The sequence below is a fragment of the Sapajus apella genome, unplaced genomic scaffold (assembly GCF_009761245.1).
Source record: "Sapajus apella isolate SASKATOON/1434 unplaced genomic scaffold, GSC_monkey_1.0 scaffold14, whole genome shotgun sequence".
NCBI classification, from domain to species: Eukaryota; Metazoa; Chordata; class Mammalia; order Primates; family Cebidae; genus Sapajus; species Sapajus apella.
In genome coordinates this window covers 10,928,224-11,000,312 of record NW_022436954.1, presented here as the reverse complement: position 1 = coordinate 11,000,312, position 72,089 = coordinate 10,928,224, and the positions used below count along the sequence as shown (strand labels likewise).

Sequence of the window (72,089 nt, the reverse complement as noted above, 5' to 3'; positions counted from 1 at the left end):
CTGTCAAAAGAGGGAAAGAAGGTGGTCATTTAATGAGCAATTAAGCATACAGTGTAGGTAACAGTAGGCATTAATGACAAACTACCAAAATTTTTTGAGACAGGGTCTTACTATGTCACCCAAGCTGGAGTGCAGTGGCGTTAAGACTCACTGCGACCTCAGCCCCTGCCTCCAAAGTAGCTGGGATCACAGGTGCACACCAGCACACCCAACTAATTTTTGTATTTTTTGTAGAGACGGAGTTTTGCCATATTGCCAAGTCTATTCTCAAATTCATAGGGTCGATCAATCTTCCCACCTCAGTCTCCCATAGTGCTTGGATTATAGGCATGAGCCACAGTGACCGATCTTAAACTTCCAGATTTTTAACCAGACAAAGTAGTTAATTGTTGGGCCTTCAATTGGGAAAAGACACTTGCAGTCTCATAGCCCTCTTAGGGTCCCTGTTCCCTTTAGCTCTTGACACTCTTGATTAGAGACTACTTGTAGGGCTCTGAAATAATCTTCACATACTGTACCTTGCACCGCCTTACTTTTTTGAAATAGAAATTTTGAGGAAAACTAGGTATCTTCTAATTAGATCTTCAAATATTTGAAATAAAAATTACCTCTTCTCCCTTCTGGGACAAGTTGGTAAATGATCAAATTATGGGTTTTATAATAATGACTTTAAGCCCAGAGGAAGACAATTCTTCCAAATTTAACAAAATTTGAGGGTATAAATTATATTTAAGACCAAAAAAAAGACCCGCTATTTTATTGTATCTCTTTGCTCCATATCTAAATACTTTGTTCTGCTCACAGGGTGCTAAAGTCTACATACAGGTCTCAAAATACCTACTAAATAGCATGTAAACATCTCCCACCTCACAAACTCCATTATTAGAACGGAGACTAAAAGAGACAGAGGAGGGCCTCTTGGCCTGCCTCTACAATGTCTTGTATCTAACTTAGTCCATGAGGGCACAAAGGAGCACAAGCCTGACTCTTCTGACCAATCTTTGACAAACTGCAAAAGAGAGAAAGAGCCAACCTCTGACAATATGATACCATAAATAACATGCTCTCACTAATGATACAGACCCCTCTCCTCTTCTATTCCACTTCCCCCAAGACAGGAGCAGGCTGGAGCAGGGGCATGCCAGGAATAAAATCCCTCACTAGCATGTCCTTGAGTAGCAGGCAGTGTTAGAGGAAGTTCATGTTTTATACTTCCAGCCAGAAGTGGCATGAATTGAAAATTGATAAGTAATAGTAGGGAGATCAATGAAAATAGTTAACATGTCTTACTTTTTATTATGTTACATGCACTGTTTTAAATGTTCTACATATGTTATTTCATCATTAAAATTCCCCTAATATTTGTGCTTCATTATTCACAGGACAGTTACAGAAACACAAAATTAAGTAACTTTAGTAAACAGTGGCAGAGCCAAAATTTAAATCCTGGAGATGTAATTCCAGAACTCCTTTGCTTAAGAGGATCCACTGCATTAGTCTGGTGAATAGAAAATCTCTGTTTGCATATTTATTCATTCCTCAGCTGATGGACATTTGAGTTGTTTCCACCTTTTGGCTATTACAGGTAACGCTGCTAAGAAAATCCATTGTACAAGTTTTTGTGTAGACATATGTTTTTATTTTTATTTTTATGTACCTGGGTATGGAAGGGCTAGATCATAAGGCAGGTTCATCCTTGACATTTTGCAATGCTGCAAAATCATTTCAAAGGTGTATGTAACAGTTTAGAATTTGAGTAATGATATTTGAGCGTTCCAGTCTCTCCACATGCTCACCACCACTTGTTATTGTCTTTTTCGTTTTTCTCCATCCTACTGTGTGCGAATTGATACCTCTTTGTAGCTTTGATTTACAATTTTTAAAATTGTACTTTAGGTTTTGGGGTACATGTGCAGATCAGGCAGGATTATTGCATAGGTACACATATGGCAATGTGGTTTGCTGCCTCCATACCCCCATCACCTACATCTGGCATTTCTCCCCATGTTATCCCTCCCTGACCTCCCCTCTCCCACTGCTGTCCTTCCCTTGGCCCTCCCCAACAGACCCCAGTGTGTGATGCTCCCTTCCCTGTGTCCACGTGTTCTCATTGTTCAACAACCACCTATGAGTGAGAACATGCGCTATTTGATTTTCTGTTCTTGTGTCAGTTTGCTGAGAATGATAGTTTCCAGTTTCATTCATGTCCCTACAAAAGACATGAACACATCATTTTTTATGGCTGCGTAGTATTCCATGGTGTATATGTGCCACATTTTCCTTGTCCAGTGTATCGTTGATGGGCATTTGGGTTAGTTCCAGGTCTTTGCTATTGTAAACAGTGCTGCAATGAACACATGTGTGCATGTGTCTTTATAATAGAATGATTTATAATCCTTTGGGTATCTACCCAGTAGTGGGATTGCTGGGTCAAATGGAATTTCTGTTTCTAGGTCCTGAGGAAGTGTCACACTGTCTTCCACAATGGTTGAACTAGTTTACACTCCCACCAACAGTGTAAAAGTGTTTGTATTTCTCCACATCCTCTCCAGCATCTGTGGTCTCCAGATTTAATGATCACCATTCTAACTGGTGTGAAGTGGTATCTCAATGTGGTTTTGATTTGCATTTCTTTAATAATCAGTGATGATGAGCAGTTTTTCATATGTTTGTTGGCCTCATATATGTCTTGTTTTGAAAAATGTCTGTTCATATCCTTCTCCCACTTTTGGATGGGTTTGTTTGTTTTTTTCTTGTAAATATGTTTTAGTTCTTTGTAGATATTGGATATTAGCCCTTTGTCAGATGGGTAGATTGCAACAATTTTTTCCCATTCTGTTGGTTGCCAGTTCACTCTAATGATTGTTTCTTTTGCTGTACAGAAGCTCTGAAGTTTAATTAGGTCCCATTTGTCTATTTTGACTTTTGTTGGCAATGCTTTTGGTGTTTAGTCATGAAGTCCTTCCTTATGCCTATATCCTGAATGGTTTTGCCTAGGTTTTCTTCTAGGGTTCTTATGGTGTTAGGTCTTATGTTTAAGTTTTCCAGTTCCTGAATATGAGTTTTTAAAATTTATTTAAATTTTCTTTAATTTCTTTTAACATTATGTAGTATTCAGTGTACAAGTCTTCTGCTTATTTTGATGAATTTATTCCAAAGAATTTTGTTCTATTTGACACTACTGTAAATGACATTGTTGTCTTAATTTTATTTTTAAATTATTCAGTGCTAGCATATAAAACTCCAGTTTATTTTTGTATATGTATATTTTTAATTTAACTTTTAATTTCAGAGGTACATGTGCAGGTTTGTTATACATGTATTGTGTCATAAGGTTTGTTTTACAGATTATTTTATCACCCAGTCTTTTTTGTTGTTTATTTTTGTTTTTGAAACCGAGTCTTGCTGTGTCACCCAGGCTGGAGTGCAGTAGTGTGATCTCAACTCACTGAAACCTCTGCCTTCAGGGTTCAAGCAATTCTCCTGCCTCAGCCTCCTGAGTACCTGGGACTACAAGTGCTTACCACCAAGCCCGGCTAATTTTTGTATTTTTAGTACAGATGGGGTTTCACCATGTTGCCCAGGCTGGTCCTGAACTAATTTCAGGTGATCCACCTCCCTTGGTCTTCCAAAGTGCTTGGATTACAGGAGTGAGCCACCACGCCTGACCATATCACCCATGTTTTAAGCCTAGTACCTATTATTTATTTTTTCTACTTCTCTCCCTTTTCCCAACCTCCTCCCTCTAATAAGCCCCAGTGTGCGTGGTTCCACTTTATGTGTCCATGTAGTCTCATCATCTAGCTCCCACTTATAAGTGAGAACATGCAGTATTTGGTTTTCTGTTCCTGTGTTAGTTTACTAAGGATAATGGTCTCCAGCTTCATCTATGTTCCTATAGCAGACATGATCTTCCTTTTTTTGTAGCTGCATAGCATTTTATGGTGTATATGTACCACATTTTCTTTATCCAGCCTCCTATCGATGGGCATTTAAGTTGATTCCATGTCTTTGCTATTGTGAATAGTGCTGCAATGAATATATGTGTGCATTTATCTTTAAAATAGAATGATTTTTTATTCCTTTGGGTATATACCCAGTAATGGGATTATTGACGTGAATGGTATTTCTGTTTTTAGGTTCAACCACAGTGGTTGAACTAATTTACACTCACACCAACAGTGTATTAATGTTCCTTTTTCTCCACAACTTTGCTAGCATCTGTTATTTTTTTACTTTTTGATAATAACCATTCTGATTGGTGTAAGATGGGATCTCATTGTGGTTTTCACTTGGATTTTTCTAATGATCAGTGATGTTGAGCTTTTTTTCATATGATTGTTGGCTGCATGCATGTCTTCTTTTGAAGTATCTGTTTATGTGCATATATTATTTGTATCCTTCAAGCTTGTTTAACTCATTTATTAATTCTAATAGCTTTTTATTTGGTAGAAGAGTGACTCCCTTCTATTTCTCATTGGATGAGTATTTTTATCATAAAAAGTATTGGATTTTTAAAATTCTTTTTAATCTATTGAGGCATTCATGTGACTTTTTGTGGGTTTTGTCTTTTATTCTATTAATGCATTATTTGATTTTTTTTGAATGCTAAATTTTAGGTTCTTGAGATTAATCTGACTTTGTCCTCATATATAATCTTTTTTATATGTTGCTGAATTCTACTCACTAATATTTTGTTGAGTATTTGTGTCTTTATTCATAGGAGATATTCATATGTAGTTTTGTTTGCTTATGTTGTCTTTTCCTGATTTTTTATCAAAATGACACTAGCCTTATGTGATAAGTTTGGAATTGTTCACTTCTCTTCTAGTCTTTGAAAGAAGGGTATTCATTCTTTTTAAAATGTTTAGTAAAATTCACCAGTAGAAATCACAGGAGCCTGGGCTTTTCTTTATAAAATTATTTTACATTCCTAATTTATCTGCTATTATAGATCTATTCAGATTTTGTATTTCTGTTTATTTCTTTGTATTTCTTTTTCGGTCAGTTTTAGTAGTATATTTATAAAAATTTGACCATCTTATATGTTATCTAATTTATTAGGATACAATTTTATAGTGTTCCTTATAATTTCTTTAATTCTGTACATTTGGTAATTATGTTGTCTCTTTCATTCCAGATTTTAGTTATTTCTTCTTGTATTTGCATTATTCAGTACAGCTAAAGGGTTTTCAAATTTGTTGATCTTTGCAAGAATACACTTTGGGTTTTGTTGATTTACTGTAATGTGTTTCTACTCTTTATTATTGTCACTCCAGTCTTCATTATTTCCTTTCTACAATTTGTTTCCATTTAGTTTGCTCTTCTTTTTCCAGTTAATTAAGGTGGAATATTAGGTTATTGAGCCTTACAGATTCACAGCCAAATTCTAACAGATGTACAAAGAAGTGTTTATACCACAGAAGAGCCAATAAATACCAAAGAGCTAATCCTACTGAAATTCCAAAAAACAAAGAGGAGTATTCCTCCCTCACTGATTCTTTACAAAATGTCAATCATCAACTGCATTATGACATATCCCTTTCATTCCCAGATACATACAAAGAGAAGTAAAAACATATGTTCACACAAAAATTTGTAAAATGAATTTTCCTAGCTTTATTACATATAATAGGCAAAAGGTGTGAACAACTCAAATGTCCAACAATTGAGAAATGAATAAATGTGCAAACAAATGAGTTCTTCTGTTCACCAGACTAGTGTAGTGAATCCCCTTAAGCAAAAACGTTCTGGAATTAAATTATCTGGATTGAAATTTTAGTTCTGCCACTCTTTACTTGAGTTTCTTAATCTTGTGTTTCTGTAGCTCTGTCCTGTTAATAATAGAGCATATCTCTTGGAGAAATTTAATGATGAAATAGCACATGTAAACATTTAAACCAGCTCATGTCACTTAATAAATACTAAGTACATATTGACTATTATTATTGGTCTTCCTACTATCACTTACTCATTTTTGGCTTGAAGTATAAAACATAAACTTCCTCTAACACTTCCTGCCACTCAAGGGCATGCTAAAGAGGGACTTTATTCCTGACATGCCCCTGCTCCAACCTGCTCCTGTCTTGAGGGAAGTGGAAAAGCAGACGAGAGGGGTCTATATAATTGATGAGAGCATGTTATTCATGATACCATGTTGTCAGAGGTTAACTCTTCCTTTCTTTTGCAGTTTGTCTCAAAGGTTGGTCAGAAGAGTCAGGGTTGTGCTCATTTTTGCCCTCATGGAATAAGTTAGATACAAGACTATGTACAGCTGGGCCAAAAGGCCCTCCTCTTCCTCTTGTAATCTCTGTTCTAATGATAATGGAATTTGTGAGGTGGGTTATATTTACATTTTACTGAGTAGGTATAATTGAACCTATATGTAGACTTTAGCATTCCCTGAACAGAATACAAAATTTAGATTTGAAGCAAAAGAGTAAAATAAAATAGCAGGCCTTATTTTTGGTCTTAAACTGAATCCATACCCTCATATTTTGTTAAACCTGAGAGAATTGTCTCCCTCTGAGCTTCATTTAAAGTCATTTTAATAAAGTCCATAATTTGATCATTTAGCAAATTGTCCCAGCAAAAAGAAGAGGTAATTTTTATTTCAAACATTAGAAGACCATAGCAGAAGATATTCAGTCTTCCTCAAAATTTATCTTTCAAATAAAGGAATGTGGCACAAGGAATACTATGTGGAGATTATTTTAGAACCCTATAAGCAGTCCTTAATCAACAGAGGCAAGAGCTAAAGGTAACAGAAACCCTAAGAGGGCTATGGGACTGCATGTGTCCTTTCTTGATAGAAGGCCTAACAATTAACTCAATTGTCTGTGTTAACTGTCTGGTAGTTTGTCATCGATGCCTTCCGTTACATACCCTCTATGCTCCATCAATCATATTCTAATCCTACACAACCATTTTTTAACTCTGCATTTCTCCTACCTCCTCAAGCCAAGCTGTCATCCTATTTTTATCACGACTATTGCTTACACCCTCTGAATGTTCCCCAGTGTCCATTTGTGGCCTTAGATGTTCAACCCACCCCTAACTTTGTAGAAAAAATTATCAAATGCCAATCTCCTTTAGAGCCCTTTCTTTGTATTTCACCACCTTTAGTAGAAAGATAAAAATTAAATGTTGTTGATAACAGAAACTCTGCTACTTCTGCTACTTCAGCCCATATCTATTATCCTAGCCTTACCTTGAATCTCTCCTTTTTATTTTTTTAAAGCCCCAAGTATATTGATTTATTTAAGTTGTTTCAAAGAAGAAATTTCATTCCTATATTGAGACATTTGCATATGTTGAGCCCATTTGCAGGAACGTTCCACTATCCCCACCATGACGACCTTACAAGCATGACAACAAACCCACCACAGCATCTGATCTTCTCACACACTAACAGTTTTCCATAGTTCCTGTCTTCTCCAAGACACTGTTGCCCAACAACCCCCAATTTCCACGTGTGGATTACTCAACCTCTGGTGGTAACTAAAGGTTTAAGAAATCTGTGTTATTTTTCCTTTTACACCACAGAAATCAAAGTTATTTTGAAAGAAACTGAAGATAATTCTTCTTAGTCCACCTAAATGTGCACCAAATTCTTTATCGTAAGAGAAACTCTGCCTCTATCCTTCAGACACATCTTCAGAGTGAGAATTTAGGAAATGTTGGATTTGTCTTATCAAACACACTGATGGTTCTTCCTCCATGTTTAGTGTCTCTCTGGTAAGACCGTAAGCCTCCTGAGGGCAGAGCCATTATGTCAATTTAAGGCTTATAACTACCTCTTATGCTTTTCCATAATTTTTTAGTAACATGGGTCAGGTTCCGGCCATTCAAGGCTGGTGCTTTGCCTTTATAAGACATTCTGGACATAAATTTATATAACTGTCTCCTATCTTTACACCACGGAAATCCATGTGATAATTATCTAGGGCAGGTAAAGTCCCCAAGGAAAGAAACATGTGCTTACTATACAATACTCCACTTCTCTACAATCAAAAAAAATTTTTTTAACTGCAGAGAATACTGGATACAATGAGGGACATTTCTTTCAGGTTGGAGAAGAATCTAAACCTTGGTTTTGTCACATCATTTATATGCATCAGGCTCTTGACAACGACAATGCTTTTTCCCCCCATGATAAAGAGGTGGGGGAACCAAGACCACCGTTCCCTCTTCTCTTGGCCCCAATCTCCTTGTGGATCAGCAGCACCACCAGTCTCTTGTTTTCTTATTTTTATGTCACCATCCCCCTCATGGGTCACAATCACTAGGAGAGAGCATGAGGAGAGTGGTAAAAACGACCATCATCTTTTTCTGGCATAGTTATGAAATAGACTAGAAACCTAAAATGAGGCCTGAAACTGGATGGTTTTTTGGAGGATGATGGGGACGCAGAAATGGTGGTGTGGGAAGGGAAAAGGCCTGGACTAAGAAACAAGAATGCTTGGTTTTTTGCTCCCAGCCCTTTTATTAACTTGTGTGATTCTGGGTCCATTAGTTCCTCTTTCTGGGTTTCATTTACTTCATCTGGGGAAAGAGTACAATGGCTATGACTATATACAAGCTTATTTCTTATCCCACGAATGCTAAAAGTCTACAAGGTGTTTTTCATTAGTAGATTGCCTGGGTGCCCCATGAATAGTGCCAAAGACTGCTGGAGAACTAGGTCAGGTCACAGCCCATCTAAATGTACAAGGCTGGGGACCCTGCCTGTGCCCTACTCCATGTACACCAAATTCTGCATGTGGTAGATCATTTCTTAAATTCTTGGATTATAAAAGTAACCAATCAGACACAGAGAATAAAGATCATGAAAGAAGGACATTAACAGTAGATGTGGTAATTAGTCAAAAGTTTAAAAATATTCGTTTCAGTGTTTCAGTATCCTGAGAACTTAGGGGACAAAAGTAACTAAAACAACCTCATCCAATGTCAGCCTTTAGAAGGCTTTTCTAACTCCCATTGACTGTAGCCAAGATTGTTCCTCAATCAACGTCCCCCTCCCTGCAACCAAATGCACATTTAAAGGTGCACTCAACCCACCCCAACCATGACTCCCAGTTTGTGTCATGGGAAGTGGCCTCATTTTTTTCTCACTCCACTTCCAGAAATCGTAAATCCAGGAAATGAAACAAACTATTAGCCCAAAAGTCTAGGAATGCAAATCCCTGGACCTACCTTTCTTCAGGCCTGCATTGTCCACCGTAGGTCTGATGTGTGCAGTGCTCTGGGCAAGTTCCTAAAATTTCTTTGGTTCAAACACAGTGAACTTCCCCCACTCCACACCTCACTCAGTTTAAATCTGCATTCCTCTTTTAGCAGATGTTTGGTAACTTAAAGGCTGTGTTGAGAATTTCTGAGAAGCACAACTAGTTCTTCTTTTATAAGGCAAGCATTAACTGATTTAGTGTTTTCCATATGGGTGTGGATGTCTATTTTGAAATTTGCTGAAAAAGCAGTGACTGCCTGATACAGTCTTTCCTATGAAAATAATAGTGCTAATTACTGTGGATATCAGTGGTGGAGGACTTACTGTATGCCAGTCTCTGCTCAAAGATTGTCCTATAAACAAACTAAGTAAATTGTAATTTGTAAATGTCCCCTTTCACAATTTCACACATTTCCATAGTACTCTTTTCTTCCCGGAGAACTACTATTGCTATTTTATTAGGCTGGTGAAGAAGTAATTGCACCTTAATATAATGCAACATAAATATCTTATTTACACGATATCCCACCTTTGGAGGTTCAACATGAATAGCCATAAAATGGTTGTACAGCAATAATTAATACAACACCTTTCTAAGTCAAAGAAGCAGCTGGTATCATAGAACCAGTTGGTCTTTGATTAAGACAGACTCAACGGCAATCATTTATTGCATGACCTTGTTAATCCCCTGAACCCAAGATTCATTTGTAAAATAAAATAATGCTGACTTTACATGGAGGAGAAAAGCAAAGTGGCATTTAGTTTTCATTCATTCAGCATTTTCTTAGCGATCCAAGCAGTGTGCCATGTGCTTCAGATAAAATGATGAAAAATGATTTTCACTCAAGGAGTTTGTAGACTACTTGGCAATAGAGAAAAGTGAATAAATCACCCATTATAATCAGTTACCTGCAAGGTAAAGTGGCAATACAGATGAGTAAATAAATCATTACAACCCATTAAAATCAGTGATCTGCAAGGTAAAATAAGGTATCCTAAGAGAGCTCATAGGGCAATCAATGAACTCAATATTAGGTAGGCAGGGGAGACTTCCTAGATAAAAGGACATCTAATTGGGGACCTGATGAACGAACAAAAGACACACAAATAGAAGGAGATGGAGGTAGGTGACATTATTATTCCCCTTTTCCAGAAGATGGAACTGAAACTCAGCGATATTTCTACAGCTGGTATAGATGAGATTGAAATCCAGTTTTGCCTAATTCCAAAAACTTTTTGGTCCATAATCTGAAATTATTTTCATTCTCAGAATTAAAATGGATTATATTTGAGAAATATTGTCCTAGTTTTCATGTAAAGAAACAATAGGAATAAATAACACTGTAATCAGGGAGTTAGGCTCAAGAAAGAGGCAGTTCTCTAGGGAAGGTATGATGGTTACCTGAACTACCTGTGATGCTAGTGAAGTTGGCGAGAATGAATGGATTTGAAAGATGTTTAGGAATGAGAAATTATAGTTCTTCTTTATATAATGGCTGCATAAATTGGGATAAAAAACAGGAAAGGATGATGCTCATTTTGGGTTAGGAAACTGAGTGATAGAGCCATTCTCTAAAGCAATAGACATGGACAGGGACAGAACTGCAGGAACAAAGAGTAAGATTTTGAGCATACTTAATTTGAATTGTGTGGGGGCCTTCAAATAAGGTTGACAAAAGTTGGATAACTGGTGGGAGCTAGGGAATGAGACCATGGCTGTAGAGGTAAACCCAATCGCTCTTCACCCAGAAGGATGAGGACATGCAGGCTCCCAGGTAGAGGCAGAAAAGATTAAACCCTTTTTGCTAGAGGATAGAACCAGTATTATCAGAAATAGGAGTCCCCAGATGATGACAAAAAAGAGATTAAAGAAGATAACAGGCAAACTAGGAAAATGTGGCATTACAGAAGACAAGGGTACAGAGTTCCATGACTTCGCAAGAGTGGTTGAAATTCTAGACTGAGAACAGACGTCAGTCTTTCCTCCCCTTCCATATGGTGTGAAATGAGACATGATTAGTTATTATTAGCAGACAAGTGATTTTGAGAACTTATGGTGACAGAAAGAACAATAAAAATGAAATTTGACAGAGAAACAAATAGAATCACCCTACCTCTAAGTAAGCATAGAACAAAACTCACTACTATACAAATAAGAGCAAATCAGAAAGAGCTCAAGTTCAGTGTTAAAACTGTAAGCAGCAGAGAAGTAGGTCGGAGCCCAGAGCAGGTGTTAATTAATTTTTTAAATTATATTGGAAAAGCTGGGTCAGTTGTTCCTCTTTCCCTCACACAGGCATCACATAACAAGGTAGTTTATTCCCAAACCAAAATATGCAAACTGTTTTATGATCAAAAAACCAAACCAAAAACTGATTTATAGTTCTGCTCTAGACAAGTATATAGAATGTGAGTGCCAGCGCTGAGTAAAAACAGGAAAGAGACAAGAATTAATGTCTCAGCTTCCATTCACTGGGTATAAAGAAAAAGAAAATGTTCTCACTCATAGGAGGGTGTTGAACAATGAGAACACATGGACACAGGGAGGGGAGCACTATACACTGGGGTCTGTTGGGGGGAAATAGGGGAGGGACAGTGGGGGGTGGGGAGTTGGGGAGAGATAGCAAGGGGAGAGATGCCAGATGTAGGTGAGGGGAGGAAGGCAGCAAATCACACTGCCACGTGTGTACCTATGCAACAATCTTGCATGTTCTTCACATGTACCCCCAAACCTAAAATGCAATAAAATAAAATTTTAAAAAAAGTTTACTCATGTAACACCCAGGGCCAATACCAGTGACTAGAGCCCAGAATCTCTTAAGTGCTAACCTCTAAGGCTTAATAAAGCTGCTTTAAAAATTTAAAAAAAAAAAAGGAAAAAAAAAAAAAAAAAAAAAAAAAAGCAGAGAACATTAAGGAATTGATCCCCAAATGAAAGTCCTGAGTTCACTCTCTAGAGCTGGGATTCTGATGATGAAGACACAGAGGTCACCTTAGTCTGGAGAAGCAGGGGGCTTTCTACAACCTACATCACAACCAATCTGTACGTATAACCTGGCCTACTCTTCTCTCATAGCCACCAGATGTAGGCTGTGGTAAGCAGGACCTACATTCCCTGACATGATAAGAAAAATGGACACTGAACATTTAAGAAAACCAATATTGTAAAACAGAGAAACCAAATACAACAAACAAATGAACAATCATGTTTTCTATTTTCTTGATTGACTGTTCTGTATGCACTTTATTGGATTATTTCTCCCTCCAATTAATTTTAGTAGTTATAAAGTTTTTACTATTATCTTGTAATCCTAAAAATCAAAGCATGTGCATTTGATTTATCAAATTCCAATAACATTTAGAACATTTATTTCCTCCAGGAAAGTCAATAGTGTGATGGTAGATTTAATCCAAAATATGTAAATAAATATGTCATATGTAATAAAATACAAATATTTCAGACAAAATTTTCATTGGTCAAAACCGAAATAATTACTATTTAAAAGAAGTAAATTTTAATACATACAAAAAGTGTAATGTACAAGGATGAGAAATGATATATTGAGCAAACCCTACCCCAAAAAAACTTACAAGACAAAATTAACCTTAAAGAAAAATGTTACTGATAAGCAACAGGATTAACTCTTAATTATAAAAATAGTCCAATCTTCAGAAAGATATAATCATTTTAACTGTGTATATTTTTAATAACAGAACTTCTAAATATAGAAGCAAAAATGGACAACCTGCAGATTATTAGATATTTTAATATATATAATTAACAAAGGATATATATCCAGAAAATATAAAGAACCATTGTATGCATTAATTAAAAGAGACAACTCAGTAGAAAATTGTTCAGGAGACTTCTCTAAACATGTCACAAAAAAAATATCCAAATGCCCAAAAGATATTTGAAAACATGTTTGATCTTCATGATAATCAAGAAAAGAAAATTAAAACCACAATTAGATACCACAGTACATCCACCAGAATCAGAAGTGATATTAATAAAAGCATAACAAATTCTGGACTCACTTCTCTGAGTGAAACTTATTGTTTAATTTTTCTTTCCAATTTTTATGTTAGGTTCAGGAAGTACATGTAAACATGTTCAGGTTTGTTATATGAGTAAAATTCATGTTGCGAGGATTTGGTGTCCACATTATTTTGTCACCCAGGTAATAAGCATGATACACAATAGATAACTTTTTCTATCCTCACACTCCTTCCACCCACTACCTTCAAGTAAGCCCCAGTGTCTATTGTTTTGTTCTTTGTGTCTATGTGTGCCCATTTTATAGCTCACACTTATCAGTGACAACATGTGGTATATTGTTTTCTGTTCCTGTGTTAGTTCACTCAGGATAATGGTATCCAGCATCATCCATGTTGTTGCAAAAGACATGATCTTATTTTTCTATGGTTGTGTGGCATTCCATGGTGCATATGCACCACATTTTCTTTATCCAGCCCACTGTTGATGGTAATTTAGATTGATTCCATGTATTTGTTATTGTGAATAGTTCTGTGATGAACATATGCATGCATACATCATTATAGTAGAACAATTTATATTTTTAGAGGGTTTACACCCAGTAATGGGATTGCTGGGTGGAATGGTAATTCTGTTTCAAGTGCTTTCAGAAATTTCCAAACTGCTTTCCACAGTGGCTGAACTAATATACATTCCTATTAGCAGTGTATAAGTGGTCTCTTTTCTCTGCAACATGGCCAGCATGTTATTTTTTGACTTTTTAATAAGAGTCATTCTGACTGGATGAGATGATATCTTATTGTAGATCTGTATTTTTCTTTTCTTTTGGTGAGGGAGGGGACAGAGTCTCACTCTGCAGCCAAGGCTGGAGTGCAGTGGTGTGATCTCTGCTCACTGCACCTCCACCTCCTGGGATCTCATGGACCTTTAAGTTTAGGAGACATTAGAAACTCATCAGTCTTCTGGTAGGCCACCATGCAAATTAACATATTAAAACAAGTCCCAACAAAATATTATTGCTTGAAAGTGAGGAAAAAATAAGGATTTTCTAAGAAATTGCAGGGCACAGAAGAGTAGCTGGGATTACAGGGGCCTACCACCATGCCTGGCTAATTTTTGTATTTTTAGTAGAGACAGGGTTTCACCATGTTGGCCAGACTGGTCTCGAACTCCTGACCTCAGGTGATCCATAGGCTTTGGCTTCCCAAATTGCTGGGACTGCAGGCATGAGCCACTGCCCGGCTGGATCTGTATTTTTCTAATGAATTATCAGATCAGAAATTTAAAATAACTATGATTAATAATATTCTAAAGGATAGCAATTTCAAAGATTGAAGGAACATCAGCAAACAGATGACAGAGAGCTTTGGAAGAACTGGCAACTCAAAAACCCAGAGTCTCTTCTTATCTCCAAATGACTGCACTAGTTCTCCAGCAATGGTTTTTAACTAGGCTGAAATGTCAGATGTAGAATTTAGAAAATGAATAGGAACAAAGATCACTGACAGGAGAAAGTCTACACCTAATCCAGTGAATCTAAGGAATACAATAAAATGATACAAGAGAAAAAACATGAAATGGTTCTTTTAAGAAAGAACCAAACTGAACTGATGGAGGCAAAAAAACTCATTTCGTTAATTTCATAATTCAATTACATGTATTAACAGCAGAATTGAACAAGCTGAGGAAAGAATCTCAGGACTCAAAGACTGGTTCTTTAAAATAACTCAGTCAGACAAAAATAAAGAAAAAACCAATAAAGAAGAAAGAACAAAGCCTCTGATAAATAAAGGATAAGGTAAAAAGATCAAATCTACTACTTGTTGGTTTTTTAAAGAGAAGGGTAGAAAGCAAGCATCTTGAGAAACATACTTAAAGTTATCATCTACAAAAATTTCCCCAACATTGCTAGAGAGGCCAACCTTCAAATCCAGAAAATGCAGAGAACCCCTGTGAGATACGATATTAGAAAACCATCCCCAAGATACATATTCATCAGATTGTCCAAGGCCAAAATGAAAGAAAAAATACTAAAGGAGGCTAGTAAGGAGGAGCAGGTAACCATCAGGTTAACAGCAGATGTTTCAGCAGAAACGTTACAAGAAAGAAGAGATTGGGGGTTTATATTCTTAAAGAAAAGACATTCCAGCCAAGAACTTCTTAACCAGCCAAAGTAAGCTTCATTGGTGAAGAAGAAATAAGATCCTTTTTAGACAAGCAAATATTGAGGAAATATATTACCACCAGATCTTTCTTAAAAGAGGTCCTTGATGGAGTGTTAAATCTGAGAAGAAAATAACATTATTGGCCACCACAAAAACATACTTAAGTATGAAGACCATTGACACTGAAGCAACCACACAATCAAGGCTGCATAATTACCAGCTGACACATGACGGCAAGATCAAACCTGCAAATATCAATATTAACTTTAAATGTGAATGGGATAAATGCCCTTATTAAAAGGGAAAGTGGCAAATAGGATAAAAAGACATGACCCAACTATATGCTGCCCACAAGAGATCCATCTCACATGAAATGACACCCAGTGACTCAAAATAAAGGGATGGAGAAAAATCTACCAAGGAAAAGAAAACAGAAAAATAAAGCAGTTGCTATTCTAATTTCAGACAAAACAGACTTTAACAATGATTTGAAAAGACAAAGAAGGGCATTATATAATGGTAAAGGGTGCAGTTTAACAAGAAGATGCAATTATCCTGAATACATGTGCACCAAACTCCAGAGCACCAGCTTCATAAATGAAGCTCTTAGAGACATATGAAGAGACTTAGATAACCACACAATAACATCCAAAGACTTTGACACACCACTCACAGGTTAAACAGATCACAGAGACAGAAAACTAACAATGATGTTCAGGAGCCTTTTCATAAAGACCTGGAGGTGGCTGAACTGTCTGGCCAAGAAACATGTTACTATTTTCACAGAGTACCCTACGTAGACAGAGCTCCCTTAATTTTCCAATGCAGTGTTTAGTGCATTTGGCTTTTGCCTTGACATCCACTAGGAAAAAGCTAAATGCACATCAATTAGCTATGATTATTGTTGGAAGCATGGATCAGAAGAAAGTGTCCTTGTGCACAGGGAAGACTAAGGAGTGACCTGTAGCTTGCACTTGTTGCCTGTCCAGAGTCAATCTTTGACTTTCCTCTTCCCAATAATCTGTGACTTCTGACTGGGTATACATGTAATTCAAGGACCAACTCCACCCCTGCCTCCAATGTGCTCTGGCTCTAGGTTAAGTCAATCAGTGCTTTTTACCCTCACTCCCTACCACAATAATTGAATCATTGTGGACATGTAACCCTACATGGTCTCATCAGAATGATTCTCAATAGTCTTGTTTTGAAACCTCAGACAAAAACATTATTCTTTGAAGCTACAGGGTGATATATGGATGTATGGCCCAGACTTGATATTGACAATTTTGCTGAGAGGTGGGAAATTGACCTAAGCATGAAGCCAACACACAAAGGAGGGTAGACTAATACACTGCACAAGGGAACACAAGAGTTGGGGCTGGAGCCTCCATGGCATCTAAACATCTAAACCAGTAGTTCCAGCCTTGTGTGAAGCTCACCTCAACTCTGTAGTCTTCAGATGCATTAGCCTACATGTTTTGTTTTCACTTTCCCTGTGTGACAAATAATGTACGCCTCCCTCCTCCCCTCCTCTACATTTAGAAACAGACAAAAAATGATTTGTTTAATGCCACAAAGACCACTGTTTCTCCAATTCAGATTGTAATTTAGACAAGTAAATGATCAAAATCCTTTACTCTGAGCCCTGGAAATGAAAGATGAAAAATGAGGAGAGAAAAACAAACCAGGCCATTCATGGGGAAAGGGATGGAAAAATGAGCTGGAGAGAGGCAATAAAAACCTTTCTTGTCTTGACTAATACATGAAAAACACTGGCACAACCAAGTAAAAAAGATAAGATCCTCTCTCACCAGGAATTTTTGGTCCTCCTTATGGTACTTAGGCAAATAGTTTTTCTAGGCTGTAAGAAACTGATACTGAGTTGACGAATCTTGATGAATATCTCATAGGCTGTGGCATTCAGTGCTACTATTTTGGCCCTTATTGTGCAAAAGAAATATGTTAATACTCTGTCTAACATTGTTAATACTCTGTCTAAATACGTTAATACTCTAACGAAGCCACTGTCAACTATTGCTTTTGCTACAAATTCACATAATTTTCTCTGTAACTATTACTCTCTTTTCATGCATGAAGATGTTTTTGAAAACAGATTTGCTACAGCAACAATTCTCTGCTTTACGCAGGAGGGACTCCTGAGTGCCAGCCTCTCTATATGTGAACAGGGCTGTCATTTTTGTCTTACCTGTCTAGAGTGATCCTAGGTTCCTATTCCAAATGAGCTACCATTCACAATTATTTTATTCAGCCAATTATTTATTAAGTATCTGGCCTACACAGCACTATGCAAGAGATCAGCAACACCTGCGGAAGGTGTCCCTGCCCTTGAACACAGCACATAGGGACCATCATGAGAGCACAAAGGCAAGATACATTGGTTAAACTTTCCATTGGGAAGAGGAGGCTTCACTGAAAATTAACATTCAAATCGTGCTTTCAAAGAAGAGCAGGTGCTTGTCACCATGTGCGTTCTAGGTAGGGGGATCAGTGTGCACAGAGGCCAGAGCCCTGAAATAGTTTGGCTTCCTGGGGAACCTGGAAAGATTTTGTTATGATTCTATCCCAGTGGGGGAAGTGACAGCTTCATTTGGAGAGAGAGAAGATCCTGGATGTGCAAAATGTGGAATTCATAGGGCTTCCAATGCTTCTTGGAGACACTGGGCTTTGTCATGGAGGCAATGTGCAACCACAGGGTTCAAGCAGCACAGTGACGCAGTACCATTTCTATTCCAAAGGTTCCTATTATAGAACTGAATGTAAGGTTAAGGAAAGGCAAATAAAGGTCAGAAAATGCAAAATAATAAGACAAGGGATTGAATATTAACATTAGGCAACACAAGATCTAAGGAAAATTCTCAAATATGACAAAGGCGCTCATTTATAATGATGCATTGTTTAGAATCTTATGATCAAATAACATAATATTCTACTAATAAAAAAAATTTTCCTAGAGTATAAGAAACTAACAAAAACACAGTAGTCATAAAAATTTTTAACAAATATGTTTTGAGGGATATAAGCCAAAAAAGATGATTAGAATTATAAAATACTTGAATGAATCAACATTAACAAAAGCATGCTTTTTAAGAATCCTGATACATTGACAACAATTGACCATATATTAATCCCAAATAAAACTTTACTAAATTAAAACAAAAAATCCAGGCCATGTTAACTATTCAATAAAACAAAAAATTTGTATTACTTACAATAGAAATATTTTTACAATATAAAAATGTTTTATAATACAAAAGTATTTGTATTGTAAATGATACAAATATTTGTTACCAAAACAAGATTAATGTTCAAGCCTAATGAACATTTATAGGTTTTTAATTGTTAATAACCAGATTAAAAGCCTAAAGTAAATATATCTTGTTCATATTAAGACAACAATATAAAGTATTCAGTAATTCACTTAAGTGGAAACATGAAGAATTTTATGAGAAAATATACACATTTTTTATTTAGAAACATAGAGACAACTTTATAGCTGACATATTTCTGGTTGTCAGCTATTCCAAATTTTTTTCAGATGTAATATAATATACTTTCAAATAAATTTCTTGTGGAAATTGACTTAATGTTTTTATGTTCATATGGACTGAGTATGACTAGCCAAAAGTATTTTAATAAAGACTAATGTTGAAGTAAAGACAGTACCATCAGAAATAAAAATGGAAGGTACAACAACTAATACAACTGATGTGTTACTTGTGTTGAAATAGATTGAATGGCAAGAAAATGAGAATAGAAAGCCCAGACAGTAATCATAGAAAAAGTAAAAATGGATAAAGTGCATGACCAGACATTTTAACTAAAAAAAATAGACACGGCCACGCATTTATGCATGAAAAAATGGACTTGAAAGCAAATAATTTGTATAATGAAATAAACAAAACATGATGTGTCTTGAAATGCAAAAAAAAAAAAAAAGTGGTTAGTGGAGAAAAGCTCTGAGATTACTGCTAGAGAAACAACTAAGATATGAAAGTCCCTGGGAAAGAGGAAGCTGGGACAGGACACACACTGCCGTTTTCATAGGATCAGCATGAAGAGTATTAGAGTTCAAGTTCCCAGGGACATGAGTTCAGTAAGGCTCTGTGATAGCTGTTATGTGGTCTTTTAGGGGCTGGCGGTGAAATGCAGGCCCTGCTGTCTTCTGATTGCGTCCAGTCAGAGTGCACAACAATTATGGTGGTGGTGTGGCATTGGTATATTTCCTTCAAGGCTGGAGAGACAGCCAAGTGAGGAAGACTGAAGTAGAAAGCTGAACATCGAAGTTGTATCTCTTGACATCCTTTGTCTTTACTGATGTGTTAAAAACCCAGGCCCAGATAACTCCAACACAAAGTTTCTCCTGTACCTGGCATTTGGAATCTTGTATTATTGGTTCAAAGGAAGTACTGAGGAGGCCTAAGTGCACAGGCCTGGGACTGATCCTGTAACAAAGGTGATCAGATGACACTCAGGCCCAACTGGTCTCAGTCAGTGACTCAGGGTTGAAACTAAATATAGAAAACCAGAGAATCAGGACTATAGCTGCCTACCATGCCCTGAATAACTCAGTTATATGGATTGTATCTGGTAGAAATCCTATGCAGTGAGTGTTAATGTCATCCTATGTGGAGGCTCTCGATTGGATCTTTAATCACTTACTCTTTTCATCAAGAACTTAGTTGCTGATTCTATTTGCAAATGATCTAAAACCAAGATGCATAATTTATAAAATGAGAGTGTCAAGATGGAAAGTACAACCCAAAAGTCTGGAACGTGAGCATTGAAATACAGATCAAATTTAATCGGATAAAAGTAAAATCCAAAACTTACATTTAAAAATAAAATCACCTGCACAAACCTGAGATGGGACTAGAACTTGTTTAACAGAAGTTCATCTGAGAAAGGCCTGGGCCTTTTAACTTAGCTGAAAGGATGGAGACAGAAGCAAAAGCCTCATCCAGAAGTCTGCCTTTGCTTCTAGAGCAATGGATCTCAATCTTGTCTGAGCATTGGGATAACTTAGGAAACTATAACACATACTAACACATAAGTCCCATTACCAGGTATTCTGATTTAATTAATATGGACTATGGCTGGAGAGACAAAATTTTTTGTAGCTCTTCAGCCGATTCTACCATATAATATAGTCAATATTGCCAATTACTGCTGTAAGTCTGTAGATGTCAAACTTGAGTGTGTATCAAAATAATCTGGAGGGCTTGTTAAAACACATTGCACACCCAAAGTGCCTGATTCAGTAGGTGTGGGGTTAGGGTATTTGCATCTCAATCACAGTGTCGAGTGATACTGATGCTACTAGTCTGGGAACCACAGTTGAAGAACTACTGCTCCAGAGCTCCAGACAAACCAAGAGTTCTCCAGATGCAACTAAAGTCTCTTTAATTCTACTGGAAGGAAGCATAGAACCTGGCTCTGTGCCTATCTTCTCTTCTGAGTAGTAATTATTCCATAAGCTCTGGCCTTCTCTTTACATCTTCACATTTGTGTCTGGTGGGCAGGGCCAAGTTGGACTTGGGGATACTAAACTGATACCTTTTATTGTAAGGACAGAGAGCAGAATGTGATGTCATGATGCTGCTTCAGGTTACTAGAGGAGACAATGACCTCAGTTCAGAACCAGCTTAAAGTTATAAATCTCTCAGGAATTAATTGTCCCCAGAATGCAAGCTAGAATTTACTTTGCAATCTTTCCCCAGTTTCTTCCCCAAAAGTAACGTATCTTCGGGAATCAATTAGGATAAATGAGCAATGGAAACCTCAAATTTTGGCATCAGAAACATTCTCCTAGCACTCGTGGCATGGCCTGTTCACCATTGACCACAAAGACGTGTAGAAGGTGGTGCACAGTTTCGAGGAGTCCAGAAATCCAAAGAATTTCTCTTAATAATTGCTCTGTAGTCCCGATTGTTGTCATCTCCTTCCCTCTTTCCATTATCCTCCCTACCCAAATGTTTTCTCACAAAACTCCTAGCCCTGGATAAGCTTTTTCCTATACCTTCAGAACCATCACCCCAAGTTCTCTCATCTTCAATATGCTTGTGAATTCTGTTATTTTTGTTACTGTTATTTTATTTCTTATACATGGCATTTTCCAGTCAGTTTCTTTTGGGTTTCCTTTCTGTACACTTAGAAATAATCATCATCTTTACATTACTAAGAACTTTCTTAGGACACACATTAATCCTTACCATTCTGCAATTTAATTATTGTTAAGTCAATTGCATACGACACAGAACAATTTACCTGATTCACATCCATGAAGTGCTTTAACATATGAAACAAAGGGGGGGGTCAAATAAATGCCAGTGTTTTAAGTTATTATTGATATGTGTCTGTGCTACTGGTAAGATGCTATCTGTGGCACATTTCACTAGACCATCACAGCTCCTTTTGTGCTCTCTTCCTTCCTTTGGTATCTTCATTTCTAAGTTTATTTAATCTGCCATAGATAAGTGTGAAAGGAATATGCTTTATCTTGAAGCCAGGGAACTTAGGCTCCAATCCTGCATCCTGCACATCCTGGCCCTTTGACCAAGTGGCCTGAGGTTGAGCAATGTGCTGAATGGCCCTGGGTTACCTTCCTGTGAATGTGTGACTCATGGGATGAACTCAGACCTGAAAACGCCACTTCCTTTTTTGTACTAGAGCAGTGTTAAAGTCAATGAGACACTCACTGAAAAGTTTCTTAAATAAAACACACACACATGTGCAAGTGCACACACACACACACACACACACACACTTAGTTCTTACAATATAGAGACGCTGTGCTTAGGGCTGTATCTAAGAGACTTGATTTACATCTTATAAAGATAGACATCAGAGTTAGAAGAGACATGGAAATCTTCCTACACTGAAATATTAGAAGATTGTGGCCCAGGGAAAGACAGTGATTCACATGAGTCATGAAGGTAATGAATGTATAACCCAGTTTTTCTTACTACCCTCTTTGACATTGAAGTGTCATATTTAATTGAACCACAAGAGAGAGGCAGTAGACAAGAGAAATGTGCTCTGAATTTCTACTTATCTGGTGTCTTCTGTGAGGACTTTATGAAAAGCCAGCCCCCAGCTCTGGTCTTGTGTACTAGCTCTGGGTTTGGTCCCTTTTCTATTTCATATTCTCTGGGAATCTAGGGATACAGTAAGTCATCCTTCTGACTCAGCTTTTTCATCTGCTAAATGTAGATATTATTTAGATCTTATCCTTATATTGAAAGGTGTTTGTAAGGATAGTTGAGAATGAATATTCAAAACATCACAAGTTGATTTTCAAGATAATGTTAAAGTGCTTTAATTTCAAATGGTGCTTTTTTGTGCCATCCTAACTTTATACCACTTTTGTATCCACCCCCATTCTCTGCACTCTGAGTGAACTGAAGATATAGTTTAGATTTTGTCTAATTGTTACTTACTGTAGTTCTACTCCCTTCTTCTGTCTTTCCCTACATTCTGGAAAATGAGAGCACATGCAGGATGGAGGAGAGTGTGGACAGAGCTGCAGGGAGAGGCTGAGACTACACATCTCATCTGGTCTCATATTCTGAAAGATCTAGGTTATGAACAGGACAATCAGAGACATTGCCATGTCCTCCTCTCTGTTTTTTGGAACATGGCTCTTATTGCAGAAGATGAGAGTTTGGGAAGGCTTCAGGTGGCACCATCTGTGCCTGGCTTCTTCCCATCTTGGTGGAGCAGCCACTAGCCTCTCATACAGGAAATAGGACCCTGTGGGCCTCCTGTATGGTGATGGATGTATAGATCACAAATTAAGAAAATATGTCAATGAGAGATTTTAGAATGACACTTATGGTTTCATGGATCTGGAATTGACTTTGAAGGTGAATGAAAATGAGCCAGCTTAGTCATTTCTAGTGAAGCTGACTGATGGGAATGAACTAAGCATTTATTTTCCAATGCCATAGAGTAGGTCAGTGAAAGCTGGGTGGAGAGAGAATTTAAAAAAAAAAAAAAGTGGAGACCAAGCATGGTGGCTCATGCCTATAATCCCAGCACTTTGGAAGGCTGAGGTGGGAGGATCACCTGATGTCAGGAGTTTGAGACCAGCCTAACTAACATGGAGAAACCTTGTCTCTACTAAAGATACAAAAATTAGTCAGACATGGTGGTGTATGCCTGTAATCCCAGCTACTTGGGAGGCTGAGGCAGGAGAATTGCTTGAACCCGGGAAGCAGAGGTTGCGGTGAGCCAAGATCACTCCATTGCATTCCAGCCTGGGCAACAAGAGTGAAACTCTGTCTCAAAAAAAAAAAAAAAAGTGGAATAAAGGTAAGACTTCTGAACATTTCTCTAATACTCATTCTCATCATGGCTGGGCCATTACCATTTTTGGAGTGTTTGTTTTGTTTCTCTTTCCCTTTATTTTACACAGTATAGAACTTCACTGACTACTCCTTAGATTTTTCCTGTCCTGCCTCCCAGTGGAACTTTACTCACAGTCCTTTTCATGCCAGTAACTCCCTGGTGTTGCTTGAGCACCTTCTAGGGTTCTCACTCTTTACTCAAAATGGGTAATAGAGAAATTTCCTCAAAAGAAATTTAGGTGAAAAAATTTAACAATATGGGTGAATTATTATTCTGACCTCATAATGCTGAGATAGCGAGTGGAACCTGCGGGGGTTCAGCCAGGTTGGTGAGAGAAATGGTAAAGTTATAGGAAATAGTCACAAACCTTCTTGGAAGGCTGGGGTTGGGGGTTGTATAGTTTCAGTAAAAGGTCTGGCTGAAGGCAGCCTAAACCTCTTTACCTTAATTATGTTTAGATAATTGTTTAGATCCTGTCTAAACAATTAGTTAATAGCAGAAAAGAAAATAATAAGGGAATGTAGAAGAGTTTATCTAAATAGCTTGTTTACTCATGTGGTCATAAAAGTAACCTTTAATCATTCACAGGCAGGATGGCTGTCTTGGTAGGGGGGTCAGCAATGTTAATTACCTTTGTCATTTAATCTGTACTAAATAAATATGAACTTCACTGGCTGACAGAGGCAATGCTGCAGACTGAGGTAGCAGAGCCCCTTATTCATCTGTCATGCAAGCCAGGGTCTACGGGATGGACTGTGGCAGGAACCAAGTATTTATTTTCTTGAACCTGAAAATACACATCCCTGGCAGTTATCTGGACCAACAACTGGTAAAGCAGAGCTCTTGAGGTGAGCATGTTCCTGTGATTCTGAGGAAGCTGTGTGTCTGGAGACACATTGAGACTGGGATAGGGAGAGGAGAAGGCAATGTTGTCTGAAGTTTGTGGGGGGCGGAATTATAAAAGGAGTTGAGGCTTATTAAGGACATAAGGTTTATTCTGAGTGAGATAGGAGGCATTGGAAGATTTTAGCAGAAGGAAGACAGGATATAACTTGCATCTTAACAGGATCATTCTGGCTGCCTGTCACGGTAAGAAGAGACTGAACGGAGGTGAGAAAAGATGTGGGGAGAATAGTGAGGAGACTCTGGCAGTTGTCCAATAAAGAGGATGGTGGGTTGGGTTGTTGGGACACAGCATTGCTGCTCATTCAAATCCTGAGAGGTGGATGCCTACAATTCTCTTTCTTTTACTCCCAATAGTCAGTCATTTTGAAGGCTCACGTATCAGTAAAGGTCTCCCCAAGAAACATAATTTGTCCTATGTGACCTATTTAAGGGATTTTTATGAAGACCTCACAGAATTTGGGCACAGTTAAGGAACAAAGAAGAAAAAGCAGGAAGGGTTTGAAAGAGCTCATAGTATTATGGGAGACCAATAAAGAGCAGAAGTCTTGAAAGAAGAGTTGCTTTGTGGTATAATTGTGGAAGAAGTAGCTACTTTCAGAGGCCGTGTCAATGCAGAGAGAATAGGAGAAGCAATGCTTTGTCCTTTCTCTCCTTAGAGCCTGTAATTCCCCAAACGAGCCTGAATGGTTTGCTTTATTATCACAAATTTATAGTGGATTTGAGATTTTCTGAGAGTCACACAATTGGCAAATGGCTGAATTGTCTTGAGGTCAGACCTGCTGATTCTTAGCTCTGTGGTCTTTCCATTACACTACATGGTGTCCCTCTGGAGATAAACAATTACATGAGACTTGGCTTTGACACACAAAGATAACAAATAGGGAAAGTTGGAAGTATAACTGGGTGAGAAGATATATTGTCTGCTCATTCCCGTTTTTCCCCTCCAAAGAGAAATAAGAGCTGGCAATAGATATAAACCATGGATTAAAATGTTTTCTTTTGCTGATAGTGTTCCATTGCTCTTCCTGATGTTTTATGCAGTCTTTAAAAAAACTTTTATATTACATCAAGGGTACAAGTATAGTTTTAAAATAATCTGTACATCAAACCTCTGTGAGATGCAATTTGAAAGACAAGTGTAGGCACCAACCTCCCAGGATTTCAGTGAGCAGCGATGCTGCATCTCAACAACCCAACCCACCATCCTCTCTTGGACTACTGTCAGAGCCTCCTCACTATTCTCCCCTTGCCTTCCCTCATCTCCCTTCAGTCTGTTCTTATCACAGTAGGCAGCCAGAGTGACCCTGTTAAGACACAAGTCAGATCCTGTGTTCCTTTTGCTAAAAATCTTCCAGTGCCTCCTATTTCACTTAGCATAAACCTCAAGTCCTTAATAAGACCTCAAGTTCCTTTACAATTCAGCTCCCAGGCACCTCAGATAACATTGCCTTCTCCTTTCCATATCCCGGTCTCAATGTGTCTCCAGACTCACAGTCTTCTCAGAAGCACACAAAATGCTCATCTCAAGAGATTTGCACTTGCCACCTCTTTGGTCCAAACAACTGCCAGTGACCTCTAAGGATTTGTATTATGAGGTTCAAGAAGATAAATGCTTACATATCACATAGTTTGGTGTACAAATTATTTTATTTCCCAGGTAATAAACATACTACTCAATAGGTAGTTTTTTAATCCTTAGCCTCTTCTCACCCTCTACCCTCCAGTAGGAACCCAGGTTTGTTTTTCCTTCTTTGTGACCATGTGTACTCAATGTTTAGCTGTCACTCATAAGTGAGAACATGCGATAGTTTTCTGTTTCTGCATGAGCGTGCTTAGGATAAAGGAATCCAGCTACATCCATGTTGCTACAAAGAACATGATCTCATTCTTTTTCATAGCTGTGTAGTTTTCCATGGTGTGTATGTATCAATTTTTTTCCAGTCTACCATTGATGGGCATTCAGTTTGATTTTATGTCTCTGCTATGAACATATGTGGACATGTGTCTTTATGATAGAATAATTTATATTCCTTTGGGTATTTACCTAATAATGGAATAGCTGGGTTGAATGGAACTTCTGTTTTAAGTTCTTTGAGAAATTGCCACACTACTTTCCATAAGGCTGAACTAACTTGCATTCTCACAATCAGTGTTTGTGTTCTTTTTTCTCCACAACCTTAGCAGCATCTGTTATTTTTTGACATCTTAACAATAGCCACTCTGAGTGACATGAGATGGTATCTCATTACAGTTCTGATTTACAATTCTCTAATGATTAGTGATGTTGGTTTTTTAAAAAATATACTTGTTGGCTGCGTGCATGTCTCCTTTTAAAAAGTGTTCATTGCAGCACTGTTTATAGTAGCAAAGACTTGGAATGAACCCAAATGCCCATCGATGATAGACTGGACAGGGAAAATGTGGCACATATACACCATAGAATACTATGCAGCCATAAAAAACAATGAGTTCATGTCCTTTGTAGGGACATGGATGAACCTGGAAACCATCATTCTCAGCAAACTAACACAAGAACAGAAAATCAAACACCACATGTTCTCACTCATAGGCAGGTGTTGAACAATGAGAACACATGGACACAGGGAGGGGAGCATCACATACTGGGGTCTGTGGGGGGGAACTAGGGGAGGGACAGTGTGGGGTGGGGAGTTGAGGAGGGATAACATGGGGAGAAATGCCAGATATAGGTGATGAGGAGGAAGGCAGCAAACCACATTGCCATTTCTGTACCTATGCAGCAATCTTGCATGTTCTTCACATGTACCCCAAAACTTAAAATGCAATAAAATATATATTTAAAAAATAAATTAAAAAGTGTCTGTTGATGCCCTTTGCCCATTTTTTAGTGGGGTTGCTTTTCACTTGTTAATTTAATTTCCTTATAGATTCTCAATATTAGACCTTTGTCAGATGCATAATTTGCAAATACTTTCTCCCGTTCTGTAGATTGTCTGTTCACTCTGTTGATAGTTTCTTTTGCTGCGCAGAACCTCTTTAATTAGGTCCTACTTGTCAATTTCTTTTTATTTTGATTTTTTGTGATTGCTTTTGACGTCTCTGACATGAAATCTTTGACATTTTTTGTGATTGCTTCTGCCATCTTTGACATGAAATCTTTTCCAGGGCCTATGTCCAGAATGGTATTTCCTAGGTTATCTTTCAGGGTTTTTGTATGTTTAGGTTTTACATTTAAGTCTTTAATCCATGGTTAGTTGATTTTTGTATATGGTGTAAGATAGGGATCCAGCTTCAATCTTCCTTATGTGGCTAGCCAGTTATCCTATTACCATTTATTAAATAAGGTTCCTTTCCACAATGCTTGTTTTTGCTGACTTTGGCAATTATCAGATGATAGTAGGCATATCACTTTCTTTCTGGGCTCTCTATTCTTTTCCATTGGTCAATGTGTCTGTTGGTGTACCCTTACCATGCTGTTTTGGTTTCAGTAGCTTTGTAGTACAGTTTGAAGTCAGGTACCATGATGCCTCCAGCTTTGTTCTTTTTGCTTAGGATTTTTATGGCCATTCAGGCTCTTTTTTGGTTCCACATGAATTATAAAATAGTTTTTTTTCTAATTCTGTGAAGCATGTCATTGGTAGTTTGATAGGAATAGCATTAAATCTGTAGATCGCTTTCAGCCATATGGCCGTTTTAATAGTATTGATTCTTCCTATCCATGAGCATGGAATTTTTTTATTTGTCTATGTCATCTGTACTTTGAGCACTGTTTTCTAATCCTTGTTGTACAGATCTTTTACCTTTCTGGTTAACTGTATTCCTAGATATTTTATTTATTTATTTATTTAGCCTATTGTGAATGATTTGGCTCTCAGCTTGGATGTTGTTGGTGTATAGAAATGCTACTGATTTGCAGACATTAATTTTGTATCCTGAAACTTTGCTGAAGTGGTCTATCAGATGTAGGAGGTTTTGAGCAAAGACTATGGGGTTTTCTAGGTTTAGAATCATATTGTTCGCAATCAGAAATAGTTTGACTTCTTCTTTTCCTATTTGGATTCATTTTATTTCTTTCTCTTGCCTGATTATTTTGTTTATAACTTCCAGTACTATGAAAAGGAGTGGTAAGAGTGGGTATCCTTCTCTTGTTTCAGTCCTCCAGGAGAACATTTCCAGTTTTTGCCCATTCAATATGGTATTGGCTGTTGGTTTGTTATAGATGGCTCTTATTATTTTATTATTTTGAGGTATATTTCTTCAAAGGATAGTTTGTTGAGGGCTTTAACATGAAGACATGTATAAATTTATCAAAATCCCTTTCTGCATCTATTGAGATAATCATTGTTTTAATTCTGTTTAAATGGTGAATTACATGTATTGATTCACCTTATGTTAAACCAACCTTGCATCCAAGAGATAAAGCCTACTTGATCATGGTGGATTAGATTTTTGATATGCTGCTGGATTTGGTTTGCTAGTATTTTTTTGAAGGTTTTTGAATCTCTGTTCATCAAGGCCTGAAGTTTTCTTTTGTATGTATGTATCTCTGCCAGGCTTTGGTATCAGAATGATGCTGGCCTCATAGAATGAGTTAGGAAGGATTCCTTCCTCCTCAGTTTTTTGGATTAGTTTTAGCAGGATGCTATCAACTCTTCTTTATACATCTGGTAGAATTGAGCCATGAAACCATCTGGTCCAGAGCTTTTTTTGCTTGGTAGGCTTTTTGTTATAACTGAATTTCAGAACTTGTTATTGGTTTCAGTTTCTTCCTGGTTCACTCTTGGGAGGTTGTACGTGTCCAGGAATTTATCTATTACTTCTAGGTTTTCTAGTTTGTGTTCATAGAGGTGTTCATAGTTGTCTCTGAACATTTTTTGCATTTCTGTGCGATTAGTGATAATGTTGCCTTTTTGTTTCTGATTGTGATTTGGATCTTCTCTCTTTTTTTCTTTGTTAGTCTAGATACTGGTCTATCAATCTTATTTATTCTTTCAAGGAATCTCCTCCTAGATTTTTTGATGTTTTTATGGTTTTTCACATTTCAATTTTGTTTACTTTAGCTCTGATACTGGTTATTTCTTGTCTCTGCTAGCTTTGGGCTTTGTTAGCTCTTGTTTCTCTAGTTTTTCTGTGTGTAGTGTTAAGCTATTAATTTGAGATCTTTCTAACTTTTTGATATGGGTATTTAGCACTGTACATTTTCTTCTTAATACTGCTCTAGCTAAGTCCCAGAGATTCTTGTATGTTATATCTTTGTTATCATTAATTTCAAAGAATTTCTTGATTTCTGACTGAATTTCATTGTTTACCCAAAAGTCATTCAGGAACAGATTGTTTAATTTCCATTTAACTGTATAGTTTTGAAAGATCTTCTTGGTATTTATTTCAATTTTTATTGCACTGTGGTCTGATAGTATGTTTGGTATGATTTTTTTAACTGCTGAGAATTATTTTATGCCTGGTTGTGTGGTTGATTTTAGAGTACGTACCATGTGCACATGAGAAGAATGTATATTCTGCTGTTTGGGGGTGGAGAGTTCTGTAGTAGTCTGTTAAACCCGTATGGTAAAATATTGAGTTCAGATCCTGAACATCTATTCATTTTCTGCCTCCATGATCTGTCTAATACTGCCAGTGGGGTGTCAAAGTCTCCTGCTATTACTGTACGGTTACCTAAATCTCTTCATATGTATCTAAGAATTTCCTTTATGAATCTGGGTGCTCTGGGTTTTGATGCATATATATTTAGGGAAGTTAGGTCTTCTTGTTGAATTGAACCTTTACCAATATATAATGCCCATCTCTGTCTTTTACAATCATTGTTAATGTCCGTTTTGTTTGAAATTAGAATAGCAACCGCTTCATTTTTCTGTTTTCTTTTCCTTGGTAGATTTTTCTCCATCCCTTTACTTTGAGGTTTCATTTCATGTGAAATGGATCTCTTGTGGACAGTGTACAGTTGGGTCCTGCTTCTTTATCCAATTTGCCACTCTGTGCCTTTTAATTGGTGCATTTATCCCATCCAATTCAAATTCAAAGTTAATATTGATATGTGCAGGTTTGATCTTGCCATCATGTTGTCAGCTGGTTATTATGTAGACTTGATTTTTTGTCCCAAAATTTGGACATGCAGGCCTAAACAGAGCTTCCCAGCTTATCAGGAGCAGAAGCACAATAGGAACACATCAATTATAACTGACCAACTGCTGGATGCTCAATGTGGACTAACTTGGGATTTGAAAACTCCATGAGGCCCAGTCTCGGGGAAGAACTCAAACACTTGCATGGCTTTTACCTCAAAGTGTCCTACCAGGTACTTAGTGTAAAGAACAGAGTAAAATCGTCTTGTGTTTCTGGTTGTGGAAGGTAATACAACCATTTTTGAAATACTCCAGGGCATTCTGTTGTCTTTAACCAAAAAGTCTGCCCTCAAGGGAAACTATTTTTTTTTCAGATTCTGATTGATTTGGGTAATATCAAAATATAACTAGTCTTGGAAAAGGTAAATACACAACTCCACCTTCTTCTAGCCTTCTGTGTGGGGTAATTGAATATTCAGCAACATCTCTCTCTAGTATCCTGCCTGACCTAAGTTCAAGTGGGGGATAAGGAGCACTTATAAAGCTGATAGCTGAGGAGCACAAGTTGCTAAAGGGCTGAGACCTAATTGTGGTACTAGAGAATGTTTCTCCTCGCTCCACTCTACCATCAGATCAATCGGAATCCTATATGATAACAGGAGATTACAGTGAATGAACTGTAAACCTCAGATGCTATTTAAGAAGTGATGCCTAGGGAAGCCCAACAATAACAGGAGAGACCAAAAAAAGGACACTAGAGGAAATGTCAGCCTTTGACACAAATAGCTACAGCAAACAGTAAATACAGCCTAATCTCTAGCTAGGTAAACTTAATACCTTACATAAAAAGGCTTATTTACTTCAGTTCCTTTTATGTTCAGCTATCAAGAAAAAATTACAATGTATGTTAAAAGGTAAAAGACAAAGTGTGAAGATACAAAGCAAACAACAAAAGAAGATACAAATGTGGCAGGAATTTTGGAATTATCAGATTAGAAATTAAAAATGACTATGATTAACATTATAAGAACTCTAACAGGATAAGTGTACAACATGCAAGAATAAATGGATATGCTAAGCAGAGAGAAGGAATTTCTAGGAAAGAATAAAAAGGTAATGCTAGAAATATAAAATACTGTAATAGAAATTTTAAAAAGTCTTTGATTGTCTATCAGTATACTAGAGGTGGCAGAGGAAAGAGTCAGTGAGCTTGAAGATATGTCAATATAAATTTTCCAAACTGAGAAGCAAAGGAAAAAAAAATTTATACACCATGGAATATTATGCAGCCATCAAAAACGATGAGTTTGCATCCTTTGTAGGGACATGGATGAACCTGGAAACCATCATTCTCAGCAAACTGACAGAAGAGCAGAAGATCAAACACCGCATGTTCTAACTCATAGGTGGGTGTTGAACAATGAGAACACATGGACACAGGGAGGGGAGCACTACACATTGGGGTCAGTTGGGGGGAAATAGGGGAGGGACGGTGGGGGGTGGGGAGCTGGGGAGAGATAGCAAGGGGAGAGATGCCAGATGTAGGTGATGGGGAGGAAGGCAGCAAATCACACTGCCACGTGTGTACCTATGCAACAATCTTGCATGTTCTTCACATGTACCCCAAAACCTAAAATGCAATAAAATAAATAAATGGGGGGAAAAAAAAGAAAAGAGTTTAACCCAGAAATATATACTACTAGTATGTATCCACAAAAATTTTAAATTAAAAAAAACAAAAACAGAATAGTCCCAAAGTGCAAGACATCTACAAAAGGCATGACATTCCACATAATGGAAATACCATAAAAAGAAGCAAGAGAGAAAGGAAGAGAATAAATATTCGAAGTTTAAATAATGTCTGAGATTTTTCCAAAATTAGTAACCAATACAAAAATCACAGATCCAGGAAGCTTAGCAAATACCATCCATAGTAAATAGTTAAACATCTATACATGAGTATATCATATTCAAACTGCAGAAAATCAAAGACAAAGAGAAAATTTTGAAAGAAGCAATAAAGGAGAAAAGGAAATTTAACTAGAGAGGAACAAGGATAAGAATTACATTAAGCTTCTTTTCAGAAACTATGCAAACAAGAAGGGAGTGAAATGAAATATTTTAAATGTTGGAGAATAAAGGCTTAGGTACCATTCACCCTTCCTTGTTGCAGTAGACACTGGTTAAGATGTTAGGTCTTTCAGCCTTGGAGTTCTGCTTATATGTGCTGCTATGTTGTAGACAGGTCAACTCAAACTCTTCCATTTTAAGAGTGCCAGCATGTTCCGTAGAGCTCAGTATGCCTCAAGGCCTGAGATTTGTAATTAATATCCTCACATTAGAATAAAAATAGTCATGAGATATGGTGGTGATGAGATACATGTTGTAGGCAGTATTTATGGCCAGGGTGGTGCTCAAAAGAGCTGGTTCATAATGGCAATGAGGTAATAAGAAATAACCAGGTGTAGAGTCACTGGAGATCAGGCCAGCTGGTCCTTAAAACTTACCTATTCTAACTCTGAGGATGGATAAACAAAATATTACTCTACATCACACTGAGTTTAGTTTCCAAGTTGAGATTAAAACTTGGATCATCTCATTCTCAGCAATGTAGCTCACTGTCTTCAGCCACTTTCTTTCCCAGACATTCTTCATAGCAAATATTTCTTGCAAATGTGAGGAGAGTTCATGGATTCTCTGTGTCCTGGTTTTCCCTTAGTATCATCGATCATCTGTACTCCCTCTTAGCTCTTAATCTTATGGTTTTAATGCCTTTTTCCTAGAAACCATAACAAGAGGCATAATCTTGTTGAATCAAAGTCTGTTGGCCTATCAAAATGTTTATAACATAGTTTTAATTCATCCACTGTTTTATTAAAGCAAATTATAATGAGTTGCTGTTGGAGAATAGTGTTTGCTTTGCTTGGATTTCTGAACATGTATAGGTAGCCTGGAATAGCTAAGGAATCTGTGTTCATAATTCAAAGGAGATACTGTAAAAAGCATATCAAAACACTAAAGTTGGATTTGATTAACTACCGGCATTTTATTTAGCTTTTTATGGATTTTAAAAAATCTGTCTCAAATTCACAAGATAAAATCCAGTGTATTAGAAACATGACTTTAGGAAACTTGATAAAATGAAAATGTTGGGGAAATTACCTGCCAAAGATAGTTGGTGATTATCACCCTCTGTGAAACTCAATGTTCAAGAGAAGCAAGATTAGAGGTCTCTATAATTGTAGGTCTTTAGAAGGCATGTGACAAAATAAAAAAAAAAAGCTTTTGTTTCCTTTGATAACTTACATATTTGTTCAATTTGAGTTACCTGATTGGCTTATAAATCATTTTCTAAGAGTTTCAGATAAAAACTTAATTTCCTTAGTTGGCAAAAATGGTTGCAGAACAGTAAATTGGTCAGAACTAAGAGGTCTCATAATGGTAAAGAAGATAAGAATGTGATGTGTATATATTACTTTGGTGTCAGCATAGACGAGTTGGGCTAAACAGACCCTGTCGTTAGGAGACACTGGCATTTATTTTGCATATTAACATACATAGGCACCAGTATCTGAGGTTAAGAGTTAAGAATTTTAAGTGTTTTCTTAAGAATAATACATTTATTTGCTATATATGGACTATTTGAAGAACCATTTCTTAAGCACAAAGGAAACCAACAGAGAAAAAAAATATTCTGTGCTTTTAATTTAGACTTATATAGGCATTGGAAAATATTTTTATAAAAGAAAACAATTTTTTTTTAAGATTTAAAAGAAGGAAGTACAGTGCTTAGATCTAGCACCTCAACTTTATGTTTCTAATATATTTGTTTTCTAATAAATTTTTACTTTCTAATATATTTGTTTTCACATTTTTCCTCTGTTCTAATCTTTTATTCCAGACATCTCTAAGGCTTTTACCATCTTTTTAGCTGAGATCGGAATATAATTTTCTCTGATGCTGTATCTCAGCTCACTGCTGACTGATGTGCCACCTACATCCATTCTCTCCATATATTCTATTTTACCCACCCAATAGCATTCAAAAGAAATGTTCCTACCTGGTATCAGACATTGAGAAATGCTGAAATTAAAAAAAAAAAAAAAAGATACATTATCTGTCCTCAGAGATGCAATGAGCTGGTAAGAAAAACACTTATAAAAAGTATAATTTTCAACTAATGGCTAATCTTGGTGGATTAAACACATTTATTTCCTCATGAAAGCCAGCTAAACCAACTAAATGGCTATAAAAGGTAGGGAGAAAGTAATAAATCCAAAAATTCCAAAAGAATACGAGAAAAATGGCATCTCATTTTTTAAATGTTAGGAAACAGCTAGACAAGTAATAAGTGACTTAGCAGCCTCCAGAAAGTGAAAACCTGATTGTTGGAGTTGGAAGCCTAGAAAAAAAATTTGACTCTCTTTGCAGAACTCAAGTAAATCTCAAGAATTACAAATGCTTTCAGCTGGATATGTCTGGGTACAAAGGAATGAGTTGCAACAGCCTGAGAAGGTAGTTGTATTAGTCTGTTCTCACACTGCTATTAAAAACATAACCAAGATTGGGCAATTTATGAAGAAAAGGAGGTTTAATGGACTCATAGTTCCACGTGGCTGGGGAGGCCTCACAATCATGGTGGAAGGCAAAATGCACATCTTATATGGTGGCAGGCAAGAGAGAATAAGAGTCAAGCAAAAGGGAAAACCACTTACAAAATCATCAGATCTGGTGAGACTTACTACCGTGAGAAGAGTATGGGAGAAACCACCCCCATGATTCAATTATACCACACTGGTGCCCTCCCACAACATGTGGGAATTATGGGAGCTATAATTCAAGATGAGATTTGGGTGAGGACACTGCCAAACCATAACAATAGTGAATACTGAGGTAAGTGAACTCACTAAGAATAGTGAAGTAAGATCCCTGGAGTTCTAACTGGAATAGGAGAATATAATGCTTCAGGAAGGGAGACTGTCTCCAGAAAAATATGAATGAAACAGATCAATTACCCTGTTGGTCTGTAGACAGTGAGATTTACACTTATGGTGGAGTATTTAAAACAACTTATTTTTAGATATGCAGAAAAAAGCATACAAAAAGTGAAGCAGTTATTAACTTCAGAGAAGAAAAACAGTCAAAAGGAAGCATAATCATAACATTCATAATTAGCCATTAATGATTTAAATACTATAAATTGAGTTAACCAAAAATCATGATAAAACTATATTGGGAGAATGAGGGAAAAGGAAGTGTTATGGTAGGGAGGTGTGCTCAGGATGAAAATGAAAGCTATAGGGCTTAGTTGATTGCCTCAAGTAGTAGGAAGTTAGTAGATTATATATAAAACCAAAAATTAGAACAGTATTTAAGATCAACCAAATAGATGCAATAAAAAACGGTAAAGGGGATATCATCACAGATTCCACAGAAATTCAAACCATCATCAGAGATTATTACAAACAACTCTATGCACATAAACTAGTAAACCTGGAAGAAATGGATAAATTCCTGGACACTTGCCTCCTCCCAAGCCTAAACCAGGAAGGAGTCAAAACTCTGAAAAGACCAATAACAAGGTCTGAAGTTGAGGCAGCTATTAAGAGCCTACCACCCAAAAAAAGCCCAGGTCCAGGTGAGTTCACAGCTGAATTCTACTAGACATACAAAGAGGAGCTGGTACCATTCCTTCTGAAACTATTCCAAATAATCCAAAAAGAGGGGATCCTTCCCAAATCATTTTATGAGACCAACATCATCCTGATACCAAAACCCGGCAGAGACTCAGCAAGAAAAGAAAACTTCAGGCCAATATCCATGATGAACATAGATGCAAAAATCTTCAATAAAATACTGGCAAGCCGATTGCAACAGCACATCAAAAAGCTTATCCACCATGATCAAGTAGGATTCATCCTGGGGATGCAAGGCTGGTTCAACGCATGCAAGTCTATAAACGTAATTCACCACATAAGCAGAACCAAAGACAAAAACCACATGATTATCTTAATTGATGCAGAGAAGGCCTTCGACAAAATTCAACAGCACTTTATGCTAAAAACCCTCAATAAACTAGGTATTGATGGAACGTATCTCAAAATAATAAAAGCTATTTACAACAAACCAACAGCCAATATCATACTGAATGGGCAAAAACTGGAAGCATTCCCCTTGAAATGTGGCACTAGACAAGGATGCCCTCTCTCACCACTCCTGTTCAATACAGCACTGGAAGTTCTAGCCAGAGCAATCAGGCAAGAAAAAGAAATAAAGGGTATTCAAATAGGAAAGGAGGAAGTCAAATTGTCTCTATTTGTAAATGACATGATTGTATATCTAGAAGACCCCATCGTCTCAGCCCAAAATCTCCTGAAACTGATAAGCAACTTCAGCGAAGCCTCAGGATACAAAATCAATGTGCAAAAATCACAAGCATTCCTATACACCAATAACAGACTTAAAATCATTCACATAGAAATATGGAAGTCAACACAAAAAGAAACAATTAAAAATAAGCAATTTATTTATATTATCTAATATAGCCCTTTCAATAACACTATGCCATAATGGTGGCATGGTCATAATGGTGAATCCCATCTCTATTAAAAATACAAAAATTAGCCAGGCATGGTAGCACACACCTGTAGTCCCAGCTACTCAGGAGGCTGAGGCAGGAGAATTTCCTAAACCCCGGAGGCAGAGGTTGCAGTGAGCTGAGATTGCACCACTGCTCTCCAGCCTGGGTGACAGAGCGAGACTCAGTCTCAAAAACCAAAACCCCAAAACCAAAACCAAAACCAAAACCAAAACCAAAACACGATTCAGTATGATTTCAGAGTCAGCATGCATGATTAGTATTTCTATTAGCCTTTCTCTTTCTTTGAAAATGATTTTACTTTCAAAACTGCAATGTGAATAAATTTCAAATATTATTTAAGAAATACCTCTAACCCAGTTGCCATCTGTACCATCTACTTGATACACACACACTGCATGCATCCAGTGTAGTTCACTCCACTCCTCAGCTTTCTCTGTCATGGGCAACAGCTACAATAGGACCTCCTACCCTCAGACTTTTTCACGGAGAGTCCGGCAAGAGTCTCTAAGCCATCCCCAACACCAGAGATCATGTGCCAGCAAACACCAGAGGCTTGCTTGGGCCTTGTGTTGGTGGCAGATTGGGGCTTGTTCTGGTTTTCTGGAGCTCAGCAAGTAAAATTCCAAACCCCCTGAGTTATCCTTTCATGCATTGCTATAAAGAAATACCCAAGAATGGGTAATTTAGGAAGAAAAGAGGTTTAATTGACTCACAGTTCTGCAGGCTATAGAGGAAGCATGGCACTGGCATGTGCTCAGCTCCTGGGGAGGCCTCAGGGAGTTTTTATTCATGGCAGAAGGCAAAAGCAGGAGCAGGGACATCACACATGGCCAGAGCAGGAACAAGGGAGATGGAGAGGTGCCACACTTTCCAACAACCAGATCCTGTGACAACTTACTATAGCAAGAATAGCACCAAGCAATGAGGAATCGTCCCCTATGACCCAAACACCTCCCACCAGGCCCCTCTCCAACACTGGAGATTACATTTTGACATGAGATTTGAGTGGGGACATATATCCAAATGATATTACCCCTGTTCTGACACCTGCCCCCTAAATTTCCAAAGAGTTCCTTTATTGCCATGCACCTGTCTACGTGTGAGGGCCAATGGGGGAAATGCCAAAAAGGTCTCTACTACTAAAAATTCCCTTTAAATAAATCCTCCTTTTTGATGATTAGTCGCTTGGTTGTTCACAAATGACCTGTTGGGTATGGTTAATTAATCAATTTTGCTAATTATTTTATGAGTGTTTGAGAGACACATGAGACAGATCTCTAATTTGGGAGTACTTATTAGCTATTGTTTTCTGATTTGTGCTTTATATAAAATTCATAACTGATCAAAGGTGCTCCAGGTCATTTAAGGGATAAGATTAAAACCTAGTTCTGTCTGATTCTAGAATTTACATTCATGAGACAAATGTATATTTGCTTTAGACTGATGGGTTTCTAGTGCCTCCTAAATTAATGGTCCATGAGATCTACTCACTCCGTTTTTGCCCCTCAAAGCATCTAAGAGAACTAGGGTTCAACTGAAACACTTTGGAAAATAACAACATAAACCACTTTGGAAACAGGAGATAATAGTAGAGGTGATTTCTGGCATTTGGTTAGGCTTGGCCAGTGGCAGGAACTGGAGAGTAGGAGGAGAGAGAGGTCAGAGGATTTTTATAGGCAGGGTGACTCACCATCCTATGGAATTTCCCTTTAGTGATTCAAAAGAAGAAGTGCATATCCTATGCCCATTTTTAATGGGGTTGTTTGTTTTTCTTGTTAATTTGTTTTAAGTTTCTTATAGATTCTGGATATTAGACTTATCAGATGAATAGCTTGTATATATTTTCTCCCATTCTATAGGTTGTCTGTTTACTCTGTTGATAGTTTCCTTTGCTGTAAAAAAAGCCCTTTTGTTCAACTAGGTCCTATTTGTAAAGTTTTGTTTTTGTTGCAGTTCTCAAAAGAAGACATACAAGCAGCTGACAAGCATATGAAAAAATGCTCAACATCACCAATCATTAGAGAAATACAAATCCACAATGAGATCCCATCTCACACCAGTCAGAATGACTCTTATTAAAAGGTGAAAAAATAACATGCTGGTCAGGTTTGCAGAAAAAAATGACCACCTATACACTCCTGATGAAAATGTAAAATAGTTCAGCCACTGTGGAAAGTGGTTTCAAAATTTCTCAAAGAACTTAAAAAAAGAACTACCATTTGATGCAGGAATCCCATTACTGCGTATAAACTCTCCAAAATATAAATTGCTCTACCATAAAGATGCATACATGAATATGCTTATTGCAGAACTATTCACAACAGCAAACACATGGAATCATCAGTGCCTATCAACAGTGGGCTGGATAAAGAAAATGTGGTACATACACACCATGAAATGTCACAAAACCATAAAAAAGAATGAGATCATGTTCTTTATAGCAACATGGATGAAGCTGAAAGCCATTATCCTAAGCGAACTAACATAGAAACAGAAAATAATATACCACTTGTTCTTACTTAGAAGTAGGAGCTAGACAATGGGTACACATAGAAATAAAAAAAAATAGACATTAGGGCCTACTTGAGGGTGGAGGGTGGAAAAAGTGTAAGGATAAAAAAACTACCTATTGTACATTATGCTTATTACCTGGGTGATGAAAAAATCTGTACACCAAACCTTCACAACATTCAATTTACTCATATAACAAACCTGCACATGCACTTCCTGAACCGAAAATAAAAGTTGAAAAGAAAAATAAAACAATAAGTAAACTCAGAGAAGTGAGTCCAGAATTTGTGATGCTTTTATTAAAGAGCATTTTCTGATTCTGGTAGATGTACCGTGGTATCTAATTGTGGTTTTAATTTTCATTTTCTTAATAACTATTAAGGTTAAATAAAAGATATTTTCAAATATTCAAATACTTCAAAAATATGTATTAAAATATAATCTAAAACTCTGTGGGTAGTGAATTTTTACTTTATATATTTAGAGGGTCTATCATTAAATACATGTACACTTAAAATGATTATATCTTCCTGAAAATTAACTATTTTTATAATTAAGAAATAATTCTTGTATTCATCAGTAACATTTTTTGCTCTTCAGCTTTGATAAGTTTTTATCAAACTTCAGCTTTGATAAGTTTTTTGATTTGGGGTTTGCTTGATATATTGTTTCTCATCCTTTAACTTTATACTTTTTGTATGCATTAAAATATACTTCTTTCATATAGTAAGTAGTACAGTTTTGAGTTTTTAAGATTTTGTCTGAAATATTTGTACTTTATTACATATAGATATTCATATAGTTGGGATTAAATTTACCATCACACTATTGACTTTCCTCGAGGAAATAAAAGTTCTAATTCTTATTGAAAATTGATAAATGAAATGCACATGCTTTAAGATTACAAGAAAACACATAGTAAAAGACTTTATAACTATTAAATTAATTTGAGGGAGAAATAATGCAATAAAGGGGAGATACGGGTATACAGAACCATTGACCAAAAATAGAAACCATTTTTTGTTTGCTCATTTGTTTGTTGTATTTGGTTTTTCTATTTTACGTTACTGGTTTCCTTAAAAATTCAGTGTCCATTTACACTTTCATTTGGTAATTTCTCTTATCATATCAGGGAATGCAGGTTCTGCTTCCATAGCCTACATCTTGTGACTGAGGGACAGGAGTGGGCATGAAGCCAGGTTATACATACAGATAATGACTGTGATGTAGGTGGAAGAAAGACCCCTGCTTCTCCAGACTAAGGTGACCTCTCTGTCTCCATGATCAGAATCCCAGCTCCAGAGAGTGAACTTGGGACTTTCATTTAGGGATCAATTTCATAATAATTTTCTCTGCTTTTTTCTTTTTCTTTATACCATGTTAATTGAAGTTTAGATGTTGTTCTTGTCTCTTTCCTGTTTTTTTATGCAGAACTGGCACTCACATTCTGTATACTTATCTAGAGAAGAACCATAATTTTGCTCATAAAAGCGTTCTCATATTTTATTTTGGGAATAAACAGCTTGTTATGTGATGCTGTGTGAGAGAAAGAGGAACAATTGACCCAGCTTTTCCAATATGATTTTAAAAAGCAACTACCTTAACAACTGCTTTGGGTTCCAACCTACTCCCCTGCTTCTTGTAGTTTTGACACTGAACTTGAGCTCTTTCTGATTTGCTCTTATTTCTATAGTAGTTAGTTTTGTTTGATGTTTACTTATAGGTGGAGTGATTTTATAAGATATATGTTTCTCTGTCAAGTTTCATGTTACTGTTCTCTTGAAATTGTTGCCTGCTAATAAGCTAATAATGTCTCATTTCACACCACATGGAGTGGGAGGAGACATTGATGCTTGTCCTTAGTGCAGAATTTCAAGCTCTCTTGTATCCTTGTCTTCTGCAAAACCACATTTTCGAGTTTTCCTGCTACCTTCCTTACTCTCTTTTTCATAATCCTCTGGGAACTCTTATTTCTGATTACACTGGTTCTATCCTCTAGCAAAAAAGGGTTTGACATTTTCTGCCTCCACCCACAAGCCTGGGTGACCTCATCCCTCTGGGTGAAGAGTGGTTGAGTTTACCTCTACAGCCATGATCTTATTCCCTAACTTCCACCAGTTATCCACTTCTTGTCAACTTTATTTGAAGGTCTCTACACAACTCTGATTAAATATGTTCAAAATTTTACTCTTTGTTCCTGCAGTTCCATCCCAGTCCATGTCTATTGCCTTACTGAATGGCTGTATCACTCATTTAGTTTCCTAACCCAGAATCTGAGTGTCATCCTTTCCTGTTTTCTCTCCTGATTTACACATTAATTCTACCAACAAATACTGTCATTTCTCTTTTCTAAACATCTTTCAAATCCATTCATTCTCTCTAACTTCACTAGCATCACAGGTAGTTCAGGTAACCATCATCCCTTCCCTAGAGAACTGCCTCTTCCTTGAGCCTTTCTGATTTTATTATTATTTATTCCTGTTGTTTCTTTACATGAAATCAGGACAGTATTTCTGAAATACAATCTATTTTAATTCTGATAATTATAATTTTAGATTATAGGCCACATCGTTTTTGGAATAGAGCAAAACTGGATTTCAATCTCATCCATGCCAGCAATAGGACTATCTCTGATTTTTCAGTTTCTTCTTCTGAAAAATATCATGTTACCTTTCTTCATTCTCCGTCCATTAGTGTATCTTTTGGTCATTCATCAGGTCTCCAATTAGATGTCCCCTTATCTAGGACGTCTCCTCTCCCTACCCAATGTTGGGTTCATTGATCCTCCCATGAGCTCTCTTACGAAACCCTACTTTACCTTGCAGATCACTGATTATAATTGGTTGTAACGATTTATTTACTCATCTGTATTGCCACTTTACCTTGCAGATAACTGATTATAATGGGTTGTAGTGATTTATTTACTGGTCTGTTTTTCCAAGTAGTCTATAAACTCCTTGACTGAAAGTTACTTTTTTGCCATTTTATCAGAAGCACATGGCACACTGTTTGGCTTATAGTAGTTTTTCTTTTTTTTTTTTGAGATGGAATTTTGCTCTCATCCAGGCTGGAGTGCAGTGGCATGATCTCGGCTCTGCCTCCTGGGTTCAAGCAATTCTCCTGCCTCAGTCTCCCAAGTAATTTTGTATTTTTAGTAGAGACAGGGTTTCTCCATGTTGGTCGGGCTGGTATCGAACTCCCGACCTCAGGTGATCTGCCTGCCTCGGCCTCCATAAGTGCTGGGATTACAGGCATGAGCCACCACGTCTTTAGTAGTTTTTCTAAAGAAAATACTTAATGAATGAAAACTGCCCACCACTTTGCTCTCCTCCTCCATGTAAAGTAGGCATTATTTTATCTTACAAGTGAATCTTAGGTTCAGGGTAGTAACAAGGTCATGCAATAAATGATTGCCATTGGTTTTATCTTACTCAAAGACCAGCTTGTTTTATGATACCAGCTGCTTCCTTCACTTAGAAAGGTGTTGTTTTATTGCCATACGACCAGCTTGTTGCTATTTTATGGCCACTCATGATGAATCTCTAAAGGTGGGATTTCATGTAAACAAAACATTTAAGTTGTGTATATTAAGGTTGATGCAAAGGTAATTGTGATTTTGGCCATGAAATAATGGCCAAAACCACAATTACTTTTGCACCAGCCTAATAAAATAGTAGCTCTCCAGAAAGACAAGAGTACTGTGGAAATATGCGAAACTGTGAAGGGGGGCATTTACAAAATACCATTTACTTAGCTTGTGCATATAATGACCTTTGAGCAGAGGCTGGCATACAGTAAGTCCTCCACCACTGATATCCACAGTAATTAGCACTATTATTTTCATAGGAAAGACTATATCAGGCAGTCACTGCTTTTTCAGCAAATTTCAAAATAGACATCCACACCCATATTGGGAACACAAAATCAGTTAATGCTTCCGATATAAAAGGGGAACTAGTTGCGCTTCTCAGAAATTCTCAACACAGCCTTTAAGTTTCCAAACATCTGCTAGAAGAGGAATGCAGATTTAAACTGAGTGAGGTGTGGAGTGGGGGAAGTTCACGGGGCCTAGACTAAAGAACTCTGTGGAACTTGCCCAGACCACTGCACGCATCAGACCTACGGTGAATATTGCAGGCCTGAAGAAAGGTAGGTCCAGGGACTTGCCTTCCTAGACTTTTGGGCTGATGGTTTATTTCCTGGGTTTAGGATTTCTGGGAGCGGAGTGAGAAAAAAATGAGGCCACTTCCCATGACGCAAGCTGGTATTCAGGATTGGGGTGGGCTGAGTGCACCTTTAAATGTGCATTTGGTGGGGGGATGAGGAACAGTCCTTGCTACAGTCAATGAGAGTTAGAAAAGTGTCCTAAACACTGAATTTGGAGGCTGGATGAAGTTGTTTTACTTACTTTTGTTCCCCAAGTCCTCAGAATATCAAAACACAGAAAGCAGTATTTTAAACTTCTGACTAATTACCTTATCTACTGTTAATGTCCTTCTTCCACTCTCTTTATTCTGTCCCTGACTGGTTATTTTTATCATTTAAGATTTAAGAAAATATCTGCCATGTGCAGAATTTGGTGTACATGGAGCAGGGCACCGGCAGGGTCCCCAGCCTTGTACATTGGGCTGTGGCTTTATCTAGTTCTCCAGTGGTCTCTGGCACTATTCATGGGGCACCCAGGCAGTAAACTGAGGCTGCTCATGAGAAAATTTGCTAATGAAAAACACCTTGCCGACTTTTAGCATTCTTGGGATAAGAAACAAGTTTGTATATAGTTATAGCCATTGTAATCTTTCCCCAGATGAAGTAAATGAAACCCAGAAAAAGGAAATAATGGACCCAGAATCACACAAGTTAATAAATGTGCTGGGAGCAAAAAACCCAGAATTCTTGTTTCCCAGTCCAGGCCTTTTCCCTCTCTGTGCCAGAATTTCTGCATCCCCATCATCCTCCCAAAAACCATCCAGGTTCAGGCCTCATTTTGAGTTTCTAGTCTATTTAATAACTTTACCAAGACACACAAAAAAAGATGGCCATTTGTTCCACTCTTCTCATGTTCTCTTTTTGCAACTGTGACCCATGATGGGGGTGGTGACATAAAAATGAGAAAACAAGAGACTGGTGGTGCTGCTGATCCACAAGGAGACTGGAGCAAATAGAAGAGGGAAAGGTGGTCTAGGTCCCCTCACCTCTTTATCTGGTGGGGGTTGGGGCAAGACATTGTTATTGTCAAGAGCCTGACGCATACAGGTGATGTGACAAAACCAAGGTTTAGATTCTTCTCATACCCAGAAGAAATGTCCCTCATATGTATCCAATATTCTCAGCAGTTTAAAAAAATTTTTTGAATATAGAGATGTCGAGCCCTAGATGGTTAGCACATGTTTTTGTCCTTGGGGACTTTATCTGCCATAAATAACTAACACATGGATTTGAATTTCTGTGGTGTAAAAATAGGAAGCAGTTATATGAGTTTATGGCCAGAGTTTCTTAGAATGACAAAGCACCAGCCTTGAATGACCAGAGCTGACCTATGTCACCAAAGAATCATGGAAAAGCTTAAGAGTCAGTTATAAGCTTTATTTTGATATAATGGCTCTGCCCTCAGGAAGCTTACAGTCTTAACAGAGAGACACTAAACACAGAGGGAGAACCGCCAGTGTATTTGATAAGACAGACCCAACCTTTCCTAAATTCTCAGTCTGAAGGTGTGTCTAAGAGATTGAGACACAGGTTCCTTTACATTAAAGAAGAATAAAGTACACATTTAGATGGACTAAGAAGAATCATCTTTAGTTACTTTCCAAATAACTTTGACTTCTGTGATGTAAAAGGGAAATAACATAGATTGCTTAAACCCTTAGTTACCATCATAGGTTGATTAATCCACGTGTGGGCAATGGTGGGGAAGGGGGAGAATAGTGTCTGAGACAAGACAGAGACCATGCAATGATGTTAGTGTGTGAGAAGATTAGATGATGTGGTGGGTTTGTTTTTGTTCTTACAAGGTGGCCACAGGGAGGGGTGGAACATTCCTGCAAATGGGTTCAATATATGCAAATATCTCAATATAGAAATAAAATTACCTCTTTGGAACAACTTAAGTAAGTCAGATATACTTGGGACTTTAAAACTGAAAAGGAGAGACATTCAAGTTAAGTCTATGACAATAGATTTCTGCTGAAGTAGCAGAGTTTTTATCAACATTAAAAATTTTAACTTTATGCTAAGGGTGATGAAATGCAAAGGAAGGCTTTTAAAGGGCAGGGTAGCACAATTGTTTTTGTATTTGATCATTCTGGTTGCAAAGTTAGTGGTAGATTGACTACCGAAAGCCACAGACACAGGGAACATTCAGAGGCTATAACAAATACTTCTGACAAATATAGGATAATGGCTTGCCTTGAGAAGATGGGAGAAATACGCAGAGAGAAATACACAGAAATACATTGAAAAATGGTTCTGTAGGATTAGAATGAGATTGATTTGAGCATAGAGGGTAGACAATAGAAGGCATCAATGACAAACTACCAGATATTTTGAAGCAGAGTCACTGTGTTGCCCAGGCTGGAGTATACAGGTGCCATCATGGCTTACTGCAGCCTCCACCTCAGCCTCCTGAGTAGCTGGGATTACAGGCACCCATCATCACATTCAGCTCTTTTTGTATTTTGTGTAAAGATGGGGTTTCACCATGTTCCCCAGTCCGATCTCGAACTTTTGGGCTCCAGAGATCCTCCCACCTTGGCCTCTCAAAGTGAGCCACAATGCCCAACTTTAAGGTTCCAGATCTTTAACATGGACAATGAAGTTAATTTCTGGGCCTTCCACCAAAAAAGGACATTTGCAGTCCCATAAGCCTCTTAGGGTTCCTGTTACATTTAACTCTTGCCACTCTTGACTAGGGACTACTTATAGGGCTCTGAAATAATCTCCACTTACTATTCCTTTCACCACCTTATTATTTTGGAAGTAAAATTTTGAGGAAGACTGGATATCTTCTATTTAGGTCTTCTAAGCTTTGAAATAAAAATTACCTCTTCTCTCTTCTGGAACAAGTAGGTAAATTGTCAATCTATGGGCTTTATTATAATGATTTTAAGTTAAGCCCAGAGAGGGACAATTCCCCCAAGTGTAATAAAATTTGAGGATGTGGATTCAACGTAAGACCAAAAATAAGACCTCCTATGTTATTGTAGCCATTTGCTCCAAATCTAAATTTTGTGTTCTGCCCAGGGGATGCTAAGGTGTACATATAGGTCTAAATATACCTACTCCATAGCATGTAAATGTACCCACCTCACAAATTCCATTATCATTGGAACAGAGACTGAAAGAGGAAAAGGAGCGCCTCTTGGCCCACCTCTACATAGTCTTGTATCTAACTTATTCCAAATTGGGTGGTTTCCACCTTTTGGCTATTATAGATAATACTGCTAAGAAAATTCACTGTACAAATTTTTGTGCAAACAAAAGAGATCTTCTATTCACCAGACTAGTGTAGTGGATCCTCTTAAGCAAAGGAGTTCTGGAATTCCATCACCTGGATTTAAATTTTGGCTCTGCCTCTCTTTACTCAAGTTACTTAATCTTCTGTTTCTGTAATTCTGTCCTGTGAATAATAGAGTATATCTCTTAGGGGAATTTAATGATGAAATAACACATATAAAACATTTAAACCAGTGCATATTATTTAATAAATGCTAAGTACATATTAAATACTTTTATTGGTGTTCCTACTATGACTCATTTTTGGCTTGAAGTATAAAACATAAACTTCCTCTAACACTTCCTACCACTCAACGAAATGCTGGCGAGGACTTTATTTCTAGCATGCCCCTGCTTCAACCTGTTCCGTTCTTGGGATAAGTGGAAAAGCAGAGGAGAGAGGTCTATATAATTGGTGACAGCATGTTATTCGTGATGTCATGTTGTCAGAGGCTGACTCTTCCTCTTTTTTGCAGTTTGTCTCAAAGATTGGTCAGGAGAGTCAGGATTGTCCTCTTTTTTTGCTATCATGGAATAAGTTAGATACAAGACTATGCAGAGGTGGGGCAAGAGGCCCTCCTCTTCCTCTTGCAGTCTCTGTTCCAATGATAATGGAGTTTATGAGGTGGGTTACATTTACATGCTATTGAGTAAATATATTCAGACATATATGCACACTTTAGCAACCCCCGAGCAGAACACAAAATTTAGATATGGAGCAAAGGGATAAAAAGAGGACTTATTTTTGGTCTTAAATTTAATTCATACTCTCAAATTTTGTTAAACTTGGGAGAATTGTCCCCCTCTGGGCTTAAAGTCATTATGAAAAAGCCCATAAATTGACAATTTACTGACTGTCCCAGAAGGGAGAAGAGGTAATTTTTATTTCAAACATTAGAAGATCTAAATAGAAGATATCCAGTATTCCTCAAAAGTTCTCTTTCAAAAAAGTAAGGTGGTGCAAGAATAGTATGTGGAAATTATTTCAGAACCCTACAAGCAGTCCCTAAATTTTTGATATTTTTTTTTCTGCTACTGTAAAAGACCATTGAAAACTGGGCAACTTATTTTAAAATTTTATTTGGCTTATAATTCTAGAGGCTGGGAAGTCTAAGGCAATGCATGGTGTGAACCTCCGGTGAAGGTAATCCCATGAAGGAAGGTGGAAGTGAGCACACAAAGCAGAGAGGGAGATGTGACCAAATTTATCATTTTATCAGGAATCCACTCCTGTGATAACTAACCATATCCAATGATGAGGACATTCATCCATTCATGTGGGTAGAGGTCTCCTGATGTAATTACCTCTTGAAGGTCCCACCCTTTAATACTGTTACAATGGCAATTAAGTTTTCACCTGAGTTTTAGAGGGGACATTGAAACCATAGCATTTCATCCACAGCCCTCCCAAACTCAAGGTCTTCTCACGTATAAAACACAATAATTCTATCTCAATAGCTGCACAATTTTTACCCATTCCAGCATCAACTCTAACATTCTAAGTCTACAGTCACATCAGAAGCAGATATGGATGAGACTTGACATAGGGTTTATCTGGAGGCAAATGTTTCCAGCTGTGAGACTGTGAAATCAAAACAAGTGATTTGTTTTCAAAATATAATGGTGGGACAGGTACAGAATAGACTCAGTTCAAAAGAAAGAACTAGGCAAGAAAAAGGCCTAACTGGTTTCAAGTGAGTCCAAAACCCAGCCGAGAAAACAGCATTAAGCTTTAAATCTGGAGAATAATTTCCTTTGACTCCATGTCCTGAATCCTGGGGACACTGATTGGGGACCCTCAGACAGCCCTAGACCCATATCTTTGCTGGACTCAGTCTGTGCTTCAGCTCTGTTAGGTTGGAGTTGTGTGCTAGTGGTCCTGTAGTTCTGAGATCTCAAAGGTAGCCTCACTCCCATGGCTCCGCTAGGCATATCCCTAACTGGGACTCTCGGTGTTGGCTCTGACCCCATATTCTCACTCAGCATTGCCCTGATAGAGGCTCTTTGAAGTGGCTGCACTCCCAGAGCTATTTGTGATATCGTTTGAAATTAGGTGGGGAAAGCCATGCCCCTATAGCTCTTGCAGTCTGTGAGCCTGTAGAGTTAACACCACATGGTTGCCATCGAGGTTGACAGCTTGTACATTTTAGGCACAAGTATTATAGTGGCTGTGGAGCTGGGGTCCTAGGCTCAGGGTCTTGCAAAACTACTGTGGCACAAGTTCACTCACCGAGACATGGCTGGATGCAGATTACCCACAACGATGAGGCTGTGACTCTGAGGCATACCTCAGTAACTCAAGCCCATAGGGCAGGGATGGAATAGTTACTGATTCTGGGGTCAGAGTACACCACCAGCATTGCTCCAGGGAAAGAGGGGTGCTTTGGAGGCTTGAGCTCTGTGGAGCAAGTTACAGTTGAAATTTGGTTCCAGAGCCAATCGGACACAGCAGCAATTCCAACTCTGGGGGATGGAATGCCACAGAGTGGGAACTCTAAACCCTGGGATAGGAGGGCATGGCGATATTCCAGGCTCTGTAAGGCTGAATGTAGCAGCAGCAAGGCCTGAGGAATGACTAGGGCTGTCTGTGGCTTGGTCCTCAGGTTTCTTGAAGCAATGCAGAAATGACCCCCTGCGGAGCCAGGGTTTCTCAGAAGCTTGGACTCCAAGGGACTAGTTAGTTCCAGGGAGGTGGGGCCACTGCAGCTATTTTGCCTGGATGTTTGGATGACAGCTCAATCAAAGCTATCTGTCCCCAGAGAGTGGTACACAGAATCAGCTTGAGTTTGGAGGGCCAGGGTGCACCAGCGACTAAGATCGGGACATGGAGCAGTTCCATGGCAGCCTGGCCTTAGAAGGTAGAGGGTAGATGGCAGCAGTTTGACTCAGGTATGGCTACCAGGTATGCGTGTTATAGTGGTGGTTAAGCCTCAGAGATGGAGGGGTGCAGTGGCTACTCTTGAAGCAGAATGCACTCTAGCAGTGATTCAGTTCCAAGAAGGGGCAGCACAGTAGCAGCTCAGGTCATGGAGGCCAGGGCAAAGTGTCAGCACCTCTTCTGAGATAGGACAGACATGTGGACTTTAGGTAGCTCTTTCAGCAGAGCTCAGAGCCTGTGAAGACTCTGAATGTCTCCAGTAGTAAGACTGCAGGTGTCCATGGTGGTGATGGGAGCTGCTGAGTCCTCTCACTTACCTATTCCCTGCAGAAAGAAGGACCTGCTGAACCAGAACTGGTCCTAACTGGGGGCAGAGGTGGTGTAAGAAATATGCTTTCTCTCCTTCTTCATGCAGCCATCCTGGGTTTCAGTGCTCCACAAGATTTCTGCTACTCCTTTGCTGTTTTCTGGTGCTCTTCTTCAGTTATTTTGGTTGGAACATAGTTTATTCATTTTTTGATTCTCTCTCTTTCTCTTTCTCTCTCTCTCGCTCTCTCTCTCTGTGTGTGTGTGTGTGTGTGTGTGTGTGTGTGTGTGTGTGTGTGTGTTGATGGTGATGAGGGTTAGTAATTTCTAGTTGGCTATCTTGGTGACATTCTCTGGAATCCTAATCAGACATATTCTAGACCTTTTAATTCTACACTTCTAATATTTTAACTCTCTTCTATTATGACCATTTTCTTGTTTCTCTATAGAACTCTTGGTGTTTTCTTAAAATTTTTCTTCCAGTTGACTAATTCTATTTTCAGCTATTCCTTGTTATTTAACACATTGGCCAATTTTTTTCGCCAACATTATATTTGAAATTTGTTTGAGACCATGTTGCAAATATGTCCTCTCACTCTATGCACTTTATCTTTGACTTTTCATTGTTTTGATTTCATTTTTATTTGAATAAGTTATCCATACTCTTTACATATTCTCTCTCTCTATATATACACACACATAGATGCTCCTAATCTGTGGGACTTCTTGGAAGGTTGTATCAAGGATATCTACTTCCTTCTTTACAGAATCCAATGTAAGACTTATTTGGAGCCTGATTGCTTTCTAAACATGCGGCTTTTCAGTGTAATTTCTCCTTTACTACTGACTTTGATGATTCTCAGAACTATACTTTTCCAGGGAAGTGATAGTTATCAACTTACATATTTAATTCTCAGGATTATAAACAATAACTTGTGTTGTATACCTCAGGGAGCCTCTCATCTTTGATAAGTATACTCCAAAATCTCTGGCCATGGTGTCCTGTTTCTTTCATACTCTCTCTACACTTTCCCCCAAATTTATCCTCATGTAATCTTTGTTTTTAACACTCATTTTATCTGATTTATAGAAATGTTAGCTGTTTCCCACTTTCATAACAAAATGGAGTTCTAATTCTGTTTGTCCAAGTTGTTTTCTGAACTTTTCTAAAAGTGATAAGAACATTAACTTTTTGGTTACATTCTTATATTTAATGCCTTAACTACTTAAGTCATATTTACATTTTTTATTTTACATATTTGTCTTTTTTTTTAATTATTGCATTTGGGCTCTAGGATACCTGTGCACATCCTGCATCCTGCAGGATTGTTGCATAGGTACATACATGCCATAGTGGTTTGCTATCTCCATCCCCGCCCCTGCCCCCGTCACCTATGTCAGGCATTTCTCCCAGTGTTATCCCTCCCCATCCTCCCCCCACATTGTCCCTCCTCTCCCCTTTCCTCTCCACCTCCACTTAGCCCTGTGAGTGTTGTTACCTTCCCTGTGCCCAAGTGTTCTCGTTGTTCATTGCCCGCCTATGAGTGAAAACATGTGGTGTTTGATTTTCTGTTCTTGTGTCAGTTTGCTGAGAGTGATGGTTCCCAGATTCATCCATGTCTCTACAAAGGACATGAACTCATCATTTTTTATGGCTGCATAGTATTCTGTGGTGTATATATGCCACATTTCTTTTGTCCAGTCTATCATCGATGGGCATTTTGGGTTGGTTCCAGGTCTTTACTATCATAAACAGTGCCACAATGAACATATGTGTGCATGTGTCTTTATGCTAGAACAATTTATAATCCTTTGGGTATATACCCAGTAATGGGATTGCTGGGTCAAATGGAATTTCTATTTCTAGATCCTTGAGGAATCACCACACTGTCTTCCATAATGGTTGAACTAATTTACACTCCCACCAACAGTGTAAAAGTGTTCCTGTTTCTCCACATCCCCTCCAGCATCTGTTGTCTCATTTTAACTTTCCTTTCTCTGAAGTTCACCCTCCTCCTTCTCACTTTAATCAGTTTTATTGTTAGATAGCTAATATTGTTAGATAGCTAATAATTCCATTGATGTATCAAAAACAAATATAGGATGATAATTCTTTCAAATAAATCCTAATTTTTTCTCAACATAGCAAATTTGAAGTACAATAACACTTTTTTTTTTTCATTTATGTTACCAATAAAAGGGCAGACATCTCCAAACTTGAGACTTTTATAGGGTTTCAATGGAGCATAAATAGTATCAAAATTAACTATTACTTGAAGGACATTAGAAAGCTTCACTTCCCTAAGAATTTATGGAAGTAGGTAATGAAACACCTCAATAATATTTTCAGCCCTGTGAATTTAATTGTGCTCTGATTAGAAAAGGGGGAACCATACAATACTATACAATAAATTGGAAGACAGATGATTTTGTGTAGCTTATTACTATAATAAAAGTAATCCTTCATGGGGAAGTGGCTATAATCAAGGGACTAGGCAGTAAGAGGGATAGAAATCAAATCTGAGCAGATTTGGAATTTGAACTTAAAGAAATATCTCTAATTTAAAGGTCCAACATATTTACCTTGCGTCTGTCAACATGTCTCTCTTCAGGACTTTCTAACACCTTGATATCATATGACATGTAGCTTCTCCCTCTCTCCCTCAACCCTTAATGTGTTGCCTATTCCACTTCCCAGGCGCTAACAGCTATTATGATATAGGAGGGGAATGTAGACCAGATTTTGTCCTCAGGGAGGAACCTGCCCCAAGTGTCATGTCCTTCCTTTGTCATTTCCAGGACCTCATGCTAAATCACATTTCTTTCTTATTGTAGCACCTTTTCTACTGCCATGACAACCATGCAAGGAATGGAACAAGCCATGCCAGAGGTTGGCCGAGGTGTGCCCCAGCTGGGAAATGTGGCTGTCGTACATTCGTATCTGTGGAAAGGGTTGCAAGAGAAGTTTTTGAAGGGGGAACCCAAAGTCCTTGGGGTAAGTCACTTGCAAATCTAGGAGAAGACCACTGGTGTTGCAAACTCGTATTTCATAAGACCTAATGCCAAATACACTGTCCTACCAGCCTCAGAAGACAACAGCCAGCCCTCTAAACATCAGTATTTACTGTTCAGGCCCTTCATCTGAAAAACTATATTCTATCACAACATGCTTCCCATTGAGTTATATTAGAAATATATTGGCTTCAGATCTATTCTAGGGTTGTGGGTCATCCATGATAATTGCATTTAAACTCAGCATGGAAGAGCAGCAAAAGAAAAGGCCACCTAGGCACTACTAGCTGACACTCCCTTCACAGGCCTTCCTGATAGCTGAACAGACACATATTGCTACTATTTCTTTCTGGCACCTTTTCTTAGCCTGCTGACTGCTCAGAGAATGAAAAAATCTATTTTCTGAGCATTTCTATCTGGAGTCTCAGGTGAACATGCCTAAAAGAAATAAAGGATTAAAAAAATGACAGAATAGGGCAGATAAAAGGATATTAAATATAGGTTTATCACTAGCCCAATCTTCAAACCACTGGAAAAATGTCATTGTGAACATTTTGGATCCTTTTTTCACATTATTTTTTGGGGAGGATATAGTTATTTTTCATAAAATATGTTACTTATGTTGGCACATACTAGGTTTATTTTTTAATGTATGAATAATTATTTTAAAATATTGCTCTATGTTTTAGAGCAATTTTAGCCTTAAAGAAAAATTGAGAGCAAAGTACAGGTGTATCCCATCTGCCCCTTGCCCTCACACATGCATAGCTTTTTAATTATCAACCTCCCCACCAGAGTGGTACCTTTGTCCCAATTGATGGACCTGCACTGACACATCATTCCTCAAAGTACATGAATCACAGTGGGGTTCATTCTCTGTGTTGTGTGTTCTATGGGTTTTAACAAGGGTATAGTGATATATATCTACCTTTATAGTACCATACAAAGTAGTTTCACTGCCGTAAACATTCTCTGTGCTCTGCCTATTCATCCTTTCCTCCCACCATTCTCTGGCAACCTCTAATCTTTTATTGTCTTCATAGATTGTTTGCCTTTTCCAGAAAGTCATACACTTGGAATTGTACAATAGGTAGGTTTTTTTAGATTGTGTTCTGTCACCTAATATGCATTTAAATTTCCTCCTGTTTTCATATGGCTTGTAGCTCATTTATTTTTAGTACTGAATAATATTCCATTGTCTAGATGTACCACAGTTTATGCATTCACCTACTGAAGGACATCTTGATGGCTTCCAAACTTTGGCAACTATGAGTAAGGTTGCTATAAATATCCATGTGCACATTATGTGTGGACATAAGTTTTCAACTCATTTGGGTAAGTATGATTGTTATATTGTAGGTAAGAGTATGTTCAGTTTTGCAAGAAACTGCCATACTGTCTTCCATGTGACTTTGTCAATTTGAAGAATTTCAACCAACAGTGAATCAGTTCCTGTTGTTTCATGTAATCTCCGGCAATTGGTAGCGTCAGTGTTCTGGATTTTTACCATTCTAACAGGTGCTAGTGGACTCTCATCATTTTAATTTACATTTCTCTTGTGACACAAGATGTGGTGCATCTTTTCATGCATTTCTTTACCATCTCTATATCTTCTTTTGTAAGGTGTTTTCTTAAATTCTTTGGCACAGTTTTAAAAGAGGACGTTTATGTTCTTATTGTTGAGTTTTAAGTTTGTTGCGTATTTTCGATAACGATCCTTTGATATTTTCTCCCAGTCTGTGGTTTGTCTTTTCATCTCTTGACAATCTCTTCTGCAGAGCAGAATTTTTAATTTTATGAAAATTAAGATGATTAATTTTGTAATTCATGGGTTGTGCCTTTGGTACTTTATTGACAAATTCATCACCAAACCCAAGATCATCTAGATTTTGGCCTATGTTACCTGTTAGGAGTTTTATAGTTTTTAGTTTAACATTTGTGTCTGTGATTCATATTGAGTTAATTTTTGTGAAGGATATAAGGTATGTGTCTAAGTTTTATTTTTACTTATGGATATCAAGTTTTTTAAGTACTTTTTTTTTTTTTTGAGATGGAGTCTCACTTTTGTTGCCCTGGCTAAAGTGCAATGGCCTAAGCTCAGCTCACTGCAACCTCCGCCTCTCAGGTACAAGTGATTCTTTTGTCTCAGCCTCCCAAGTAGCTCAGAATACAGATATATGTCACCATGCCAAGTTATTTGTGTTACCATGCCAAGCTATTTTTTTTTAATTTGTATTTAGTAGATATGGGTTTCATCATGTTAGGCTGGTTGTGAACTCCTGACCTCAGGTGATCCACCCCCCTTGGCCTCCCAAAGTGCTGGGATTACAGGCATGTGCCAATGCACCTGGCCTAGTGCTATTTTTAAAAAGGCTGTCTTTTTTTTCTTATTGTATTACCTTAGTTCACTGCCAAAGATCACTTGACTATATTTGTGTGACTATCTCTAGGCTTTCTATTCTATTCCATTGATCTGTTTGTCTATTTCTTTGCTAATACTGCACAGTCCTGATTACTATTACTTTATAGTATGTCCTAAAATTGGGTAGTGTTGGTCCTACAACTCCTTCATTCTTCTTCAATATTGTGTTTGCTATTCTAAGTCTTTTCCCTTTCCCTATAAATTTTTGAGTCTGTTTATCAATATACACAAAATAACTTGCTGAGATTTTAATGGAGATTGCATTAAATCTACTAATCAAGTTGGGAAGAACTGACATCTTGACAATGTTTTGTCTTCCTATCCATGGACATGGAATATCTCTCCCTTTATTTACTTGTTTAATTTATTTTATCAAAGCTAGTAGTTTCTTATAGATTTTGTACATTTTTTTTAGATTTATACCTAACAAATACCAAATACCAATACCTAAATATTTCACTTTTAGGGGTGCTAATTTAAATGGTACTATGTTTTTAATTTCAAATTTTACTTATTGATCATAGTATATAATAAAGTAATTGACTCACGTATTAACCTTGTATCCTACAAACCTAATAAAATTTTTTGTTAGTTCCAGGATTCTCCACTAAGTGTGAAGTTAGCTGTAGGCTTTTAATAAATATTCTTTATCAGCCCGAAGAAGTTCTCCTCTATAATAGTTTTTCAAGAGTTTTTATAATAAACAGGCATTGGATTTTTTTCAATATTTTTTCTGCATCTGTTAATATAATCATTTGATTTTTCTTCTTTAGCCTGTTGATGTCATGAATTGCATTAATCAATTTTTTAATGTCTAGTCAGTTTTGCATGCCTGGGATAAATCCCATGTAGTCATGGTACATAATTTTTTAAATACATTGTTAGATTTCATTTGCAAATGTTTGTAGATGATTTTTACACCTTTGTTCATCATAGATGTTGATCAGTAGTTTTCTTTTCTTGTAGTATTTTTTCATGGTTTTTGGTAGATGATTGTGTTAGCTCCATAGAATGAGTTAGGGGTATTTCCTCTGTTTCTACTTTCTGTTAATAATTGGAATAATTTCTTTCTTAAGTGTTTGGTAGAATTCACCACTGAGCCTTTCTAGGTCTGATGCTTTCTGTTTTGGAAATGTATTAATTATTGATTCAATTTATTTAATAATTATAGGCATATTCAGAGTGTCTATTTCTTCTTGTGTGAGTTTTGACAAACTGTCTTTAAGGAGTTATCCATTTTATCAACGCTATCAAACTGTGGGCATAGAATTGTTCATAGCATCATTTTATTATCCTTTTAATTTCTGTGGGAATTGTAGTGATGTTCCTTCTTTCATCTATATTAGTAATTTGTGTCCTCTCTCTTTTTCTTAGCCTGGCTAGAAGCTTTATTTTATTTATATATATATATATTTCTAAAAACTGCTTTGGATTTTATTGATTTTGTCTATTCATTCAATTTCATGATTTCTGCTCTAATTTCTATTATAGTTTTTCTTCTGCCTATTTGGAGCTTATTTTCTCTTCTCTTTCTAGTTTCTTAAGGTAGACTCTCAGGTGATTGATTTTAGAACATTATTTTCTAATATATTCATTCACTGCTATAAATTTTCCTCTAAGCATTGCTTTCACTACATCCCACAAATTGTGATAAGTTGTTTAAATGTTTTTGAATCTTTTGAATGCCATGGGATAACGGCACTCTTACTCTGCTATTTTTAGTTCCCTGTGTACTCATTCTCATGTCCTCATACACTAGACCTTAAGAAAATATATTTGCTCTTCTTTTTTTCTTCCCCTGTATATACTCTTCTTTCTTCAGGTTATTTCCCCTTGCCACAATAACTGCTTTCTGATTCCTAGGCCGCTTATCTGAGTGAGCTATGATAGAAGCAGCATCATAGGTATCAGAAAAGCACCTCTGGGCTGGTTCTGGCTTACTCTTTTAACCTTGAAATTATTGGTAATGGTAGACATCCTGAGAGGTAATATTGATGTTACCTCTGGTGGTGGAAGCACCATTTTTGTGGTGGATAATCAGTTTTTACTTTCTTCATCATTTCTAGGTTGTGCAGATTCTGATTGCTCTGATGAGCCTTAGCATGGGAATAACAATGATGTGTATTGCATTTAAGACTTATGGACCTCGCCCCATTACTCTGTATATTGGGTACACAATTTGGGGGTCAGTGATGGTAAGTAGAGTATATTTTGATATAATTGAAGATAACATAAAGTAGTTGTCAATACCCTGATCTTTGGAATCCTAGTCTAACTGTATCTTATAATTCTGTAAATTTGAGAGTGGTGTCTAACCGTTCTTTATTCAATTTTGTCATATTTAAAGTAGTAATAATAATATAGAATTATATTAAAGCTGGGCAGATTAAATATTTACATATGTCAGTTAGATATATTACAGCAGCACATTGCCAAAGACCCAAACCAGAATGGCTTAAACATTGAAAGCACTGATTATTTCACAACAAGATTAGTGGCCTGTCGTTTCTAGGAATGATTCATTCAGTGGAAAAAGGATTTCATACAGGACTGCTAGCAGACCATATCAGAGGGAAACAGTTGACACCATCCCACTTTTGGTAAATATTTTGTAAACATATTCCCAAATCAACTATCAGTAAAAATAACGAACTTGCCATTATTGGCTTGGACTAATCAAGCTCCTCTGTAGCTGGGAGGAGTCTACCCTACCTTTTAGCACAGGAGAAACTGAACAAAATGATGGTTCAGTGAGCAGGAAAAAGAGGAGATGTGGCTGGTACACAAGCAGTTTTTAACATCGAGTCTATTGACTATTGAAACTCAGGAAATTGTTACCTTAAAAAATGAAGTTGTATTTGATACATTTTATTTCATAAGTTCAATAAAATAACTATAATTATTATAATTAATATTAAATTAATTAAAACTGTTATTAAAATTAAAATTAGAATTGGAATTTAAATGTTAAAACCTTCTTACAAGAGAAAACACAAGACGGTTTTTATGCAAATTGAGAGTAAAATACAGAATAAAATACCAAGTTTTATCCACTGATGAGAGAAAAATAAAATTTATAAGTTGGATTTATGTTAGAATCAGGGACTCTATTTTAGCATTACAGGGTTTCCATTTATTTCTGAAAGTGAGAATGAGATATTTTAGAGTTTTATAATAGTGCTTGCTTTTTGCTCCCCTTCAACTGTTTGTATCAGAAGTGCAAGATTGGGAGAACAGATACTTCAGGAAAGTTGCTCAATACTTTATACATCCCAAATTACTAATGCCGATAATAGCTCTTATTAAACTCTTACTATCATGTGGCACTCTACTAAGTGCTTTATATGTACAATTTCATTTCGAACAATTACCGCAAACTTCTGATTGTTCATTATCATCATTTTACGGATGAAGAGAGGTTAAGTAACTTGCCCAAGATCACAACTATTTGGCACAGAAATGAAGGCTCAAATAGTGTCAGTGTATTTTCAGAATTGCATGCATCTAACCACCTAGCTTTCTGCTTTTATTTCCATTTCCAAGATTACATTGAAAACCAGCTTATGTGGTGCAAATCTTCCATACATGTTCAGTAGATTACCAGGAACTGCAGGAGCCATTTTCCACTGAGACATCATGCAGACTCTTGTAGGCATTGCATTAAATGAGCCTTTACTTAATTTGTGAAACCTTTTCTGCGGCCACCTTCCATTATTCTTTCAACCTTTCTTTCCAAACCTCATCTGTAAAGTGCCTCCTTTTTCTCCCTCATACAGTGTAAGTATCAATACCAAGAACCAGACAAGTTTCTCTTGTTTTTGGACTCTTCAGTTCTTTTCAGTTCTATTCCTGTATGTTGCACATTCCTTGTTAAATGTTTTCCTCTGAGATACTATATACATACTTTTTCCTGTGGTAAATGAAGTCCTCTTATTCACTCTTATTCTCAAATACACAAACATAAATATACTCTTACAATATGTATAAATAATTTCTGTATAAAATGTTTTTCCAAGGCAACTTACTGAATTTTTAAAATAGTTTATGGTACTTTTTAGTTCATATTTTTGGATGTTTGCAATATATATTGTTCATACTTTAATAAGAATAGTTGTAACCATTTGTTTCAACTATTTTTCTTATATAATGATTTTGGTTAATTTACCCAGAATAGAATGTATTATATAATAGTCTTATCTTTATCTTGATTTTGACTTTAATGAAATGGTCCTAATTTTCTTTTATCATTGAACACAATAAAGACTTTTAGATTGAAACAGATTTCTATCATGTTACAGAAAGTATAATTCTTTATATTTTACCAGTAAGGTTGAAGTTGCTAATAATGTTGAATTGTATTAAATGTCCTATCCTATCAACACTGCAAACATGAATAGCAATTACCATGTAATTTTTCCTTAAATTCATTAATTGCATAACTTAGAATATTTCAATATTAAAAATGTTTGTAGAGTTGAGGGAGCATCCCAAATGTTCATGATGTATTTTATATTATATGGTGAGTGATTCCCTCTAGTGTTTTTGTTCCAGTAGCGATTTAGATAACATGAATCATCACTATGTCTGGGTACTTGGAAGTTAGTTTAATAAATGTATTGAGCTTTTTTGTTAGTTGAATTTTTTTATATTAAGATATAACTTTTGAATCATCTGAAATCAAATTTGAAAAGCAAATAAAAAAGAATTGAATATTTTAAGGTAGAGAGGCCAACAAACTTGACTAGCTGTTTTAGTTAAATGAAAAATAATTGCCCTACTGCTGGATAAATGAACTAGTGTATTCTAGTCATCATCTAATTGTGAATTTACTTTTTTTTTTGGCTACTGTTTTACTTATAACTTTACAAAATATTCTAAATGAGAATAATTTTAGAGTACTTTTCATTTAAGTATCATCATCACTTTTGGTACCATGTAAGAATTACTTTGCATCAGGAGTTTGGAAACTATCTTTTAGTGTCCTCAAACAGTTTTAATATCATTTCAGTTAGGTGTTATTTGAAAAGCTTGATATACTCTCCCATGGATTTATCTGGTATAATTTCCCTGTTCTTTCTGGGAAAAGAGAAAATAATATGCAAACTTTTGTGGTTTTTTTCTAAGAATATTGGTCTGATTTAACTTATCTATCTAATTTCAAAGTAAGTTATGAGTTCCAATACTTGCTTAAAGTTTTTTACCTTCAGTTTTTCTATCATTCTTAGTTTATTATTTCAGGATCCTTGTCAGTTGCAGCAGGAATTAGAACTACAAAAGGCCTGGTGAGTAATATTTTCTTTTTTTGGTATCAAAAAAAGGAAAGATTAATAAAAAGTGTATTCTGCTAGGGTATAAAACCGGTTTTGTTTCTTTGTTTGTAAAAAATCAGAAGCGATTGTGCATTTTACCTACTAGCATCTATCTTTCAAAAATTGCAATCAGGCTAGTAATATAATTACTGCCATAAGACTGGATATTTTGGCAAGGAAGGGAATCTTGCCCTTGCTGAGGGAATCTGTTTTCAGATATAGAGAATTATTGAGAAGAACTGTCAAGTGGACTACTCAACAAAACCCTGCAGCATGAGAGTCGGCCCATGACAGTGACACCAAGCATTGGTGTGGCATAATATTTACTGACTGATTGATTAAAATGTAGATTCTAACTGTATTTGGGTTTTCAATAAAAGAAATTCACAATAAGGTTATTACATAAGAAGAAGCAAATTTAAAATGTAACTCTCATGCCAAGATACCTTTCATAAAGCCAATAAAATGCAAAAGCCCATATCTCAATAAATATTTTTTTCTAGTTCAAGTTCATATTTGAGTTTTGTTTGTTCAAAAGATAAATATCAAACTCTGGAGCATGATAAATATGGGTTTTTCAAATCTGGCCTCCTGTCTCCTCCAGCTGCAGCCACACTAGGCTCCTCACACTTTGCTGTGCACTTTTAGCTCTTATTGAAAGCCTCCTAACCTTTACCCGTGAGAAGAGAATGTACAGAAAACAATACACTGCTGAGAGAGATAATATACAAAAGATAGAGAGGCATGACAGGCAAACAGCATTTAGAAAAATGATAAGAAATCAGGCATCAGACGCAAGGAATGGCAGGGAAGGACACAGGGCAGTCCCGCTAATGCGCGAAAGACATTGGAAACACTGCTGAAGAGATCTGGAGGTCATCTCCTGTACCCATAGGAATCATCTGAAGAATTTAAGCTGGGGAATAATGGGATCGTATTTATTTTTTGGCAAGAGATTAGAGTTGAAACCACTCTAAGGAGATAAGTTAGAAGACTATTGAAACAATCAAGATAAAGACAGATGGCTGTAGAAATAAATGGTGGGTGCAAAGTGATTCAGGTAGATATATCTGAGGATTCTGTTGGTTGTTTAATTGATTTTCATTCCTTTCTAGGTCCGAGGTAGTCTGGGAATGAATGTCACCAGCTCTGTATTGGCTGTATCAGGGATCTTAATCAACGCATTTAGCTTGTATATTTATTCATTCCATCACCCTTACTGTTACTTCTTTGACAAGCCAAATGATTGTCACGGGACTCTGTCCATTTTGATGGTTAGTGCTGCCTCTTTTCATGGGATATCATCGTAGGAGCAAGTTTGGGGAGTGCTGGCTCTGGCAACAACAATAATTAGTCCCTAATTGCTGAATGACATTGGGAAGTTGGAGTGATTGAGAAATAGAATAATCTTTGATTTAGGAGTTAGGTAGGTGTCTCATCTATGTCTTTCTTCTTCTTCTATATATAATGAGGCACAATGGGAAGAAAGCTTACAGTTACAGAATACCTACTCATTAATAGTTACTGTGCTGGGTACTTTATATAAATTTTTCAATTTAAATTTTAAAACATTGATTCAGTATGTACTATTATCCTCACTGAAAATGGGGCCCAGATGTCAGTCCTCATTCTCTAATAATGAAGCAAAATTGTCTTGAACAGTATTTTACAAATGGTGAGTAACTCAGTAACCTTTTCAGTATCTTTGGGTGTTCTTGCAAGGTTAACCATTTTTATCCTCAACATCTAGCTCCTGGAAAATTCTCAACCTTCATTCTGAATTTTACTACTTTTTGTACCAATTGTTCCTATCTCAATGCTATCCTAATTGCTTTATTCTGAAAATAACATTTATACAATATTTTATAGGTAGTAAAACTTCCTGACATTTTAGGCCATTGGGTAGGTGTGAGGAGGAAGAGTTCTTGCAGCACATCACAGCAGACTAAAATGCACAAATAAATCTTTATTATTAAAAGGTGTCTGCAGGCGTGGTGGCTCATGCCTGTAATCCCAGCACTTTGGGAGGCCAAGGCGGGCCGACCACCCGATGTTAGGAGTTCAGGACCATCCTGGTCAACATGGTGAAACCTGTCTCCACTAAAAATACAAAAATTAGCTGGGCATGGTGGTGCACACCTGTAATCCCAGCTACTCAGGAGGCTAAGGAAGGAGAATCGCTTGAACCTGGGAGGCAGAGGTTGCAGTGAGCTGAGATCGCGTCATTGCACTCCAGCCTGGACAACAGAGAAAGACTCTGTCAAAAAGAAAGAAAGAGAGAGAGAAAGAGAGAGAGAAAGGGAGGAAGGAAGGGAGGAAGGGAAGAAGGGAGGGAAGGAGAAAGAGAGGGAGGGAGAAAGAGAGGGGAAAAGAGAGGGAGAAAGGGAGGAAGGAAAAGCCTATTGGTCATTTTCAACACCAGCAAATTTTCTGTTACTTTCCCTGTATATGAACTTTCAGCCTTTCGCTTTGCTGCTTAGTTCTAATCCTCACTGTGTCCTTCCCTCATGTAAACATGGAAACTCAACATTGTGCCTAACTTACTAAGCAGAATCAACTGCACTCCGTTTACTTCATTCCTAGCTAATTCTTCATAGTTTTATGGGCTATATAGTCACACCAAAATAACCCCTTGAGGTGTCTTTGCTAAACTAATTCAGTTCCCTTGAGATTCCTAAAGTTCTTTATAGTAAGCAGTTTTATTTCTTGCCACTCACTCCAAATAAGAAAAATCTTATTCAGAGAATTTGACAAATTCTTCCAAGGTCACTCAGAAATTGGCAAAAGCAATATTCGATTCTACAGCTTCTTGTTTCGAATTCCCCTCTTATTTGCTACGGTTATCTTGAAGAATAACTTTACTTTTAGTTTATGAAGATCTGTTCATTTGTAGATTTTAAGTGCACAATGATAGAGACAAAATCTGGAATTGGTCAGCTTCATAGGACTGATTTCCTGGGCATGGGACCTGTGCAGTTACTCAGGTCTTCACAGTTGAAAGAGCCCTGTGCTTGATCTAATGCTCTGCTGTTCCTATCTTGAAATTATTTAAAAAAATTTTAAACAAGAGACTACATGACACGTGACTTTTTTTGGAGGCCCAGTCCTGTACCCATTTTTGTAAATAAAGTTTCATAATGTTTAATTGAAATATAAAGAAGTCTACCTGTTTACATACTGTGTAGTGCTGCTTTTGTGTGATAACAGCAGGTTTGAATATGTGTGAGAGAGACGTTAGAGTCTGCAAAACTTAAAATGTACATGATCTGGCCTTCATAGAAAGCTTGCCATCTTCTAGTCTACCCTTCTAGATGTTAAATCTATGAAGACAGGAGAATTGTCTGTTTTGTTTGCTGCTCTATCTTCTGTGCCTACAACAGTGTTTGAAACTGAGAGGCCACTACGTCTGTTGACAGTACCAGAAAATAAATAAGCAATGAATGCACACATTCTCAACGTCTTAAGTCTGCATCACTCATATCCCGAGCTCTTGGTCTATTGGCTCTTCCACAACAGAGGGACTATCCCTAACTATGGAGAGAAAAAAAGAATATTTAAACCAGATAATCCCTGTGTCAATCCAGGGTAAAATTAATAGAAATCAGTGTACTGCCCAATGTTCTCCAAATTTTGACCATCTTTCTTAGCTGAGGACTAGACCTAAAGTCAGTGTTCTTAGGAGATGGAGTAAAGATTGACCTACTTGGTGTTCACTGTTGTGTTAGCTTCTTACTGTTACTATAACAAATTACTGTGAATTTAGTGTTTCCAGACAACACTGTTTGGTTATCTTATATTTCTGGAGGTCAGAAGTTCAAAATGGGTCTCACTAGGCTAAAATCAGAGAGTTGGCAAGCCTGTATGCCTTTCTGAAGGCTTAGGCGATGATAAGTTTTATTGCCTTTTCTGGCTTCTGTAGGCTGCCTACTACGTTTCTTGGTTTGTCATCCCATCCTCTACCTTCAAATCAAGCAATGCAGCATCTTCAGATCTCTCTTGGACTCTACTCTACCTCTTGCTTCCACTTATAAGGATTCTGTCATTATTTTGAATCCACCTGAATAATCAAGGAAAATTCTCTTATCTCAGCTAATAAGCAACTTTGCTTTCATCTGCAAATTTAATGCTTTTTGCTATACAAAAAGAACAATGGTCCCCCAGGGGGGTCTGCATTCTAATCCCCAGAACCTGAGGATTAGATTAGGATTAGCAGACCTCCCTGCGGGACCATTACTCTGCTTACAAGCACTAAGATATGGAATCAAAATATGTTGTCAATGATATGAATTTCTAGTACTCAGTAGGACTAGGATGATAATTGTCTTTATACTGCCTTCCTGACTTTTTAAAGCACTTTCATCTTCCATGCTCACAATAGCACTGGGAAGTACTGAACTAGGGAGTAAATGTCTGTGATTATTTTGTCAGTGAAAAAAGTGAGAAGTTACTTCAGCAGATCAAGAATCGGTCAAGGGTATGGCTGCAATTGGGAGGCAGGTTTCCTGACTCCCGGCCAGTGCTTTTCCTCTTCTGACATTGTGGTTACTGGTAAATGTTTTCACTTGTCATCTCCGTTTCTCACATTTCTTTGGTATGAGTTTTCTTCTAGGGTATGGATGGCTTGGTGCTCCTCTTAAGTGTGCTGGAATTCTGCATTGCTGTGTCCCTCTCTGCCTTTGGATGTAAAGTGATGTGTTGTAACCCCGGTGGGGTGAGTATTGGCCTTCATTTGAAGATGTCTGTATTAGTTTTCTATTGCTGCATAATCAATTACACAAACTTAGAGTCTTAACACAGAACACATTCATTATCTCTGTTTCCATGGGTCAAGAGTCTGGGCAAGCTGAAGTGGGTCCTCAACTCAGGATCTTACAAGGCTGTCATCAGGAAGTTGGCTGGGGCTGTGGCCTTGTCTGAAGCTTCTGATTCTCTTCCATGCTAATGTGGTGGAATTCATTTCCTCTCAGTTGGAGAACTCAGGACAATGTACATTTTCTCTAAGACCAGCAGGAAATTCAGTTGCTGATGCTTTAATCCTTTCATAAAGTGTTCGCATGAACAGGTGAGGTCTATTCAGAATAATCCCTTCTTTGATAAACTGAAAGTCAGGTAGTCAGTACCTACACACAGGACTTGTATCCCATCTTATACACAGGTTCCATTCACACTGGAGGGGAGGGAATCATCAGGGGTAAGTGTCGCCTTAGAACTCTGCCTACACAATAGCTACGTAAGAGCTCTTTTTCCCTTTCCTTTCTCCATTAAAGGGCATAACCTCTGAATCCAGATACAAGAATAATTCACAATGAAGAGGCCCCCAAAACATATTTTATTTTATTCCATTATCCTATTACAACTTTTCCTGGAATAAGGAAGAAATGTCAGGATCTCAGACTTCTCTCTCAGTCTGTGCACACCTGCTCACTCTCTTACCCCAAGACCTGCATTAGATGCTCCTGGCAGCTAAGCCCAAAGAATGTCACAGAGAGAGAGGAAAGTGGGGAATGGAAGGAGAGAAGAGACCAAGAAAGAGGCTCTAGGAAGAACAGGGAGGGACATCCTCCAAGGGTTCAGGGTTTCAGAATGAGGAAATTGATAATGAACCTCAACAGGTTCCCATTAGCTTCATTATCCAAAGGCCCACAGGCAGACAAAACCGATAGCCAAATAATAAAATAATCACAGTGTGATAAGATGGTTCTTCTGTTGCCCTTCTCCATCATTTTGTATCTCTCAGTCTACTTTTGAGATTCCCAGGCAACACCACATCCCACTTCCCCACAGCCCTTCCTCACAGAAGAGAAATTGACTATAGCACATTAACTCTAGCAGTAGGGTTTTGCATTGCAAAACCCAAGATTGAGAGATTCTCAGCAATTACCAATAATTGTGTAATTTCCTTGAGTAAAGCTTTCTGTTTTCATTGAGTAAAACATTTGGACGTGGAGGCAAACTCCTTAGTAACTTTCATGTCATAATATTTAAGCCTGTATTCCTTTCAGCTCTTAGCATAGGAGCTGGGAATGTTGTTTCCTGATCTCCTGGTGTGAATTCAGAAAAGCAGTAGTTTGAGGGCGTATGACGGCTAGCTCTCTATCTCTTCCCGGTTCGTCTGCCAACTCTATGTCAAACTGAGTTTGTGGAAGAACAACTGAACTTTTCTTAGTTTCATGATGATCCCTCCTATTCTGGGCCAGTGTGGTTTTTGCAAATGCTTTATTCATAACCAGCAAATCATGATTTGGGTATGTTGATGTGATCAGCATGAACAACCTGGTTTGGAAGAAGAGCCTCATATTTTTCATGAGACCTTGGTTTACTCAAAATATTGGGCACCACCATCCACACGTAAGATTGATCCAGTTGCAAGACCAGGAAAGTGGTCATCAGCAGCTCAGGTCACGAGCCATCACTGAATGTTGTGCCCTAAATCTGGCCTGATCTAGAGAATGACTGAGAAGCCCCACATGCTTGATCTTGAGAATGAATCAGAGAAGAAAAGAGTAAACTCTAATAATGATGACTTTATGTGAGCAGGAAAGGGGCACTCCAAGGTTATTTGGGTGACTCACGTATGGCATTCTGATTGATTTCACAGGTTATGTTAATTCTGCCACCAAATTCTCACATGGCAGGAACAGCATCTCCTGCTCCACTTAATGAGGTTTGATGCCACCGAAAGAGCAACAGAAAAATGCTCCAGAAAATCTATGCTGACTGTAACACAAGAACCCTACATGAGAAAATACCAGAATCCAACTCTGATACTGATAGACATATTGATATCATTATTATATGTAATCCAATTATACACTGTGTGTGTATATATAGAGAGATAATAAATTCAAAATTATGTTCTCATTTTTTCCCCTGGAACTCAACAACTCATTTCCCTGGCTCTTTATCAGAGTACTAGAAGTTAAATAAATAATGCATTTAATGAGGCAACAGCCCTTGAAAGTTTTTCATTCATTATAAGATCTTTCTATAAAGGCATTACATTGGCAAATAAGATTTGGAAGCAGAAGAGTAAAAAAGGTATGGCTAAAATGAGGCCTGCATGCAAAACACATACTTCTGCTCCCCTGTATAATATTCCTCTCATTTATTTAACTTCGTTTTTCGTCCACCTATGGGGACCAAAGTGCTTTTTCCTTCAGGAAGTAGATATGCTTGGCCTTCTCTTCCTCCCCCCGTAGACAGCACCTTGAAATAGCACAGACTGTCCCTGCATCAGCACAAGCTATCATTTGAGTAAAGGCACTGATGAAATAAAAATCATATTAAGGATCAGATTCATCTTATATTTTCTATATCTTCTTCTTTTCCCTTCTCCCACCTTCTACTGTGCAGACTTATATCTTAACTGAATGTGTATCCTGTGCCATATATGGAATTGTGCAACATATGGTATTTTTAAATACATTTTTCATTGCTGAGCAAAAATAAATACAATTAGAAGCAATACTTTCATGTGCTACCTACTTCCTTTTCTGATGCAAGATGATGGAACGATACTAAGTATTGATGTCAAAAATACAGTATGGTGGTAAATAATGTGGGCTTTCTAATCAGACAACCCTGGGTTTTCATCTTGCCGTCCCATCTTTGTTGTTTACTCCCTATGTAGCTATGAACATGCCGCAGAATTTCTCTGTGCTTCATATTTCTTTTCAGAAAAGTAGTAGTAATATTGTCTGGCCCATAGACCTGTGAGAATTACTTGGTATAAAAAGGTAGAAATACCAGTACTCTGATTGGTACATATGGAGCCTCAAAAGTTTTAATTAATACAAATAAATGTATAAATGTGCATAGATATGTATTATATATTCAATTTATCATTTTATTTGGTATATATTTATAAAGTATCTATAATGAGGCAGATATTGTTTTAAGCATATAAGAAAATGGTGGTAAGACAGACAATATCTTATATATACAAGATAATAGTAGTGGGTAAGAGAACTAATATCCTTCCTCTCTTGTAGGTTAAACTTTCATGGGACAGGACATAGATTAACATATAAACAATTAATCAAAACCCTTTTATATGTTGTTAGAAGCTAACTGGAAGAATTAATGTGCTAGAGAGTGGTTGCTGGCAGTAGTGGCGAGACATGAGTCATTAGAGTGTAAACAGGTAAGTTTTTTTTGAGGAAGTAATATTTTCATTATGATAAGATAAAAATTATTGCATTTTCATAGACATTCCTATTTTCCAACTCCGTATATAATATTTCTATATATCTCATTCTGCCCTACAATCACATATCTATTGTAGTATCCACCCTTTCTCCATGCATGCTTTTCATGGGAATGTGAGGCCTTTCTCTATCAATGTTAGCCTGTCTACTTTCTCCAGCTCCAGAGATGGACGATGTATGGAAAAGTCAATTAAGACATTCTATCTTCTTGGTTGAAGGTTGGAAGGTAATCTAGCAAGAACCACCAAACAGAACTTAATACTACTGCATTTATTTCAGTGTAGATGTTCTGTATCTCTTATTGGACATCAGTAAGAATACATGTAGCCTGCTTTATTACTGGCATATGTGTATGTCTATAAAGGAAGTAGGTTTAAGAGAAAGTCAAATAAGCAGAAATAGCAATAAATGGAAATAAAATGAATCCTTGATTCCATGAAAAGCTAGGTCCTGAAACTTGTTTTAACTCTGACTTTTAATAAATATTTATGGTCTAAACCATTTCAGTTGAGTTTCTTATTAATTAAAGCACATGGTTTTTCCCATTTTCTTTTTCTGTAATTGTTCCTATTCTTTAGCTATTTGCTTTCCCTTTTCTAATTTTTTTTATATTTTATGTTTTTTAATTTTTTATATTTTTCACTTTTATACTCTTTGCATCCATGTATTTCTTGAAATCCTTATGCATGTTTATAATATATATTTTAAAGCCCTTCTCTTTTGTTGTCATTTCTGAAATGTACAGGTTTGTTTTTACTAATTAGTTTTTCTCCTATTTGTTATTGTGATTTTCCTGCTTCTTGGCATATATAATAATGTAGACTAGATGCTGGATATTATGAGTTTTATTTGATTGAGTGCTCAAATTTTTCTTTTTACACAGATATTACTTTATTTCTTGCAGGAGCTTATTAAACTTGAAGACAAATTTGATTTTTTTGAGGCTTTTAAAAAGGCATGATAGGGAGGGTGTATTAGTCCCTTTTCATATTGCTATAAAGAACTACCTGATGCTGGGTAGTTTATTAAAAAAAAGAGGTTTAATTGATTGACAGTTCCACAGGTTCTACAAGAGCCATGGCAGGGGAGGCCTCAGGAAACTTGCAATCACGGTGGAAGGTGAAGGGGAAGCCAGTATGTCTTATGTAGTGGAAGCAGGAGGAAGAGAGAGTGAAGGGGGGAAGTTCTACATACTTTTAAACAACTAGATCTCGTGCGAAGTCACTATTATGTGAATAGCAAAGGGAAAGTCCACCCCCATGATCCAATCACTTCCCAAGAGGTCTGTCCCCAACATTAGGGATTACAATTGAACATGAGACTTGAGTGGGGACACAGAGCCAAATGATATCAGAAGGTTTATAGTTGTTATTAGTTGGGCATATGCTTTAATAATAATTGACTTATTATTAAAGAATTATCTTTCTGGAGTTCTCTCCTGCAAGTACTCATGGAAGTCCCTGCATTCTAGCTGATTGGAACTTGAATGTCTCTCAGCCCTGTGTGAGCCCTGGTAATCATACAGTACAACTACCTGGCTAGTCTTTGACTGTATTTTAAACTTTTATTACATGCATAGGTTTATAAATGCACAGCTTAGTGTTATACAACAAATTTAGGATACTTCCTTACAGATTTCTGGACCTCTGCCTCTGCATAGCTATCCCCTTTATGGTTCTCTTCTCACTAATTATAGTGTCTCAGTGCCCTAAAATTCTGGTTTTTGTCGTCTGAATTTGGCAATATCAGAATGGATCCCTCTCCCTGACCATGGTCTGGAAAGTTTCCTTATGCATAAAACCAGAGCAATTATTATATTCACATTTGTTTTCATTTTTTAATGTTTAAAGTCCTGCACTAGCTGTTGCTCAATGTCAGGAAGCAGTTGTACTTATTTTTTTTCCAGTTTTATTCATGATATAAAAATTTTTTTTGAGACCAGGTCTAACTCTGACACCCAGGTTTGAGTGCAGTGGTGCAATCACAGCTCACTACAGCCTCAAAATACTGGGCTCGAGAGATTCTCCAACTTCAGCCTCCCAAATGCTGGGATTAGAGGCATTAGCCACTGTGGCCAACCCAGTTTTCTAACTAACAATAGAGTGGAAGATTAAGTCTGGTGCTATCATAATTGGAAGAGCTGAGTTTCAACTTTAAAAAGATGCTCACAGACCGGGTGTGGTGGCTCATGCCTGTAATCCCAACACTTTGGAAGGCCGAGGGGGGCGGATCACTTGAGATCAGGAATTCAAGATCAGCCTGGCCAACATGGTGAAACTTTGTCTCTACTAAAAATACAAAAGTTAATTGTGCATGCCTGTAATACCAACTTGGGAGACTGAGAAAGGAGAATCACTTGAACGTGGGAGGCAAGAGCTTGTAGTGAGCCACGATCATGCCACTGCATTCCAGCCTGGGCCACAGAGTGAGACTCCATCTCAAAAAAAAAAAGTTCATGAACACAGATACTAGCATTTTAATTTCATTTTTATATTAAAATTGATTTAAGCATGTCAACATATGCAACTTAATCTAATCAATACTTAAAGTTAAAATATTCAAGCAGAAAATTGAAGTGTTATCATTTTCATATGCTGATACTTTAGTCACCTTGTTTGGGTTTCATAAGAAG

General features: G+C 37.3%; 2 protein-coding genes across 6 annotated transcripts in view; one reads left to right on the top strand and one right to left on the bottom strand.

Moving 5' to 3' along the window:
- The window catches only part of LOC116554973 (membrane-spanning 4-domains subfamily A member 4A-like), a 34,478-nt gene extending 25,088 nt beyond the window's left edge, over positions 1-9,390 (bottom strand). For 2 of the 4 annotated variants that reach the window (XM_032283299.1, XM_032283300.1), the window contains exon 1: positions 9,196-9,390. The gene's annotated coding sequence lies outside the window, so the exon portion shown is untranslated. The remainder of the gene's footprint in view (positions 1-9,195) is intronic. The other 2 variants (XM_032283298.1, XM_032283301.1) reach the window with 2 other exon arrangements.
- Positions 9,391-43,803: 34,413 nt separating this feature from the next.
- LOC116554972 (membrane-spanning 4-domains subfamily A member 4A-like) lies at positions 43,804-68,717 on the top strand. Of its 2 annotated transcripts, XM_032283296.1 has the most exons (7): positions 43,811-43,981; positions 53,343-53,502; positions 58,008-58,136; positions 61,167-61,223; positions 62,366-62,524; positions 65,860-65,961; positions 67,849-68,198. In XM_032283296.1, exons 2-7 carry the CDS (start codon positions 53,359-53,361, stop codon positions 67,918-67,920), a joined length of 663 nt encoding a protein of 220 aa, XP_032139187.1. In that variant the 5' UTR covers positions 43,811-43,981; positions 53,343-53,358; the 3' UTR covers positions 67,921-68,198. The 2 variants fall into 2 exon arrangements, with proteins under 2 accessions (XP_032139188.1, XP_032139187.1); XM_032283297.1 differs by lacking the exon at positions 58,008-58,136 and having other exon boundaries at positions 43,804-43,981; positions 67,849-68,717.
- The last annotated feature ends 3,372 nt before the right edge of the window (positions 68,718-72,089 follow it).

Bases quoted from the DNA above. Each gene is read 5' to 3' on its own strand.
- LOC116554972 (XM_032283296.1), top strand. From the start codon at position 53,359: ATGACAACCATGCAAGGAATGGAACAAGCCATGCCAGAGGTTGGCCGA. The intron at 53,503-58,007 runs GTAAGTCACTTG...CATCATTTCTAG, and splicing joins GGGAACCCAAAGTCCTTGGG to GTTGTGCAGATTCTGATTGC. The intron at 62,525-65,859 runs GTTAGTGCTGCC...GTTTTCTTCTAG, and splicing joins GGACTCTGTCCATTTTGATG to GGTATGGATGGCTTGGTGCT.